The 72089-nt window shown below is 46.0% G+C and overlaps 1 pseudogene; it reads left to right on the top strand.

Moving 5' to 3' along the window:
• Positions 1-38054: 38054 nt before the first annotated feature.
• Positions 38055-40817, top strand: LOC125509448 (putative cyclic nucleotide-gated ion channel 7 pseudogene; annotated as a pseudogene).
• The last annotated feature ends 31272 nt before the right edge of the window (positions 40818-72089 follow it).

Genomic DNA, 72089 nt, shown 5'->3' with positions numbered 1-72089 from the left:
ACACGTCTCCGGTCAATAACCAATAGCGGAACCTGGATACTCATATTGGCTCCTACATATTCTACAAAGATCTTTTATCGGTCAGACCGCGTAACAACATACGTTGTTCCCTTTGTCATCGGTATGTTACTTGCCCGAGATTTGATCGTCGGTATCTCAATACCTAGTTCAATCTCGTTACCGGCAAGTCTCTTTACTCGTTCCGTAATACATCATCCCGCAACTAACTTATTAGTTGCAATGCTTGCAAGGCTTATGTGATGTGCATTACCGAGAGGGCCCAGAGATACCTCTCCGACAATCGGAGTGACAAATCCTAATCTCGAAATACGCCAACCCAACAAGTACCTTCGGAGACACCTGTAGAGCACCTTTATAATCACCTAGTCACGTTGTGATGTTTGGTAGCACACAAAGTGTTCCTCCGGTAAACGGGAGTTGCATAATCTCATAGTCATAGGAACATGTATAAGTCATGAAGAAAGCAATAGCAACAAACTAAACGATCAAGTGCTAAGCTAACGAAATGGGTCAAGTCAATCACATCATTCTCCTAATGATGTGATCCCGTTAATCAAATGACAACTCATGTCTATGGTTAGGAAACATAACCATCTTCGATCAACGAGCTAGTCAAGTAGAGGCATACTAGTGACACTATGTTTGTCTATGTATTCACACATGTATTATGTTTCCAGTTAATACAGTTCTAGCATGAATAATAAACATTTATCATGATATAAGGAAATAAATAATAACTTTATTATTGCCTCTAGGGCATATTTCCGTCAGAAATAACTTCATATTTTCCTTTTTTAACACCGCAAAGGATACCACCTGATTTGCCTATCGAGGGGACCCAACACCAAGCAAACAGATCATAGGGGTCAATCTTCCTAAAGTAACTTTTATGGAAATTCTTTTTCATCGTTTCTTGCAACGCCAGGAAGTCAAGGGAATAGTCCTTGATGAGATCTGAGAGGCAGGTGGACATCCCTTTTTTCCCTGCCCCCCTACAGTTCCAGAATATACCACTCATTTGACAACCGTAGTGTTTTTTCTCCCCCTGGTAACCTTGTTAGGAAGCTGGACAAGGTTACCCGCTTTGGCCAAGGATATATCCCTATTTCTCTGACTTCTAGTGACAGGTCTATTAACATTCACCGTAGGCTTCCTTTTATTTTTCTTCCTGGACCTCACCAGAGTAAAGTCATTTGTGTCAGAGTCAGGGTTACCCTCGTCCCCCCATTCCATACTTAAAGGAGTTTTATCCCCCTTGGCATTGATTAAGAAAAGTTTGTCGTTCTTGTTATTGTCCTGAACACTCTCATTGTTATTATTCAAAGCATTAAATCGAGATTTTTCAAGTTCACGAAGTATATCTATACTCGCAAAGTCTGTGTCAGGAATATCGACACCCATTTTCACAGCATGCAAGATTAACTCTGGATCTGAAAGAACATCAAAGGTATTACTAGTATTATTATTACCTTCCAGATTGCGCTTCTTGGCCACCGCTGCTGCCTTTTCATCAATTCGCATTAGGTTAGTCTGAGCGTTGCGCAAACTGAAGCGGAGATTCTCTTCTGTAACAAGGGGTGGGGTGGGAATCACCTCATTCTCGTTGTCCATCGAAGAATCAGGGGACTGGACAATATATTTGCTCGGCCCCTTTCCCTCGAAAATCTCACTCTCCTGCAAGGGTTTCATAGAAGCACCATATTTGACCGTGTCAGCATAGGATTTATTCATATTGCATGAAATTGTACAACTTTCATGAGACTTTATCGAATTCACCAGGGAGGGAGTGCTTACATTTCCAAAAATAGCCTATTTGCCAGAGGGTAGATCACTCTTTCTTTTCTTTTTCTCTGCCTCATCATGCTCCATGGCCAGAGTGTCGATCAGGAGAGTGTTATCGAGAGACTCGTCCGAGCCCTCATCTTCAGGAGAGTCCTGTTGTTTATCCTGGCCCTTGCACTGAGAGCCAAATGCTGTGCCAGTAGCATTGGAGGAAGTTCCCACATCATTTTTCCCATTAGCAGTCTGTATTTTCATCTTCTTAAACGTATGATTTCTAGACTCAGGAGGAATAGTCACCGTTGTTTTCCCACGATCCAGGTCCCTGACCAGCACCTGATCCAGCTCGTAATAAAAATCAAAAAAGTGATCCCCCGGCACTGCCTCAGCTACAGGTGGAATTTCATCCACATTCCTGCAACAAATTTTCACACGCACATATTCTGGGCGATGAAGCATAGCACCATCGATTTCCAAGGGGACACCAACCAGAGAGGAGACAAATGCCAGGTTCCTTTCATTCCTTTTCTTCAAGGGGACATTGCTGACTTTAATCCAGGCTTTCTCCATAACCCCTTTGGCTCCAAGAGCCGAGGTCCAGGGATCAATTTTCAACACAGTACTAGTGGATTTCAGGGTCATTCTGCCAATATAGCAAGCTTTGGAAACATCACGACGATTAGGAAACCTAACAATAAAAACACCAGGTCCAATGGCTCTAGCCGTACATCTCCAGCCAGTAGCAATGTATTGAGATAAGTCAAATTCCATATCCTTAGTAGAAGTGTGCCCCTCCACAATAGTGATCACCACGCTAGTCTCACGCTCTTTCATCTACCTAGCAGTACACGAATCATGTATGTAATAAAATCCTTGCCCCTTAGCAGAGAAGGCACACATCGGTGCAATGCAATCCCAAGGAATAAACTCAACACAAATAGAAGCAAGATGGCCTAGTTTGCTGCATCTCTCACAAAAGGCTCGCGGGCATCTAGCAGGAGTATGCTCAGGTGACTTGCAGATCAGACAGGCATTAGGGTCCATGGGCGAGTTCACCTGAGTGGTTTGGTTTCCCAGCATGCGGCACTGCGGCATCTCCCCAAGCTGCTTGTCGGTGTTGTCCCCTCCACCAGATCCAGACGTGGCCTTGGGTTTCTCCACCCAAACCCCACCGGATCTGGGTTCTTGGCGACCAGCCGCAACAGCTTCCCATCGATCAGCAGCGCCCGTAGAATGGATGGTGTTGGAGGAGGCGTGGTTGGCCTCACCATCATTCCTCCGCCAGGAGAACTTGCGCCCCCGGTCGAAGCGCCCAACTCCCCGATCCGCCCGCCCGGCTCCACCACCGTCGTGCTTGTCGCCCCTGTAGCCGCGCCCCCCGCCACCAGCCATCGAAGAAGCCCGCGCCGGAGAAGCCGCGACCTCCGCGAACGACCTTTCGTCGCCTCCAACCTTGCCGCGCCACCAGTGGAAGAAAGGGGGGAAACTGGATCTAGGGTTTTTCGGTGCCGTCCAGAGGTGGGAGAGGGCGGAATCGAGATCGAGGGGGTGGTAGGGTTTGGGTTTTATACCCGTGGTGCCCGCATCGCTCCTCTCATGGCGGCCTGGATCGCCGTCCACGTGGGCTGCATCCGCCATGGGTGGTGGGGTGCCACCCCTAGGTCCCGCACCCAGCAGCCCCGGGTCGCTCGATCTCCTTGGTGGCACACGGCCGTGTACCGCGCCTCCCCACATCCAGACGTGACGGTCCGCCGGGACCGATCGCCGGCTCCGACGCCGTCGAGGGCACCGGCAGCCTGTCCCAGATCCTGGCAAAAAAACACGGGAATGGCACTATGTGTCCGATGTCGATGTACTCGCCCTCACGAAGGGAGCACGCGTCCACCGTGCGCCCCTCCCCATCAAGAAGGACCAGACGTAGCGCCTCGTGTCGAAGCACGATCTCACCTACGTCGAACGTGATCGACCGGGCGGCAAGGAGATCCGCCGCGTAGGTCGCACGCCACCGCGCGTCGCCTGTACTGCACCGCACCGCGTGACACATGTTCACCGCCCCTAAGCGGTGGCGTTCAGAATTATCTAACATTTTCCCAACAACCAACAAATTCAGCGACCCATCATAGCATGTTAACTGCATAATGAAATGCTAGAGTTCTAAAACTAGATGATACCCCGCGCGTTGCTGCGGGATCTCTTGGCTAATAGTAAAAATAGCATAAAAACTTAATAGAACAACAAATCAACACTATAAATTCCAAGGCGAACAATGTAACAACAAAGAGAACAGTTTCTCCACCGGTAGTAGACTGTGTCTTGTGGATGTATGGCCGAAGTATAGATATCAACATTTGATCCTATTGTTTGACCAATGCTGGAGTGTCAACAGGAATTCTATCAATTGCACTAAGTAGCTTATCAAAGTACCAAAGCGTGGCACAGTGCCTTTATACTAAGAAAGACTTGTTGTGTTTTTTCCATTGAGTTATGCGAGTAAATTTTCAATCCCTGTTGATTTTCAATCATCTGTTTGGCTTCATAACTTCTCACAGTATAAATTCAAGCAAAAATGAACTTTGTCTGAATCGATTAGCAAAAGATGGACCAATGAATGGCGACCTACTAAATAGCAGATTGGGATTAAACCTGCTCACAAACATAGCCTCTCCGAAGATCCGAATATTAATAACGTGAGTGACTGTACAATTATGAAGATATTTGACAAAAGCGAACAGGAAATCACATCTATTGGATGGCCTACGCCCATTGTTGTCCATCTAGTCCAATTGTTCCTTTTTCACCGGAAAGTGCAGTAGTTTTTGGAATAAAAATTGCTCGTGGATACATTTGTTGGTTGAAAACACAACTAAAAAAACATGTGTTAAATATTGTACTTTTCACAACTGATGAAGAAACATATCTGTTGAAAAATATCTTGCTTTGTCAAATCTCCCATTGGATCATAAAGCATAGTCTGCAAAGGTATATCTGAGATTAATTAAGGAATACTTAATATCATTACCAATCGTAGGTAAATGCACCAAATATACAAGGACATACAGCCACAAGTCATTATTCAGCAGTATAGATATTGTAAATAAAAAAGACATCGCTCTAGCTACCCATAGAACTTTTCTATCTTTGAAAATGTGGAGAACATACCTCATACTTCCATCAACCATATCAGCAGCTGACGCTTGTGTATAAAGAACTACAGGAGCCATAAACATTCATATGGACAATTAGGAAATCAAAATTTTGCCCAAGCCACGTACAACCAAAGGCCATTTCATAGGGAACATGTGTAGAACAAATGGTACTCCCTCCATCCAGATATAGAGTCAAATACATTTTTCGAGGTAGCCTTTGACCAATAATAAAATTATTAGTATATGAGATGTATGATATAAAAATTATATCATTAGAAACTCCTTTCATATACGAATTCAATGGTATGCTTTGTGTAACATGCATGTCATATGTTATTGTGCTAACCTGTTGTCAAATGTAACCTGAAAAACGTATTAGGCCCTATATATGTGGATGGAGGGAGTAGTAATTTAATTTTTGATGGATCTGTAACAATGTCTTGCCTGAAACAACATGCATAGAAGTATAGGTCCACGAAAGCGTAGTTATCATGTCTGGATCCATAACAATGGCTAGCTTGCAAACGACATAAAGAGAAGTACAATTCGACGGAAGTACAATTATCCAAATAGCAGATCAGGATCAGCGATGGTACTGGCTCATGTATAATCATAAAAGTTATTATTATTCACCATGCAGGTTGGGGGGAGATGATCATGCGTCCTACTGTTACAATTCTTGCAAAAACAAAAATGAATTTGAATTTGTAGTCAAATAGGTGTGTACGGGAAAAACTGACCGCTTCCTCCGGTGGCCAGGGGCGATGTACACGCGCCCCCAACATTGGTGGCTCCTCCTTCTCGTGGCTCAGTTTAAAGAGCTAATGAACCAAAAGCTGAAACGATGGACCTGTAGAGCAGTTTTAATAGATGGATTTAATAGTGGTGTAGAACTGTTTCCGATCAAGGTAGGAGGGATGGAGACCAAGGAAAAGATCTGTAACCTGTTAGTAATTGCTGTTGCTATTTACTTGGATTCCTATATGCACTTGTGTTTATTAAAGGCCATAATGAAAAGCTAAGTGGGGGAGATGAAAAACTGGTGTAGGATGCACTGCAGTAGGATTATTTCTGGCTTGATCAGTCAGTGGGTTATGACTGGAACAGAAGGCCAGCGAGGGCTGATTTGATCGGTTGTGTACAGTGAATATAACCTTTTTTCATGAGAACAAAATACTGAAGACTGAAAAAACCCGAAGAACAGAATACAGAACCTGTCGACATACTCAGGAAGTTCGCGACCCTTGACACAAGCCCATGACAGATACAGAGGAGCAAGACTTCTTACTAATATGCAGGAGCTCAGCTTGCCAAGAGAATGGCTACCATTATGGAAGGTGGCGCAGCATCCGCCGATACATCACCTTGGCCTGTTCGACCAAACAAAAAAAAAACCAATCAGTCATCACAGAATCAATGAATCAATGAATCACCAACGATCTGTGGTTGCAATATTGATGATTGGACTCTCTGTGGCGCCGAATAACGACGACGTACCAGAAATTCGCTGCCGCTGGACGTCGTTGTTGTCGAAGCCGAGCATCTTGATGGCGATCTGCTGCTGGCGAGGCCGGGGCGGAGGCCGCCGTCGACGGATAGCATGTAGACCGGGCCGAAGCCGACCTCGCCGAGGAAGTTGGAGGTGGATTTGTGATGGCTTGCAGCCTTGTCATCGCCAGCGTTTGTGCGAGGTCCACCAAGGAGAGCAACAGCAGGTTCTTCACTGCGCGCCGGCGCCGCCGCCACACCAGGCCCGGCCTAGGTCGCACCTCCTGCTCCATTTTCTGGTAGCAGCAGCCGCGGCCCAACCTAAATTCATACTGGCAGCTCAGGAGGACCTTCAAGCGACGGACTCAGGAACCACACCGAGAGGGCCCGAGCGAACCCCGAAGAATCGTAGAGGGGAGCCAAGTCGGGGGACCTGCCGGAGGGGAGTGTGATGGGATCTAGGCCCCCACGCCGGACTGGAAAGGGGTTGATGGGCTCGGCTGAGTCGACGGAGAGAGACGGCCATTATGTACTCTGTTTGTATACGCTGGGCAATCTTTAGTGGGTCTCTACGAAGAAGAATTCTATGAGATCAGGTTTTACATGAGACCCATTTTGATGAATAACACATGACATTCATAAATCACAAAGCCAAAAGTTACAGAAGGTAAAAGAGAAAGATGCCGCTCTTTTCGATGAGCATCAGATCCTACGCATGCAGCATAAGAGAGAAAATACAATGAGAAGAGATCAGACGGCTCTAGTTGGCTAGGGTATATTGAATCAAGACCTAAAACAATTATGATGACGCATTCAGATTGAAATTCTCCTAGCGTGGAGCCTATATGTTGATGATACTGACGTGGTATCATGTTGATGTGAATAGTATGCATGTAGAGAGAATTGCTAGAAGTGAAGAGCAACTTCTTAAGAATGTAAGATTAAAAACACCCGGCAGAGAATAGCCAGCGGACTCTGTAGCATTCTGCCTTTTTGGCTCTGGTAGAAATTACCTCGCAATCACTCAGTCGGCATATAACAAAATATAATAGTTCAGCTAAAGATATTATTTTTTGTATCTAGCAAATGGGAATATGCATTCTTAAAACTGGTGTCACTGTCTTTAGCATTGGATACTGCTCTAAGATTTCTCTTTGTTTTTCTATAACATGCCGCCTTAATTTCTTGGTTAAAGGGTGTTCTCTACGCCTGCTCTTGATAAATTTAGGCTTAACCCATTTGTGCTTGAGTATAATGTTTTTTTTAGAAGCAGCGAAAAAGAAAGTAATCATGTTTACTTGAGTTGAGCTTTCTCCTTTTCTTGGGTGACTTTTACTGTGCCTAGACACTGGAGATGCAAAGGCGGAGGTGTGATCTTGTTCTTTGCTTCTTGTTCTTGATCGTAAGATTCCATTCAGGGTTTCTCTTTATTTCAGACGAAGTGGAGACCGCAAATCGTGAAGTGATCGTTCTCGCGCTCATATTATTGTTGCTACTCAAATTTACGCAAAATGCCAATGACGGTCGACCTCAAAATGCCAATGGTGATCAAATTTACCCTTATTTATTTAGGGACGGGTCTACGCAGCGGCCGGCTGCTCCCTGGCTGTTCGGAGTGGCCGGCCTAATTTTTTTTTATCCTCTAATCTAATTTGGTCCTCTAATTAGTACTCCTATATAACAAAATTTCATTTCATATTAGAAAAAGAACCACATGAACATAAAAAAGGAAAGTGAATTATAAAACCATCCATGTGAACGCACTAATTCAAATTTCTAAATTTATAAAAAGCCATAACTTTTAAACCGCACGTCGGAATTAAGATCCGTTTTCACTGTTCGAACTTTCGCGGCGTGCTCTTCGAAACTAGATCTAATATGAGTATGTTTCGACGAAATATTTTTTGTGCAATTTTGACCCCGTTTTATGCAACTGACTAGCCGTCGATGTGCAACTACCTGAGAGGGATGTGCAACTTTTCTCGTACACCGTACACGTGCAGTTTTCCTCTATGATACCTCCACCCTCAAACCGCCTCCTTCTAGTGAGATGTGCAACTTCATTTGTTGCCTAGGCCATGTAGTTTTCACTAGTGGCACCACCCCAACTACTCTCTAACAGTGAAATATGCAATTTGGTCAGCTATCGCGGTGCCCTGGCCAACTCCATGCATGGTAGTCGCCGCACGTGCACCCCCCACAACCGCGTTTGAGTGTTTTCACTGTTTGCTGCATCAGCCAACTATCTATCAGTGGATGTGCAACTTAGGATACTGCCACGACCAACTATCTAACAGTAATGTGCAACTTTTTCTTGTATCCCATGGATGTGTAGTTTTCCTGCTAGCACCTAGGGCAAACCACCCCTGCTAGTGAGACGTACAACTTTAGCGTGTTGTCTATATGCAACTTTTCACTATCCTCATGAATGTGGAGTTTTCACCATAAACTATCCTGCCTGTGAGATGTGCAACTTCGTATGTTGGCCCGACCAACTACCTGGCGGACTTGTGCAACTCCGTGTATTGCCTCCGCCAACTGAAACTGCATATCCACAACAAGGGAGGGGAAGGAGTTGCACATCGACTAATAAGCTGTTGGCGTGAACAACAGACTAAGTTGTTGTTGGGGAACGTAGCAGAATTTTAAAAATTTTCTATGCATCACCAAGATCAATCTATGGAGTCATCTAGCAACGAGGGAAAGGGGAGTGCATCTACATACCCTTGTAGATCACGAGCGGAAGCGTTCAAGAGAACGGGGTTGATGGAGTCGTACTCGTCGTGATCCAAATCACCGATGACCAAGTGCCGAACGGACGGCACCTCCGCGTTCAACACATGTATGGATGGAAAGACGTCTCCTCTTTCTTGATCCAGCAAGGGGAAGGAGAGGTTGATGGAGATCCAGCAGCACGACGGCGTGGTGGTGGAAGCAGCGGTGATCTCGGCAGGGCTTCGCCAAGCTCTAACGAGGGAGAGGGAGGTGTTACGAGGGGAGAGGGAGGCGCCAAGGGCTTGGGTACGGCTGCCCTCCCTCTCCCCCGCTATATATAGGGCCCCTAGGGAGGCGCCGGCCCTAGGAGATGGGATCTCCAAGGGGGTGGCGGCCAAGGGGGACTTGCCCCCCAAGCCAAGTGGGGCGCCCCCACCCCTAGGGTTTCCAACCCTAGGTGCAGGGGGAGGCCCATGGGGGGCGCACCAGCCCACCAGGGGCTGGTTCCCCTCCCACTTCAGCCCATGGGGCCCTCCGGGATAGGTGCCCCCACCCGGTGGACCCCCGGGACCCTTCCGGTGGTCCCGGTACAATACCGATTACCCCCGAAACTTTTCCGATGGCCGAAACTGGACTTCCTATATATAAATCTTCACCTCCGGACCATTCCGGAACTCCTCGTGATGTCCGAGATCTCATCCGGGACTCCGAACAACTTTCGGGTTACTGCATACTAATATCTCTACAACCCTAGCGTCACCGAACCTTAAGTGTGTAGACCCTACGGGTTCGGGAGACATGCAGACATGACTGAGACGACTCTCCGGTCAATAACCAACAGCGGGATCTGGATACCCATGTTGGCTCCCACATGTTCCACGATGATCTCATCGGATGAACCACGATGTCGAGGATTCAATCAATCCCGTATTCAATTCCCTTTGTCAATCGGTACGTTACTTGCCCGAGATTCGATCGTCGGTATCCCAATACCTCGTTCAATCTCGTTACCGGCAAGTCACTTTACTCGTACCGCAATTCATGATCCCGTGACCAAACACTTGGTCACATTGAGCTCATTATGATGATGCATTACCGAGTGGGCCCAGAGATACCTCTCCGTCATACGGAGTGATAAATCCCAGTCTCGATCCGTGTCAACCCAACAGATGCTTTCGGGGATACCTGTAGTATACCTTTATAGTCACCCAGTTACGTTGTGACGTTTGGTACACCCAAAGCACTCCTACGGCATCCAGGAGTTACACGATCTCATGTTCTAAGGAAATGATACTTGACATTGGAAAAGCTCTAGCAGACGAACTACACGATCTTGTGCTATGCTTAGGATTGGGTCTTGTCCATCACATCATTCTCCTAATGATGTGATCCCGTTATCAATGACATCTAATGTCCATAGTCAGGAAACCATGACTATCTGTTGATCAACGAGCTAGTCAACTACAGGCTCACTAGGGACATGTTGTGGTCTATGTATTCACACATGTATTATGATTTCCGGATAACAAAATTATAGCATGAATAATAGACAATTATCATGAACAAGGAAATATAATAATAATCATTTTATTATTGCCTCTAGGGCATATTTCCAACAGTCTCCCACTTGCACTAGAGTCAATAATCTAGTTACATTGTGATGAATCGGACACCCATAGAGTTCTGGTGTTGATCATGTTTTGCTTGCGGAAGAGGTTTAGTCAACGGATCTGCGACATTCAGATCTGTATGTACTTTGCAAATATCTATGTCTCCATCTTGAACGTTTTCACGAATGGAGTTGAAGCGACACTTGATGTGCCTGGTCTTCTTGTGAAACCTGGGCTCCTTGGCAAGGGCAATAGCTCCAGTGTTGTCACAGAAGAGAGTGATCGGCCCCGACGCATTGGGTATGACTCCTAGGTCGGTGATGAACTCCTTCATCCAGATTGCTTCATGCGCTGCCTCCGAGGCTGTCATGTACTCCGCTTCACATGTAGATCCCGCCACGACGCTTTGCTTGCAACTGCACCAGCTTACTGCCCCACCATTCAAAATATACACGTATCCGGCTTGTGACTTAGAGTTATCCAGATCTGTGTCGAAGCTAGCGTCGACGTAACCCTTTACGACGAGCTCCTCGTCACCTCCATATACGAGAAACATATCCTTAGTCCTTTTCAGGTACTTCAGGATGTTCTTGACCGCTGTCCAGTGTTCCATGCCGGGATTACTTTGGTACCTTCCTACCAAACTTACGGCAAGGTTTACATCAGGTCTAGTACACAGCATGGCATACATGATAGACCTTGTGGCTGAGGCATAGGGGACGACACTCATCTTTTCTCTATCTTCTGCCATGGTCGGACATTGAGCTGAGCTCAATTTCACACCTTGCAACACAGACAAGAACCCCTTCTTGGACTGATCCATATTGAACTTCTTCAATAACTTATCAAGGTATGTGCTTTGCGAAAGACCTATGAGGCGTCTCAATCTATCTCTATAGATCTTGATGCCTAATATGTAAGCAGCTTCTCCAAGGTCCTTCATTGAAAAACACTTATTCAAGTAGGCCTTAATACTGTCCAAAAGTTCTATATCATTTCCCATCAAAAGTATGTCATCCACATATAATATGAGAAATGCTACAGAGCTCCCACTCACTTTCTTGTAAACGCAGGCTTCTCCATAAGTCTGCATAAACCCAAACACTTTGATCATTTCATCAAAGCGAATGTTCCAACTCCGAGATGCTTGCACCAGCCCATAGATGGAGCGCTGGAGCTTGCATACCTTGTTAGCATTCTTAGGATCGACAAAACCTTCCGGCTGCATCATATACAATTCTTCCTTAAGAAAGCCGTTAAGGAATGCCGTTTTGACGTCCATTTGCCATATCTCATAATCATAGTATGCGGCAATTGCTAACATGATTCGGACGGACTTCAGCTTCGCTATGGGTGAGAAGGTCTCATCGTAGTCAACCCCTTGAACTTGTCGATAACCCTTAGCGACAAGTCGAGCCTTATAGATGGTAACATTACCATCCGCGTCCGTCTTCTTCTTAAAGATCCATTTATTCTCTATCGCTCGCCGATCATCGGGCAAGTCTGTCAAAGTCCATACTTTGTTTTCATACATGGATCCTATCTCGGATTGAATGGCTTCAAGCCATTTGTTGGAATCTGGGCCCGCCATTGCTTCTTCATAGTTCGAAGGTTCACCGTTGTCTAACAACATGATTTCCAGGATAGGGTTGCCATACCATTCAGGTGTGGAACGTGTCCTTGTGGACCTTTGAAGTTCAGTAGCAACTTGATCCTAAGTACCTTGATCATCATCATTAACTTCCTCTCTAGTCGGTGCAGGCACCACAGGAACATCTTCCTGAGCTGCGCTACTTTCCGATTCAAGAGGTAGTACTTCATCGAGTTCTACTTTCCTCCCACTTACTTCTCTCGAGAGAAACTCTTTCTCCAGAAAGGACCCGTTCTTGGCAACAAAGATCTTGCCTTCGGATCTGAGGTAGAAGGTATACCCAATGGTGTCCTTAGGGTATCCTATGAAGATGCATTTTTCTGACTTGGGTTCGAGCTTTTCAGGTTGAAGTTTCTTGACATAAGCATTGCATCCCCAAACTTTTAGAAACGACAGCTTAGGTTTCTTCCCAAACCATAATTCATACAGTGTCGTCTCAACGGATTTAGACGGTGCCCTATTTAAAGTGAATGTAGCTATCTCTAGAGCGTATCCCCAAAATGATAGCGGTAAATCAGTGAGTGACATCATAGATCGCACCATATCCAATAGAGTGCGATTACGACGTTCGGACACACCGTTACGCTGAGGTGTTCCAGGCGGTGTGAGTTGTGAAACGATTCCACATTTCCTTAAGTGCGTACCAAATTCGTGACTTCAATATTCTCCCCCACGATCTGATCGTAAGAATTTTATCTTTCGGTCACGTTGATTCTCTACCTCATTCTGAAATTCCTTAAACTTTTCAAAGGTCTCAGACTTGTGTTTCATCAAATAGACATACCCATATCTACTTAAGTCATCAGTGAGAGTGAGAACATAACGATAGCCACCGCGAGCCTCAGCGCTCATTGGACCGCACACATCAGTATGTATAATTTCCAATAAGTTGGTTGTTCGCTTCATTGTTCCGGAGAACGGAGTCTTGGTCATTTTACCCATGAGGCATGGTTCGCACGTGTCAAATGATTCGAAATCAAGAGACTCCAAAAGTCTGTCTGTATGGAGCTTCTTCATGCGTTTGACACCGATGTGACCAAGGCGGCAGTGCCACAGATATGTGGGACTATCATTATCAATCTTACATCTTTTGGTATTCACACTATGAATATGTGTAACATCACGTTCGAGATTCATTAAGAATAAACCATTGACCAGCGGGGCATGACCATAAAACATATCTCTCATATAAATAGAACAACCATTATTTTCGGATTTAAATGAGTAGCCATCTCGTATTAAACGAGATCCAGATACAATGTTCATGCTCAAAGCTGGCACTAAATAACAATTATTGAGGTTTAAAACTAATCCCGTAGGTAATTGTAGAGGTAGCGTGCCGACGGCGATCACATCGACCTTGGAACCATTCCCGACGCGCATCGTCACCTCGTCCTTCTCCAGTCTCCGCTTATTCTGTAGCTCCTGTTTTGAGTTACAAATATGAGCAACCGCACCGGTATCAAATACCCAGGAGCTACTACGAGTACTGGTAAGGTACACATCAATTACATGTATATCACATATACCTTTAGTGTTGCCGGCCTTCTTGTCCACTAAGTATTTGGGGCAGTTCCGCTTCCAGTGCCCCTTTCCCTTGCAATAAAAGCACTCAGTCTCAGGTTTGGGTCCATTCTTTGACTTCTTCCCAGCAACTGGTTTACCAGGCGCGACAACTCCCTTGCCGTCCTTCTTGAAGTTCTTCTTACCCTTGCCTTTCTTGAAACTAGTGGTTTTATTGACCATCAACACTTGATGTTCCCTTTTGATTTCCACCTCCGCTGATCTCAGCATTGAAAATACTTTAGGAATAGTTTTCACCATCCCTGCATATTGTAGTTCATCACAAAGCTCTTGTAGCTAGGTGGGAGCGACTGAAGGATTCTGTCAATGACCGCCTCGTCCGGGAGGTTAATGTCCAGCTGGGACAAGCGGTTGTGCAACCCAGACATTTTGAGTATGTGCTCACTGACAGAACTATTTTCCTCCATCTTACAACTATAGAACTTGTCGGAGACTTCATATCTCTCGACCCGGGCATGAGCTTGGAAAACCATTTTCAGCTCTTCGAACATCTCATATGCTCTGTGTCGCTCAAAACGCTTTTGGAGCCCCGGTTCTAAGCTGTAAAGCATGCCGCACTGAACGAGGGAGTAATCATCAGCACGTGACTGCCAAGCGTTCATAACGTCTTGGTTCTCTGGGATGGGTGCATCACCTAGCGGTGCTTCTAGGACATATGCTTTCCTGGCAACTATGAGGATGATCCTCAGGTTCCGGACCCAGTCCGGATAGTTGCTGTCATCATTTTTCAGCTTGGTTTTCTCTAGGAATGCGTTGAAGTTGAGGTTGACATGAGCGTTGGCCATTTGATCTACAAGACATTTTGCAAAGATTTTTTAGACTAAGTTCATGATAATTAAGTTCATCTAATCAAATTATTTAATGAACTCCCACTCAGATTATACATCCCTCTAGTCATCTAAGTGATACATGATCCGACTCAACTAGACCGTGTCCGATCATCACGTGAGACGGACTAGTCATCATCGGTGAACATCTCCATGTTGATCGTATCTTCCATACGACTCATGTTCGACCTTTCAGTCTCTTGTGTTCCGAGGCCATGTCTGTACATGCTAGGCTCGTCAAGTCAACCTAAGTGTTTGACATGTGTAAATCTGGCTTACACCCGTTGTATGTGAACGTTAGAATCTATCACACCCGATCATCACGTGGTGCTTCGAGACAACGAACTTTCGCAACGGCGCACAGTTAGGGGGAACACTTTCTTGAAATTATTGTGAGGGATCATCTTATTTACTACCGTCGTTCTAAGCAAATAAGATGTAAAACATGATAAACATCACATGCAATCAAATAGTGACATGATATGGCCAATATCATTTTGCTCCTTTTGATCTCCATCTTCGGGGCGCCATGATCATCGTCGTCACCGGCATGACACCATGATCTCCATCATCGTGTCTTCATGAAGTTGTCTCGTCAACTATTACTTCTACTACTATGGCTAACGGTTAGCGATAAAGTAAAGTAATTACATGACGTTTATGTTGACACGCAGGTCATAAATAAATTAAGACAACTCCTATGGCTCCTGCCGGTTGTCATACTCATCGACATGCAAGTCGTGATTCCTATTACAAGAACATGATCAATCTCATACATCACATATATCATTCGTCACATCCTTTGGCCATATCACATCACATGGCACTGTTGGGGAACGCAGGGCACCTCCGAGTTCTAGCACACGTTCAGCTCGATGACGATCCCCGGACTCCGATCCAGCAAAGTGTCAGGGAAGAGTTCCGTCAGCACGACGGCGTGGTGACGATCTTGATGCACTACAGCAGCAGGGCTTCGCCTAAACTCCGCTACAGTATTATCGAGGACTATGGTGGCTGGGGGCGCCGCACATGGCTAAGGAAAAGATCACGTGGATCAACTTGTGTGTCTCTAGGGTGCCTCTGCCTCAGTATATAAAGGACCAAAGGGGGGAGGCTGGACGGCCACATAGGGCGCGCCAGGAGAGTCCTACTCCCTCTGGGAGTAGGATTCCCCCCCCCCCAATCCTAGTTGGAATAGGACTTGTGGAGGGGGGAAAAGAGAGAGAGGGGCCGGCCCCCTCTCCTTGTCCAATTCGGACCAAGGGAGGCGAGGGGCGTGTGGCCCATGTAGGGCTGCCTCTTCTCTTTTCCACTAAGGCCCATCATGGCCCATTTAGCTCCCGGGGGGTTCCGGTAACCTCCCGGTACTCCGGTAAAATCCCAATTTCACCCGGAACACTTCCGATATCCAAACATAGGCTTCCAATATATCAATCTTTATGTCTCGACCATTTCGAGACTCCTCGTCATGTCCGTGATCACATCCGGGACTCCGAACAACCTTCGGTACATCAAAATGCATAAACTCATAATATAACTGTCATCGTAACCTTAAGCGTGCGGACCCTACGGGTTCGAGAACAATGTAGACATGACCGAGACATGTCTCCAGTCAATAACCAATAGCGGGACCTGGATGCCCACATTGGCTCCTACATATTCTACGAAGATCTTTATCGGTCAGACCGCATAACAACATACGTTGTTCCTTTTGTCATCGGTATGTTACTTGCCCGAGATTCGATCGTCGGTATCCAATACCTAGTTCAATCTCGTTACCGGCAAGTCTCTTTACTCGTTCCGTAATACATCATCTCACAACTAACATATTAGTTGTAATGCTTGCAAGGCTTATGTGATGTGCATTACCGAGAGGGCCCAGAGATACCTCTCCGACAATCGGAGTGACAAAACCTAATCTCGAAATACGCCAACCCAACATGTACCTTTGGAGACACCTGTAATTCTCCTTTATAATCACCCAGTTACGTTGTGACGTTTGGTAGTACCCAAAGTGTTCCTCTGGTAAACGGGAGTTGCATAATCTCATAGTTATAGGAACATGTATAAGTCATGAAGAAAGCAATAGCAACATACTAAACGATCGGGTGCTAAGCTAATGGAATGGGTCATGTCAATCAGATCATTCAACTAATGATGTGACCTCGTTAATCAAATAACAATTCTTTGTTCATGGTTAGGAAACATAACCATCTTTGATTAACGAGCTAGTCAAGTAGAGGCATACTAGTGACACTCTGTTTGTCTATGTATTCACACATGTATTATGTTTCCGGTTAATACAATTCTAGCATGAATAATAAACATTTATCATGATATAAGGAAATAAATAATAACTTTATTATTGCCTCTAGGGCATATTTCCTTCAGTCTCCCACTTGCACTAGAGTCAATAATCTAGATTACACAGTAATGATTCTAACACCCATGGAGTCTTGGTGCTGATCATGTTTTGCTCGTGGAAGAGGCTTAGTCAACGGGTCTGCCACATTCAGATCCGTATGTATCTTGCAAATCTCTATGTCTCCCACCTAGACTAGATCCCGGATGGAATTGAAGCGTCTCTTGATGTGCTTGGTTCTCTTTTGAAATCTGGATTCCTTTGCCAATGCAATTGCACCAGAATTGTCACAAAAGATTTTCATTGGACCCGATGCACTAGGTATGACACCTAGATCGGATATGAACTCCTTCATCCAGACTCCTTCATTTGCTGCTTCCGAAGCAGCTATGTACTCTGCTTCACATGTAGATCCCGCTATGATGCTTTGTTTAGAACTGCACCAACTGACAGCTCCACCGTTTAATGTAAACACGTATCCGGTTTGCGATTTTGAATCATCCAGATCAGTGTCAAAGCTTGCATCAACGTAACCTTTTACGATGAGCTCTTTGTCACCTCCATATATGAGAAACATATCCTTAGTCCTTTTCAGGTATTTCAGGATGTTCTTGACCGCTGTCCAGTGATCCACTCCTGGATTACTTTGGTACCTCCCTGCTAGACTTATAGCAAGGCACACATCAGGTCTGGTACACAGCATTGCATACATGATAGATCCTATGGCTGATGCATAGGGAACATCTTTCATATTCTCTCTATCTTCTGCAGTGGTCGGGCATTGAGTCTTACTCAACTTCACACCTTGTAACACAGGCAAGAACCCTTTCTTTGCTTGATCCATTTTGAACTTCTTCAAAACTTTGTCAAGGTATGTGGTTTGCGAAAGTCCAATTAAGCGTCTTAATCTATCTCTATAGATCTTAATGCCTAATATGTAAGCAGCTTCACCGAGGTCTTTCATTGAAAATTTTTTATTCAAGTATCCCTTTATGCTATCTAGAAATTCTACATCATTTCCAATTAGTAATATGTCATCCACATATAATATCAGAAATGCTACAGAGCTCCCACTCACTTTTTTGTAAATACAGGCTTCTCCAAAAGTCTGTATAAAACCAAATGCTTTGATCACACTATCAAAACGTTTATTCCAACTCCGAGAGGCTTGCACCAGTCCATAAATGGATCGCTGGAGCTTGCACACTTTGTTAGCTCCCTTTGGATCGACAAAACCTTCTGGTTGCATCATATACAACTCTTCTTCGAGAAATCCATTCAGGAATGCAGTTTTGACATCCATCTGCCAAATTTCATAATCATAAAATGCGGCAATTGCTAACATGATTCGGACAGACTTAAGCATCGCTACGGGTGAGAAGGTCTCATCGTAGTCAATCCCTTGAACTTGCCGAAAACCTTTCGCGACAAGTCGAGCTTTGTAGACAGTAATATTACCGTCAGCGTCAGTCTTCTTCTTGAAGATCCATTTATTCTCAATTGCTATCCGATCATCGGGTAAGTCAACCAAAGTCCATACTTTGTTCTCATACATGGATCCCATCTCAGATTTCATGGCTTCAAGCCACTTTGCGTAATCTGGGCTCACCATCGCTTCTTCATAGTTCGTAGGTTCATCATGATCTAGTAGCATGACTTCCAGAACAGGATTACCGTACCACTCTGGTGCGGATCTCACTCTGGTTGATCTACGAGGTTCAGTAGCATCTTGATCTAAAGTTTCATGATCATCATCATTAGCTTCCTCTCTAATTGGTGTAGGTGTCACTGAAACAGTTTTCTGTGATGCACTACTTTCCAATAAGGGAGTAGGTACAGTTACCTCGTCAAGTTCTTCTTTTCTCCCACTCACTTCTTTCGAGAGAAACTCCTTCTCCAGAAAGTTTCCGAATTTAGCAACAAAAGTCCTGCCTTCGGATCTGTGATAGAAGGTGTATCCAATAGTTTCCTTTGGATATCCTATGAAGACACATTTCTCCGATTTGGGTTCGAGCTTATCAGGTTGAAGCTTTTTCACATAAGCATCGCAGCCCCAAATTTTCAGAAACGACAACTTTGGTTTCTTGCCAAACCACAGTTCATAAGGCGTCGTCTCAACGGATTTTGATGGTGTCCTATTTAACGTGAATGCGGCCGTCTCTAGAGCGTACCCCCAAAATGATAGCGGTAAATCAGTAAGAGACATCATAGATCGCACCATATCTAGTAAATTACGATTACGACGTTCGGACACACCATTACGCTGTGGTGTTCCGGGTGGCGTGAGTTGCGAAACTATTCCACAATTTTTCAAATGTACACCAAACTCGTAACTCAAATATTCTCCTCCGCGATCAGATCGTAGAAACTTTATTTTCTTGTTACGATGATTTTCAACTTCACTCTGAAATTCTTTGAACTTTTCAAATGTTTCAGACTTATGTTTCATTAAGTAGATATACCCATATCTGCTCAAATCATCTGTGAAGGTGAGAAAATAACGATATCCGCTACGAGCCTCAATATTCATCGGACCACATACATTTGTATGTATGATTTCCAAAAAATCTGTTGCTCTCTCCATAGTACCGGAGAACGACGTTTTGGTCATCTTGCCCATGAGGCACGGTTCGCAAGTACCAAGTGATTCATAATCAAGTGGTTCCAAAAGTCCATCAGTATGGAGTTTCTTCATGCGCTTTACACCGATATGACCTAAACGGCAGTGCCACAAATAAGTTGCACTATCATTATCAACTCTGCATCTTTTGGTTTCAACATTATGAATATGTGTGTTACTACTATCGAGATTCAACAAGAATAGACCACTCTTCAAGGATGCATGACCATAAAAGATATTACTCATATAAATAGAACAACCATTATTCTCTGATTTAAATGAATAACCGTCTTGCATCAAAGAAGATCCAGATATAATGTTCATGCTTAACGCTGGCACCAAATAACAATTATTTAGGTCTAATATTAAATCCGAAGGTAGATGTAGAGGTAGCGTGCCGACCGCGATCACATCGACTTTGGAACCGTTTCCCACGCGCATCGTCACCTCGTCCTTAGCCAATCTTCGCTTAATCCGTAGTCCCTGTTTCGAGTTGCAAATATTAGCAACAGAACCAGTATCAAATACCCAGGTGCTACTGCGAGCATTGGTAAGGTACACATCAATAACATGTATATCACATATACCTTTGTTCACCTTGCCATCCTTCTTGTCCGCCAAATACTTGGGGCAGTTCCGCTTCCAGTGACCAGTCTGCTTGCAATAGAAGCACTCAGTTTCAGGCTTAGGTCCAGGTTTGGGTTTCTTCTCTTGAGTAGCAACTTGCTTGCCATTCTTTTTTAAGTTCCCCTTCTTCTTTCCTTTGCCCTTTTTCTTGAAACTAGTGGTCTTGTTAACCATCAACACTTGATGCTCCTTCTTGATTTCTACCCCCGCAGCTTTCAGTATCGCGAAGAGCTCGGGAATAATCTTATTCATCCCTTGCATATTATAGTTCATCACGAAGCTCTTGTAGCTTGGTGGCAGTGATTGGAGAATTCTGTCAATGACGCAATCATCTGGAAGATTAACTCCCAATTGAATCAAGTGATTATTATACCCAGACATTTTGAGTATATGCTCACTAACAGAACTGTTCTCCTCCATCTTGCAGCTATAGAACTTATTGGAGACTTCATATCTCTCAATCCGGGCATTTGCTTGAAATATTAACTTCAACTCCTGGAACATCTCATATGCTCCATGACGTTCAAAACGTCGTTGAAGACCCGGTTCTAAGCCGTAAAGCATGGCACGCTGAACTATCGAGTAGTCATCAGCTTTGCTCTGCCAGACATTCATAACATCTGGTGTTGCTCCTGTAGCAGGCTTGGCACTTAGCGGTGCTTCCAGGACGTAATTCTTCTGTGCAGCAATGAGGATAATCCTCAAGTTACGGACCCAGTCCGTGTAATTGCTACCATCATCTTTCAACTTTGCTTTCTCAAGGAACGCATTAAAATTCAACGGAACAATAGCACGAGCCATCTATCTACAAGCAAACATACATAAGCAAGATACTATCAGGTACTAAGTGTTGGGGAACGTTGCAGAAAACAAAATTTTTCCTACTCGTTTCACCAAGATCATCTAGGAGTTCATCTAGCAACGAGTCATCATATGCATCTACATACCTTTGTAGATCGCGTGCGGAAGCGTTCAAAGAACGGTGATGATGTAGTCGTACACGACGTGATCCAAATCACCGATGACCAAGCACCGAACGGACGGCACCTCCGCGTTCAACACACGTAGGGGACAGGAGACGTCTCCTCCTTCTTGATCCAGCAAGGGGGAAGGAGAGTTTGATGAAGATCCAGCAGCACGACGGCGTGGTGGTGGATGCAGGGCGTCACAGTAGCAGGGCTTCGCCTATACTACGCGAGAGAGAGACGTAACGGGGAGAGAGGGAGGCGCCAGGGGCTGGGTCTGAAGTCCCTCCTCTCCCCCACTATATATAGGGGTGCCAGGGGGGGCGCCGGCCCTAGTAGATGGCATCTACTAGGGGGGCGGCGGCCTAGGGTGGGGGGCTTGCCCCCCAAGCAAGGGGGCGCCCCCTCCAGGGTTTCCCCTCAACCCTAGCCGCATGGGCCCTTGGGGGGGGGGGTGGCGCCCCAGCCCACTATGGGCTGGGTTCCCTCCCACTTCAGCCCATGGCGCCCCCCGGGATAGGTGGCCCCACCCGGTGGACCCCCGGGACCCTTCCGGTGGTCCCGGTACAATACCGGTGATCCCGAAACTTGTCCCGATGGCCGAAACAACACTTCCTATATATAATTCTTTACCTCCGGACCATTCCGGAACTCCTCGTGACGTCCGGGATCTCATCCGGGACTCCGAACAACATTCGGGTTACTGCATATACATATCTTCACAACCCTAGCGTCACCGAATCTTAAGTGTGTAGACCCTACGGGTTCGGGAGACAAGCAGACATGACCGAGACGACTCTCCGGTCAATAACCAATAGCGGGATCTGGATACCCATGTTGGCTCCCACATGCTCCACGATGATCTCATCGGATGAACCACGATGTCGAGGATTCAATCAACCCCGTATGCAATTCCCTTTGTCAATCGATATGTTACTTACCCGAGATTCGATCGTCGGTATCCCAATACCTCGTTCAATCTCGTTACCGGCAAGTCACTTTACTCGTACCATAATGCATGATCCCGTGACCAGACACTTGGTCACTTTGAGCTCATTATGATGATGCATTACCGAGTGGGCCCAGTGATACCTCTCCGTCATACGGAGTGACAAATCCCAGTCTTGATCCATGTCAACCCAACAAACACTTTCGGAGATACCCGCAGTAGACCTTTATAGTCACCCAGTTACGTTGTGACGTTTGGTATACCCAAAGCACTCCTATGATATCCTGGAGTTACATGATCTCATGGTCTAAGGAAAAGATACTTGACATTGGAAAACTCTAGCAAACGAACTATATGATCTTGTGCTATGTTTAGGATTGGGTCTTGTCCATCACATCATTCTCCTAATGATGTGATCTCGTTATCAATGACATCCAATGTCCATAGTCAGGAAACCATGACTATCTGTTGATCAACGAGCTAGTCAACTAGAGGCTTACTAGGGACATGTTGGTGTCTGTTATTCACACATGTATTACGATTTCCGGATAACACAATTATAGCATGAATAAAGACAATTATCATGAACAAGGAAATATAATAATAATGCTTTTATTATTGCCTCTAGGGCATATTTCCAACAGTCCCCCACTTGCACTAGAGTCAATAATCTAGTTACAATGTGATGAATCGAACACCCATGGAATTCTGGTGTTGATCATGTTTTGCCCTAGGGAGAGGTTTAGTCAACGGATCTGCCACATTCAGGTCCGTGTGCACTTTACAAATCTCTATGTCTCCATCTTGAACATTTTCACGAATGGAGTTGAAGCGACGCTTGATGTGCCTTGTCTTCTTGTGAAACCTGGGCTCCTTGGCAAGAGCAATGGCTCCAGTGTTGTCACAGAAGAGCTTGATCGGCCCCGACGCATTGGGTATGACTCCTAGGTCGGTGATGAACTCCTTCACCCATATTGCTTCATGTGCTGCCTCCGAGGCTGCCATGTACTCCGCTTCACATGTAGATCCCGCCACGACGCTTTGCTTGCAACTGCACCAGCTTACTGCCCCACCATTCAAAATATACACGTATCCGGTCTGTGACTTAGAGTCATCTAGATCTGTGTCGAAGCTAGCGTCGACGTAACCCTTTACGACGAGCTCTTCGTCACCTCCATAAACGAGAAACATTTCCTTAGTCCTTTTCAGGTACTTCAGGATATTCTTGACCGCTGTCCAGTGTTCCTTGCCGGGATTACTTTGGTACCTTCCTACCAAACTTACGGCAAGGTTTACATCAGGTCTGGTACACAGCATGGCATACATAATAGACCCTATGGCCGAGGCATAGGGGATGACACTCATCTCTTCTATCTCTTCTGCCGTGGTCGGACATTGAGCTGAGCTCAATTTCACACCTTGTAACACAGGTAAGAACCCCTTCTTAGAATGATCCATATTGAACTTCTTCAATATCTTATCAAGGTATGTGCTTTGTGAAAGACCTATGAGGCGTCTCGATCTATCTCTATAGATTTTGATGCCTAATATATAAGCAGCTTCTCCAAGGTCCTTCATTGAAAAACTCTTATTCAAGTAGGCCTTGATGCTGTCCAAGAGTTCTATATCATTTCCCATCAAAAGTATGTCATCTACATATAATATGAGAAATGCTACAGAGCTCCCACTCACTTTCTTGTAAATGCAGGCTTCTCCATAAGTCTGTGTAAACCCAAACGCTTTGATCATCTCATCAAAGCGAATGTTCCAACTCCGAGATGCTTGCACCAGCCCATAAATCGAGCGTTGGAGCTTGCACACCTTGTCAGCATTCTTAGGATCGACAAAACCTTCCGGCTGCATCATATACAATTCTTCCTTAAGGAAACCATTAAGGAATGCCGTTTTGACGTCCATTTGCCATATTTCATAATCATAGAATGCGGCAATTGCTAACATGATTCGGACGGACTTTAGCTTCGCTACCGGTGAGAAAGTCTCATCGTAGTCAACCCCTTGAACTTGTCGATAACCCTTAGCGACAAGCCGAGCTTTATAGATGGTCACATTACCATCCGCGTCTGTCTTCTTCTTAAAGATCCATTTATTTTCTATGGCTCGCCGTTCAACGGGCAAGTCAGTCAAAGTCCATACTTCATTTTCATACATGGATCCTATCTTGGATTTCATGGCTTCTAGCCATTTTTCGGAATCCGGGCCCGCCATCGCTTCTTCATAGTTCGAAGGTTCACCGTTGTCTAACAACATGATTTCCAAGACAGGGTTGCCGTACCACTCTGGTGCGGAACGTGTCCTTGTGGACCTTCGAATCTCAGTAGGGGCTTGATCAGAAGTATCTTGATCATCAACATTAACCTCCTCTCTAGTCGGTGCTGGCACCTCAGGAACATTTTCTTGAGTTGCGCCATTTACCGGTTCAAGAGGTAATACTTTATCAAGCTCTACTTTCCTCCCACTTACTTCTCTCGAGAGAAACTCTTTCTCTAGAAAGGACCCATTCTTGGCAACAAAGATCTTGCCTTCGGATCTGAGGTAGAAGGTATACCCAACAGTTTCTTTAGGGTATCCTATGAAGACGCATTTTTCCGACTTGGGTTCGAGCTTTTCAGGTTGAAGTTTCTTGACATAAGCATCGCATCCCCAAACTTTTAGAAACGATAACTTAGGTTTCTTACCAAACCATAATTCAAACGGTGTCGTCTCAACGGATTTCGACGGAGCCCTATTTAAAGTGAATGCGGCAGTCTCTAAAGCATAGCCCCAAAAAGATAGCGGTAAATCGGCAAGAGACATCATAGATCGCACCATATCTAATAGAGTGCGATTACGACGTTCGGACACACCATTACGCTGAGGTGTTCCAGGCGGCGTGAGTTGTGAAACTATTCCACTTTTCCTTAAGTGTGTACCAAATTCGTGACTCAAGTATTCTCCTCCACGATCTGATCGTAGAAACTTGATTTTCCTGTCACGTTGATTCTCAACCTCATTCTGAAATTCCTTGAACTTTTCAAAGGTTTCAGACTTGTGTTTCATTAAGTAGACATACCCATATCTACTCAAGTCATCAGTGAGGGTGAGAACATAACGATAGCCACCGCGAGCCTCAACACTCATTGGACCGCACACATCAGTATGTATGATTTCCAATAAGTTGGTTGCTCGCTCCATTGTTCCTGAGAATGGAGTCTTGGTCATTTTACCCATGAGGCATGGTTCGCACGTGTCAAATGATTCATAATCAAGAGACTCTAAAAGTCCATCTGCATGGAGCTTCTTCATGCGTTTGACACCTATGTGACCAAGGCGGCAGTGCCACAAGTATGTGGGACTATCATTATCAACCTTACATCTTTTAGTACTCACACTATGAATATGTGTAGCAATACGCTCGAGATTCATTAAGAATAAACCATTCACCATAGGAGCATGACCATAAAACATATCTCTCATATAAATGGAACAGCCATTATTCTTAGATTTAAATGAGTAGCCATCTCGAATTAAACGAGATCCCGATACAATGTTCATGCTCAAAGCTGGCACTAAATAACAGTTATTGAGGTTTAAAACTAATCCCGTAGGTTAATGTAGAGGCAGCGTGCCGACGGCGATCACATCAACCTTGGAACCATTCCCGACGCGCATCGTCACCTCGTCCTTCGCCAGTCTCCGTTTATTCCGTAGCTCCTGCTGTGAGTTACAAATATGAGCAACGGCACCGGTATCAAATACCCAGGAGTCACTACGAGTACTGGTAAGGTACACATCAATTACATGTATATCAAATATACCTTTGGTGTTGCCGGCCTTCTTGTCCGCTAAGTATTTGGGGCAGTTCCGCTTCCAGTGACCCTTCCCTTTGCAATAAAAGCACTCCGTCTCAGGCTTGGGTCCATTCTTTGGCTTCTTCCCGGCAGCTTGCTTGCCGGGCGCGGCAACTTCCTTGCCGTCCTTCTTGAAGTTCTTTTTACCCTTGCCTTTCTTGAACTTAGTGGTTTTATTGACCATCAACACTTGATGTTCCTTCTTGACTTCTACCTCCGCTGATTTCAGCATTGAGAACAACTCAGGAATGGTCTTTTGCATCCCCTGCATGTTGAAGTTCATCACAAAGCTCTTGTAGCTTGGTGGAAGCGACTGGAGGATTCTGTCAATGACCGCATCATCCGGGAGATTAACTCCCAGCTGAGACAAGCGGTTATGTAACCCAGACATAGTGAGTATGTGCTCACTGACAAAACTATTTTCCTCCATCTTACAGCTGAAGAACTTATCGGAAACTTCATATCTCTCGATCCGGGCATGAGCTTGAAAAACCATTTTCAGCTCTTCGAACATCTCATATGCTCCATGTCTCTCAAAACGCTTTTGGAGCCCCGGCTCTAAGCTGTAAAGCATGCCGCACTGAACGAGGGAGTAGTCGTCAACACGTGTCTGCCAAGCGTTCATAACGTCTTGGTTCTGTGGGACGGGAGCTTCACCTAGCGGTGCTTGTAGGACATAATCTTTCTTGGCAGCTATGAGGATGATCCTCAGGTTCCGGACCCAGTCCGTATAGTTGCTGCCATCGTCTTTCAGCTTGGTTTTCTCTAGGAACGCGTTGAAGTTGAGGACTACGTTGGCCATTTGATCTACAAGACATATTGCAAAGATTTTAGACTAAGTTCATGATAATTAAGTTCATCTAATCAAATTATTAAAGAACTCCCACTTAGATTAGACATCCCTCTAGTCATCTAAGCATTACATGATCCGAGTTAACTAGGCCGTGTCCGATCATCACGTGAGACGGACTAGTCAACGTCGGTGAACATCTTCATGTTGATCGCATCTTCTATACGACTCATGCTCGACCTTTCGGTCTTCTGTGTTCCGAGGCCATGTCTATACACATGCTAGGCTCGTCAAGTTAACCCTAAGTGTCTTGCATGTGTAAAACTGTCTTACACCCGTTGTATGTGAACGTAAGGATCTATCACACCCGATCATCACGTGGTGCTTCGAAACGATGAACTTTAGCAACGGTGCACAGTTAGGGGAGAACACTTCTTGAAATTGTTATGAGGGATCATCTTATTTACTACCGTCGTTCTAAGTAAACAAGATGCAAAACATGATAAACATCACATGCAATCAAATAATAAACGTGACATGATATGGCCAATATCACATAGCTCCTTTGATCTCCATCTTGGGGCTCCATGATCATCTTGTCACCGGCTTGACACCATGATCTCCATCATCATGATCTCCATCATCGTGTCTGCATGTAGTTGCTCGCCAACTATTACTTCTACTACTATCGCTAACGCGTTTAGCAATAAAGTAAAGTAATTTACATGACGTTTCTCAATGACACGCAGGTCATATAAAAGAATAAAGACAACTCCTATGGCTCCTGCCGGTTGTCATACTCATCGACATGCAAGTCGTGATTCCTATTAAAATAGCATGAACATCTCATATATCACATATAGATCATTCATCATTCATCACAACTTTGGTCATATCATATCACAAACCACTTGCTGCAAAAACAAGTTAGACGTCCTCTAATTGTTGTTGCAAGTTTTACGTGGCTGAATTAGGGTTCTAGCAAGAACGTCTTCTTACCTACGTTAAAGCCACAACGTGATTTGTCAACTTCTATTTACCCTTCATAAGGACCCTGTTCATCGAATCCGCTCCAAATAAAGTGGGAGAGACAGACACCCGCCAGCCACCTTATGCAACTAGTGCATGTTAGTCGGTGGAACCGGTCTCACGTAAGCTTACGTGTAAGGTTGGTCCGGGCCGCTTCATCCCACAATACCGCTGAAGCAAGATAAGACTAGTAGTGGCAAGAAAGTTGACAAATCTACGCCCACAACAAATTGTGTTCTACTCGCGCAAGAAGAACTACGCATAGACCTAGCTCATGATGCCACTGTTGGGGAACGTTGCAGAAAACAAAATTTTTCCTACTCGTTTCACCAAGATCATCTAGGAGTTCATCTAGCAACGAGTCATCATATGCATCTACATACCTTTGTAGATCGCGTGCGGAAGCGTTCAAAGAACGGTGATGATGTAGTCGTACACGACGTGATCCAAATCACCGATGACCAAGCGCCGAACGGACGGCACCTCCGCGTTCAACACACGTACGGGACGGGAGACGTCTCCTCCTTCTTGATCCAGCAAGGGGGAAGGAGAGGTTGATGAAGATCCAGCAGCACGACGGCATGGTGGTGGATGCAGGGCGTCACAGTAGCAGGGCTTCGCCTATACTACGCACGAGAGAGACGTAACGGGGAGAGAGGGAGGCGCCAGGGGCTGGGTCTGAAGTCCCTCCTCTCCCCCACTATATATAGGGGTGCCAAGGGGGGGGGCGCCGGCCCTAGTAGATGGCATCTACTAGGGGGGCGGCGGCCTAGGGTGGGGGGCTTGCCCCCCAAGCAAGGGGGCGCCCCCTCCAGGGTTTCCCCTCAACCCTAGCCGCATGGGCCCTTGGGGGGGGGGTGGCGCCCCAGCCCACTATGGGCTGGGTTCCCTCCCACTTCAGCCCATGGCGCCCCCCGGGATAGGTGGCCCCACCCGGTGGACCCCCGGGACCCTTCCGGTGGTCCCGGTACAATACCGGTGATCCCGAAACTTGTCCCGATGGCCGAAACAGCACTTCCTATATATAATTCTTTACCTCCGGACCATTCCGGAACTCCTCGTGACGTCCGGGATCTCATCCGGGACTCCGAACAACATTCGGGTTACTGCATATACATATCTTCACAACCCTAGCGTCACCGAACCTTAAGTGTGTAGACCCTACGGGTTCGGGAGACAAGCAGACATGACCGAGACGACTCTCCGGTCAATAACCAACAGCGGGATCTGGATACCCATGTTGGCTCCCACATGCTCCACGATGATCTCATCGGATGAACCACGATGTCGAGGATTCAATCAACCCCGTATGCAATTCCCTTTGTCAATCGATATGTTACTTACCCGAGATTCGATCGTCGGTATCCCAATACCTCGTTCAATCTCGTTACCGGCAAGTCACTTTACTCGTACCGTAATGCATGATCCCGTGACCAGACACTTGGTCACTTTGAGCTCATTATGATGATGCATTACCGAGTGGGCCCAGTGATACCTCTCCGTCATACGGAGTGACAAATCCCAGTCTTGATCCATGTCAACCCAACAGACACTTTCGGAGATACCCGTAGAAGACCTTTATAGTCACCCAGTTACGTTGTGACGTTTGGTATATCCAAAGCACTCCTACGGTATCCGGGAGTTACACGATCTCATGGTCTAAGGAAAAGATACTTGACATTGGAAAACTCTAGCAAACGAACTATACGATCTTGTGCTATGTTTAGGATTGGGTCTTGTCCATCACATCATTCTCCTAATGATGTGATCTCGTTATCAATGACATCCAATGTCCATAGTCAGGAAACCATGACTATCTGTTGATCAACGAGCTAGTCAACTAGAGGCTTACTAGGGACATGTTGGTGTCTGTTATTCACACATGTATTACGATTTCCGGATAACACAATTATATCATGAATAAAGACAATTATCATGAACAAGGAAATATAATAATAATGCTTTTATTATTGCCTCTAGGGCATATTTCCAACACTAAGTTTCATGATAAATTTAAGTTCAGTTAATTTACTTAAAGAACTCCCACTTAGATAGACATCCCTCTAATCCTCTAAGTGATTACGTGATCCAAATCAACTAAACCATGTCCGATCATCACGTGAGATGGAGTAGTTTCATTGGTGAACATCATTATGTTGATCATATCTTCTATATGATTCACGCTCAACCTTTCGGTCTCCGTGTTCCGAGGCCATATCTGTATATGCTTGGCTCGTCAAGTATAACCTGAGTATTCCGCGTGTGCAACTGTTTTGCACCCGTTGTATTTGAACGTAGAACCTATCACACCCGATCATCACGTGGTGTCTCAGCACGAAGAACTTTCGCAACGGTGCATACTCAGGGAGAACACTTCTTGATAATTAGTGAGAGATCATCTTATAATGCTACCGTCAATCAAAGCAATATAAGATGCATAAAAGATAAACATCACATGCAATCAATATAAGTGATATGATATGGCCATCATCATCTTGTGCTTGTGATCTCCATCTTCGAAGCACCGTCGTGATCACCATCGTTACCGGCGTGACACCTTGATCTCCATCGTAGCATCGTTGTCGTCTCGCCAAGCTTGTGCTTCTACGACTATCGCTAGCGTTTAGTGATAAAGTAAAGCATTACATCGTGATTGCATTGCATACAATAAAGCGACAACCATATGGCTCCTGCCGGTTGCCGATAACTCGGTTAAAAAACATGATCATCTCATACAATAAAATTCAGCATCATGTCTTGACCATATCACATCACAACATGCCCTGCAAAAACAAGTTAGACGTCCTCTACTTTGTTGTTGCAAGTTTTACGTGGCTGCTACGGGCTTAAGTAACAACCAATCTCACCTACGCATCAAAACCACAACGATAGTTTTTCAATTTGACTCCGTTTTAACCTTCGCAAGGACCGGGCATAGCCACACTTGGTTCAACTAAAGTTGAAGAAACTGTCACCCACAAGCCACCTCTGTGCAAAGCACGTCGGGAGAACTGGTCTCGCGTAAGCGTACGCGTAATGTCGGTCTGGGCCGCTTCATCCAACAATACCGCCGAACCAAAATATGACATGCTGGTAGGCAGTATGACTTATATCGCCCACAACTTACTTGTGTTCTACTCGTGCATATAACATCAACATGTAAAACCTAGGCTCAGATGCCACTGTTGGGGAACGCAGTAATTTCAAAAAATTTCCTACGCACACGCAAGATAATGTGATGCATAGCAACGAGAGGGGGGAGTGTGATCTACATACCTAGTAGATCGACAACAGAAGCGTTTGGTTGATGTAGTCGTACGTCTTCACGATCCGACCGATCAAGCACCGAAACTACGGCACCTCCGAGTTCTAGCACACGTTCAGCTCGATGACGATCCCCGGACTCCGATCCAGCAAAGTGTCGGGGAAGAGTTCCGTCAGCACGACAGCGTGGTGACGATCTTGATGCACTACAGCAGCAGGGCTTCGCCTAAACTCCGCTACAGTATTATCGAGGACTATGGTGGCTGGGGGCGCCGCACATGGCTAAGGAAAAGATCACGTGGATCAACTTGTGTGTCTCTAGGGTGCCTCTGCCTCAGTATATAAAGGACCAAAGGGGGGGAGGCTGGCCGGCCACATAGGGCGCGCCAAGAGAGTCCTACTCCCTCTGGGAGTAGGATTCTCCCCCCCCCCAATCCTAGTTGGAATAGGACTTGTGGAGGGGGGAAAAGAGAGAGGGGCCGGCCCCCTCTCCTTGTCCAATTCGGACCAAGGGAGGGGAGGGGCGCGCGGCCCATGTAGGGCTGCCTCTTCTCTTTTCCACTAAGGCCCATCATGGCCCATTTAGCTCCCGGGGGGTTCCGGTAACCTCCCGGTACTCCGGTAAAATCCCGATTTCACCCGGAACACTTCCGATATCCAAACATAGGCTTCCAATATATCAATCTTTATGTCTCGACCATTTCAAGACTCCTCGTCATGTCCGTGATCACATCCGGGACTCCGAACAACCTTCGGTACATCAAAATGCATAAACTCATAATATAACTGTCATCGTAACCTTAAGCGTGCGGACCCTACGGGTTCGAGAACAATGTAGACATGACCGAGACATGTCTCCAGTCAATAACCAATAGCGGGACCTGGATGCCCATATTGGCTCCTACATATTCTACGAAGATCTTTATCGGTCAGACCGCATAACAACATACGTTGTTCCTTTTGTCATCGGTATGTTACTTGCCCGAGATTCGATCGTCGGTATCCAATACCTAGTTCAATCTCGTTACCGGCAAGTCTCTTTACTCGTTCCGTAATACATCATCTCACAACTAACATATTAGTTGTAATGCTTGCAAGGCTTATGTGATGTGCATTACCGAGAGGGCCCAGAGATACCTCTCCGACAATCGGAGTGACAAAACCTAATCTCGAAATACGCCAACCCAACATGTACCTTTGGAGACACCTGTAATACTCCTTTATAATCACCCAGTTACGTTGTGACGTTTGGTAGTACCCAAAGTGTTCCTCTGGTAAACGGGAGTTGCATAATCTCATAGTTATAGGAACATGTATAAGTCATGAAGAAAGCAATAGCAACATACTAAACGATCGGGTGCTAAGCTAATGGAATGGGTCATGTCAATCAGATCATTCAACTAATGATGTGACCTCGTTAATCAAATAACAATTCTTTGTTCATGGTTAGGAAACATAACCATCTTTGATTAACGAGCTAGTCAAGTAGAGGCATACTAGTGACACTCTGTTTGTCTATGTATTCACACATGTATTATGTTTCCGGTTAATACAATTCTAGCATGAATAATAAACATTTATAATGATATAAGGAAATAAATAATAACTTTATTATTGCCTCTAGGGCATATTTCCTTCAGGCACATGCTGCAAAAACAAGTTAGACGTCTTCTAATTGTTGTTGCAAGTTTTTACGTGGCTGTTATAGGTTTCTAGCAAGAACGTTTCTTACCTACGCCAAAACCACAACGTGATATGCCAATTTCTATTTACCCTTCATAAGGACCCTTTTCATCGAATCTGATCCGACTAAAGTGGGAGAGACAGACACCCGCCAGCCACCTTATGCAACTAGTGCATGTCAGTCGGTGGAACCAGTCTCACGTAAGCGTACGTGTAAGGTCAGTCCGGGCCGCTTCATCCCACGATGCCGCCGAATCAAGATAAGACTAGTAACGACAAGTAAATTGACAAAATCAACGCCCACAACAACTTGCGTTCTGCTCGTGCATAGAAACTACGCATAGACCTAGCTCATGATGCCACTGTTGGGGAACGTAGCAGAATTTTAAAATTTTCTACGCATCACCAAGATCAATCTATGGATTCATCTAGCAACGAGGGAAAGGGGAGTGCATCTACATACCCTTGTAGATTGCGAGCGGAAGTGTTCAAGAGAACGGGGTTGATGGAGTCGTATTCGTCGTGATCCAAATCACCGATGACCAAGTGCCGAACGGACGGCACCTCCGCGTTCAACACATGTACGGTTGGGAAGACGTCTCCTCCTTCTTGATCCAGCAAGGGGAAGGAGAGGTTGATGGAGATCCAGCAGCATGACGGCGTGATGGTGGAAGCAGCGGTGATCTCGGCAGGGCTTCGCCAAGCTCTAACGAGAGAGAGAGAGAGAGAGAGGTGTTACGAGGGGAGAGGGAGGCGCCAAGGGCTTGGGTACGGCTGCCCTCCCTCCCCCCACTATATATAGGGCCCCTAGGGGGGGCGCCGGCCCTAGGAGATGGGATCTCCAAGGGGGGGCGGCGGCCAAGGGGGACTTGCCCCCCAAGCCAAGTGGGGCGCCCCCACCCCTAGGGTTTCCAACCCTAGGCGCAGGGGGATGCCCATGGGGGTGTACCAGCCCACCATGGGCTGGTTCTCCTCCCACTTCAGCCCATGGAGCCCTCCGGGATAGGTGGCCCCACCCGGTGGACCCCCGGGACCCTTCCGGTGGTCCCGGTACAATACCGATTACCCCCGAAACTTTCCCGATGGCCGAAACTGGACTTCCTATATATAAATCTTCACCTCCGGACCATTTAGGAACTCCTCGTGACGTCCGAGATCTCATACGGGGCTCCGAACAACTTTCGGGTTACCGCATACTAATATCTCTACAACCCTAGCGTCACCGAACCTTAAGTGTGTAGACCCTACGGGTTCGGGAGACATGCAGACATGACCGAGACGACTCTCCGGTCAATAACCAACAGCGGGATCTGGATACCCATGTTGGCTCCCACATGTTCCACGATGATCTCATCGGATGAACCACGATGTCGAGGATTCAATCAATCCCGTATTCAATCCCCTTTGTCAATCGGTACGTTACTTACCCGAGATTCGATCGTCGGTATCCCAATACCTCGTTCAATCTCGTTACCGGTAAGTCACTTTACTCGTACCGTAATGCATGATCCCGTGACCAAACACTTCGTCACATTGAGCTCATTATGATGATGCATTACCGAGTGGGCCCAGAGATACCTCTCCGTCATACGGAGTGACAAATCCCAGTCTCGATCCGTGTCAACCCAACAGATGCTTTCGGGGATACATGTAGTATACCTTTATAGTCACCCAGTTACGTTGTGACGTTTGGTACACCCAAAGCACTCCTACGGCATCCGGGAGTTACACGATCTCATGTTCTAAGGAAATGGTACTTGACAGGAAAAGCTCTAGCAGACGAACTACACGATCTTGTGCTATGCTTAGGATTGGGTCTTGTCCATCACATCATTCTCCTAATGATGTGATCCCGTTATCAATGACATCTAATGTCCATAGTCAGGAAACCATGACTATCTATTGATCAACGAGCTAGTCAACTACAGGCTCACTAGGGACATGTTGTGGTCTATGTATTCACACATGTATTATGATTTCCGGATAACACAATTATAGCATGAATAATAGACAATTATCATGAACAAGGAAATATAATAATAACCATTTTATTATTGCCTCTAGGGCATATTTTCAACAGTTGCACATAGCACTGGTAGGGGGGTGGGCAGGGTGTGCAAAAGCTTGAAAAACTACACATCCACGAGTAAGGATGAGAGTTGCACATCGACTACTAGGTTGTTGGCGGGGCAGTAGACTAGTTGCACATTACGTTCTCATGGTTGGTAGGTTGCAACCTCATAGAAAATTGGATCATGCAGCTACAAAAACTAAGTTTATAAAAAAGTTGCACCATTCAGTACTAAAGTTGCATAATGCAGTACTAAAATTACACGATATAGCACCAAAGTTGGCATCAATTTTTTTTCGTCAAAACATACTCATGGGGGATCTAGTTTCAAAGATTTCGCCGCGAGGAATCCAGCGGTGAAGACGGGTCTGAATTTGAATGCACGGTTTGAAAGATATGACTTTTCAAAAATTTGAAAACCTAAGATAAGTGCACATGCACACCCATCAGACAAGGAATCTCTTGCTCACGTGAATATGTCATTGCTACCCGCCACGTCATGCATAAAGACAAAATTTTAGACCACAACACTGCATGCATGCATGTGTGAGAGTCCGGCCGCTCAGTTTCGCTAATTAATGCATATGCACTTTTTAGAATTCAGGTTTATTTAGTTGATGGATCTCGAAGGCCATTCAGCAAAAGAATATCTCACTCTCACATCTGAGATCAGACATGAAGAGAGTTGATGCAGATCATTCACCGAGTAATGTAATTCGGCCGATAATTTCCGTCTTCTCCCGCGCATGCATGCATTTGCAAGAAGGTTTGCATGCAACCAAATGTACCAGTCCGAAAGGCTCCACGTGTCAGCTGCGCCCTTCGTCTTCGTCCTCGCCTCCGCGCGCAGCGTGCTACACCCCGCTCTCGAACGTATATGATTCAATTTGTGCGAACATTAAATTTAGATGAGCTAAATTTTATCTAGATTAGATTTAGCAGATCTGGAAATGAAAAATCTAGTTACACTCCACTCTAGCTACACGATCAAACCAAAAATAAAAGAAAGCAGAGAATGAAAAGACATGTGTCCCTACACAAAAAAACTAAGCCTACAAAAAAACCAATACACAAAACATAATAACAGTTCACTAGAAAAATGTCATATCGGCTCTCACTGCTTCATGAGGGACAAACCAAAAAAAATATGACGCAAGGACGACGAGCATGACTCGGAAGTATGTGTATATGATGTATATGAGTTAGATGAAACATTCTCAACTCTCATTTAGATAATAATTAGCAAACCAATTCGAAACGGGACCTCTGACCGCGCGAGAAAAAAGGGCCCAACAAAGGACACACACGTGAACCGGTTGACAAATAGACACCAAACACAGATTTGACACAAAGCGCACGTGACAAAATAACCCGCAATCAAGATTTGCACAACATTTAAAGCGAACATATGACAGAGGAAAAACAAGTTCATGAATTCAAATGAATAAATAAAGAATAAAGGGGAAATGAAAAATGGAAAAATGGAAATAAAAATATAAATATAAAATCATGAATATAAAATAGTTTATAATTTAAAACAAATAATAAAATAGAAAAAAGAAAAAAGAAAACAAATACCAGGTATCAAATAAAAGTGTAGAAAAATAAGAAGAACTAGAACTGAGTGTAGCACAGATTTATGAAAGAAAGAAAAACAAAGGCAATCAACCTCGCAGTAGCAACGACCTTGAGTAGCATAGACTTGGAAAAACCAACAACGCCCGACCTAGCACTAGCAAGGACCTGGACACAGGCAACGCCTGAGACAAACGCGCCGCCGAGCGAGCGCAGCAGCCAGATCATGGCGTTTTGCCAGATCATGGAGTATAATCTAATAACTCTAGACTTAGATGTGAGATACCTATTTCACATCTAAATATGAAATAGCAAACCTGATATTATTTTTGTATCTGGCAAACGGGTATGTGCATTCTTGAAACTGCCGTCACTGTCTTTAGCATTGGATACTGCTCTAAGGTTTCTGTTTGTTTTTCCATAACATGCCGCCTTAATTACTTGGTTAAAGGGTGTTCTCTACGTCTGCTCTTGATAAACTAGGTGATTTCCTCACGCGTTGCAGTGGGAATTTGAAGAGTAATTTCAGATGTATTATGTATAAATAAAATGATCCAAATCAAGAGTTTCTTTTTTTAATAAAAATGTTTCATACTTGCACTCTGTGTAAACAAAGAATACGCATGTGGTTTGCTTGGGCTTGCAAAATAATGTTAGTGGATGCTGACATGACATATTTGGTGAAGTGGAGGATCGCACGTTGAGAGAATTAGACTTAGTGAGGATCAACTATTTAAGATTCAGATTTAACCCATTTGTGCTTGAATATAATGGTTTTTTAGAAGCAGCGAAAAAGAAAGTAATCATGTTTACTTGAGTTGAGCTTTCTCCTCTTCTTGGGTGACGTTTACTGTGCCTGGACACCGGGAGATACAAAGACAGAGGTGTGACCTTGTTCTTGGCTTCTTGCTCTTGATCGTACGATTCCATTCAGGGTTTCTCTCCTTATTTCAGATGAAGTGGAGACCGCAAATCGTGAAGTGAGATCGCTCTCGTGCTTATTATATCGTTGGTACTCAAATTTACCCCTTTATTTAGTCGATGGATCTCGACGGCCATTCAGCAAATAAATTTCTCACTCTCACATCTGAGATCAGACATGAAGAGAGTTGAGGCTAGTCGTAATGACGAGTATTATAGACTAGTATCATGCATGTGATATTAGTGTATAATACTCATCCGTAGTGCATAGTATTATATGTTAGTATCATAGATGATTTCATTTATTGTTTGTCATACATGACATATAGTAGCACAACATTTAATATGATACGGTATTATGATATGATACTCAACCCTCTTTTTTTTTCATTTAATTGTATGTCACCTCATCAAATTTGCCTAGTTGACATGCATGATAATATCTATGATACTTCCATTATGACCAGCCTGATGTAGATCATTCACCCGAGTAATATAATTCGGCCCATAATTTCCGTCTTCTCCCGCGCATGCATGCAACCAAATTAATGTACCAGTCGGAAAGGCTCCACGTGTCAGCCGCGCCCTTTGTCTTCGTCCTCGCCTCCGCGCGCGGCGCGCGCTACACCCCGCTCTCGACCACGAAGCGCAGCAATTCCTGCAACCACGGAGAGAGCAGGAGGAGCCGAAGGAAGGGATAGCAGATCGACTGGCCTCCATAGTTTCCACTTCCTGACCGCGAAATTCAGTTCCCGTCGACCGGTTGCTCGTTCTCTGACTCGTCGATCGTCTTCGTCGTCGATACCTGTAGCAACCGCCGCCGGCATGTCGTCTCAGCCTCATGCATGCACCGTGTGGTGATCGGCGTGTACCGATGATGATGATCACGCAGCAGCATGCAGCCGCCTCCGCCCTAGGTCCCGTGGAGGAAGACCGTGTTCTCCAGCTGCGGCGGCCGTAGCCCGTAGGTCCCCTTTCATCGACGACGACGACGGCCGCAAGGACAAGTTCGTGAGGTTGGAGGAGACGGTCAGCCCGAGGATCGCCGCCAGCCATGGACGTCCCCGGCAGCGGGCACCAGATGGACAGCTACTTCTCCCGCCCCAAGATCCGGTCCCGGTCCATCCGCATGGCGGCCGCCGGCGTGATCAACCGGTCGGAGCGGCTCAAGAACATCGGCCGCGTCTTCCAGGAGGACCTCAAGAACATCTCGCTCAAGATCTACGACCCGCAGGACCCGTTCCTGATGCGCATGAACCGCCTCTTCGTCTTCTCCTGCATCATCTCCGTCGCCGTGGACCCGATGTTCTTCTACCTCCCTTCCGTCACCGAGACGGAGTACAACACCTGCATCGGATTCAACCGCATCCTGGCGGCCGGCGCCACCGCCGTGCGCTCCGCCATCGACTTCTTCTACCTGGCGCGGATCGTGCTGCAGTTCCACACCGCCTTCATCGCGCCGTCGTCGCGGGTGTTCGGCCGCGGGGAGCTCGTCATCAACAACAGGGACATCGCGCAGCGCTACCTCCACCGCTTCTTCATCGTGGACCTCTTCTCCGTGCTCCCGCTGCCGCAGATCCAGATGATCAAGTTCTTCATGCGGCCCAAGGGCGCGGACCTGCTCCCCATCAAGACGGCGCTCTTCTTCATCGTGCTCACCCAATACCTGCCCCGTCTCTTCCGCTTCTACCCCATCATATCGGAGCTGAAGCGCACCACCGGGGTGTTCGCGGAGACCGCCTTCGCCGGCGCCGCCTTCTACCTGCTCCTCTACATGCTCGCCTCCCACATGGTGGGCGCCTTCTGGTACCTCCTTGCCGTGGAGCGCGTGGACGACTGCTGGCGCGAGAAGTGCGCGGGGCTCAAGTTCGACCGCTGCGTAAAATTCATGTACTGCGGGGGCGCCGGGGCGACCAAGGAGGACAGGGATAACCAGTTCACCGAGTTCATGGAGTGGCGGACCATGATCAGGCAGGTGCTCAAGCAGGAGTGCGCGCCCATGGACAACAACGGCACGGGCTTCGACTACGGCATCTACAGCAATGCCATCACCTCGGGGGTGACCCACACCCAGGACCTCATCCCCAAGATCCTCTTCTGCCTCTGGTGGGGCCTCCAGAACCTGAGCACGGGCGCCCAGGGGCTAGAGACGACGCACTACAAGGGGGAGGCCCTCTTCGCCATCCTCCTCGCCCTCTTCGGCCTCATCCTCATGGCGCTCCTCATCGGCAACATGCAGACGTACCTCCAGTCCATGACGCTGCGGATGGAGGAGATGCGGCTCAAGCGACGGGACACGGAGCAGTGGATGCGCCACCGCCACCTCCCCGACGACCTCATGGAGCGCGTGTGGCGGCACAACCAGTACAAGTGGATGGAGACGCGGGGCGTGGACGAGGACGGGCTCGTGAGCTGCCTCCCCAAGGACATCCGGCGGGACGTGAAGCGCCACCTCTGCCTCCGCCTCGTCCGCCGCGTGCCGCTCTTCGCCAACATGGACGAGCGCCTCCTGGACGCCATCTGCGAGCGGCTCAAGCCCAGCCTCTGCACGGAGTGCACCTACGTGGTGCGGGAAGGGGAGCCCGTCGACGAGATGTTCTTCATCATCAGGGGCCGGCTGGAGAGCTCCACCACCGACGGGGGCCGCATAGGGTTCTTCAACAAGGAGCTCCTCAAGGAAGGGGACTTTTGCGGCGAGGAGCTGCTCACCTGGGCGCTGGACCCCAAGGCGGCGGCGAACCTGCCCTTGTCCACGCGCAGCGTCAAGGCGATGTCGGAGGTGGAGGGCTTTGCGCTGCACGCCGACGAGCTCAAGTTCGTCGCCGGGCAGTTCCGGCGGTTGCACAGCAAGCAGCTGCAGCAGACGTTCAGGTTCTACTCGCAGCAGTGGCGCACCTGGGCGTCGTGCTTCATCCAGGCCACATGGAGGAGATACCAGAAGCGAAAGAGGCTGGAGCAGCGGAGGCGGGAGGTGGAACAGATGTATGGCATGGCGTCCACGTCGTCGTCGAGCCATTTCAAGACGACGTTCCTTGTGTCAAGGTTCGCCAAAAAAGCCATGCGCAACGTGCTACGTAAGCGCTTGCTCCGGGAGGAGAGCCTCATCTTGCTGCCCAAGCCGCCAGAGCCCGACTTTGGCAGAATGCACTACTGATTCGGTTCGGTTGTGACCCGCAGTTGCCGCGCTGCTAAATGATATGCTTGGACGTGAAATTCAGAAAATAAAACTTGTTTGGTGAGAGCAGTGAAGACAAGAAAAACATGAACATATAATACGATATATTTTATTAAGTTTCAGGTGGAACCATTTTGTCAAAAAAAAAAAAAGTTTCAGGTGGAACCAACACTAATTGAACAGGCTCAACTAGTTAATCTGAAATTACATCAAAAGAAGTGAAACTATCAAGTTGGCTAACTGCCACCTTAGCCATCAGATGAGCGACGACATTGACACTTCTTTGGAGTGTAGTACATCACACGACCATATCGAGCGCAACAACAAAAACAACAACCAAGTTGCAATGATGTCATTGTGACATCATACTCACTCCGGCAAGACTCTATTCAAGCAGTGCATACCTTTTTTCTAGAGCTAAAGACAGAGGGTAAAATACAAGAAAGTTAGACAAACTTCTACCACAACCTGGTGAGAAATAAGTTCCACTTAAACACAATACAACCACAACGCAAAAACAGGCCCGGTCATGAGATTTTGAGGGCCCAGGATGAAAATTGAATTTGGTCCACTTAATTTTGATAGTATCAAAAAAGAAAAAAGACATACCTTCTCTGAAATCGCCTTGTCGAGGTGGCAGGTGGACGTGGTACAATCTCCTCTCGACGACTCACTTCTCAGTGTTCATCCTGTGAGGGGGGCGGTGACAAGGTGTTTTTGGCGAAATTGATAACAGGAAGAGAATGTTTTGTGACGTAAAATGTCTAACTAGCACGACAACTACAATCTGCTTATGTGAACATATTTAAACCAAAGTAGATTATAAAAAATGTTCAGCTATAAATTTAGAACATGTTATCAACATTTACAAACAATACATGAGTTTATTATTAATACCCCTCTTGTCTAGGTTTGTTTTTATAGAGAGATTAAAAAAAAGGTTTGTTTTATATATATAAAAAAGGTATACACCAGATAGAATTTTTAGGCAAGATACTCCAGATTGCTATTGGGGTTGCTATAGGTATCCATCATTCATCAGTAAACTCTGCTACATGCTTAGGACACTTCGGTGAACTGGAGATTCACCGGCTTGTATGGAGCGCCAAGAGTAGAAAACAAGCATCACAGTTGGCGATTCCTTCGTACCCTACATACACTCCCGCATTCAGCGTGGTTATGTATGGGTTATTTTAATAAGACCCTATATGGGGAAGAACATTTCAGTCAGACAGCTCGACCAGAATGGCAGATGAGAGCTTTTCGCGAGATCACCGACAAGTGTGCGTTCCAGGGTCTAGGTTGGACGGGAGTAGCTTACACATGGGACAACCGACAATCCGGCAACGCAAATGTTAAAGCCCGGCTAGACCGAGCCTTTGCTAATGAGGAATTCAGACAGATTTTTGAGTATGTTAAAGTGCGCCACATCTGTTCGGTGGAGTCAGACCACCGCTTTGTGCTAACTGACTTTCGGCACCAATCCCCCAACAACAGATCACATACGTCGAAACCGTTCCGCTATGAGAACATTTGGCAGTCTCATAGTGATTACGAGCAACTTGTCACTGAAACTTGGTGAGCACAAGCAAGACAGCCAGGTTTGCGTGGTATTATGAACTCCCTAGATGCTTTACAGTGCTGTTTGGTGCCATGGGGGGTTCGAGAATTTGGCTGTCTAACCAGGACAGTCCGACAGCTACAAAAAAGTCTTGATAGACTACGTGGTCAGTCTGTTGGTCGGGGCCCTTCAGAGGAAGAGAAAGCTACCATGCTCAAGCTCCGAGAAGCTCTCAAACCGGAGGAGATTTGGCTGAAGCAGCGCTCCCGTGTACCGTGGCTCCGGGAAGGGGATCGCAACACAGCTTATTTCCAGGCGCAGGCAAAACAACGTCAGTGCATCAACAAGATCGTCAACCTGCAGTGTGCGGATGGCTCCGTTTGTGCCTCGGGAGATGAAGACAAGGAAGAAATCCTTGCGTTCTGTAAAGCCCTATACACATCTCAAGGCTACAACAATAGTGAGGAACTATTATCGCATGTTCCAAACCGGGTTACACCGGCTATGAACGACCTGCTATGTCGTCCGTTTGAAGCTCAAGAGATCCATGATGCATTATTTCAAATGGCCCCGGGTCCAAGGCGCCGGGGGTGGACGGATTTACAGCAGGGTTTTATCAACGTCACTTGGAACTATTGAAGCATGATCTAGTTCCAGCGATCCTTGATTTTTTCAATGGTGGTGAGCTACCTGCGGGTCTAAATGACACTTCAATCACATTAATCCCCAAGGTACGCCATCCCTAGACCATTTCCCAATATCGACCCATTGCATTGTGCCCAGTGCTTTATAGGATTGCTGTTAAGGTGATTACCAACCGGTTACGGCCTTGCATGGATGAGATAATCAGTGAGGAGCAAAGTGCTTTCATCCCAGGTCGTCTAATCACCGACAATGTCCTCGTGGCTTTGGAAGTGTTCATACGATGAAGAGGCAAAAGAAAGATAAGAATTTCTCGTGTGCAATAAAACTGGACATGATGAAGGCTTACGATCAAGTAGAATGGCACTTCCTTGAGGCTATAATGTTGAGACTCGGGTTTACTGGCAACACTAGCAGACTAATCATGAAGTGCGTCACTTTGGTTCGTTTCTCTGTTCGAGTCAACGGAGAACTGCTGCCTTCTTTCACACTGTCGAGAGGCCTCAGGCAAGGTTACCCCATATCCCCATACCTATTCTTGCTTTGTGCCGAAGGATTCTCATCATTGCTGAAAAATTATGGCAACTATGTGGATCGGGGCATCCATGTGAATTTTCAACCCCCATGGGTGAGTCACCTTTTATTCACTGATGATAGCTTCATCTTCATCAAGGCGAGCACTGAGAGTGCAAATTGACTGAATGATATTCTCAGAATATACGGGGAGGCCTCCGGCCAGTGTGTAAACAGAACTAAAAGTGCTACGTACTTCAGTCCAAACACACCGGCAGCGCTCAAAGGTTCCCTCAAACAGCTGCTCAACGTCCATTCGGAAGCCTTTTCAGAGCGGTATCTTGGACTGCCCACCGCTGTTGGAAGAATCACAAGTGGTACCTTTGAACACATCAGGGATCGAGCGAGGGGGAAAATGCAGGGTTGGTCTGAACGGTTCTTTGCTTGTGCAGGAAGAGAAACATTGATTAAATCTATTGTTCAGGCTATACCAACTTTCAGCATGTCTTGTTTTCTTCTTACCAAAAAAGTGTGCAAAAACTTGACTTCAAACATGGCAAAATTCTGGTGGGGGAGCACGGTTGATATCCGTTCCTTGCACTGGATCGCCTAGGACAAGCTTGCTACACCAAAGATTAAAGGAGGGATGGGGTTTCGTGATCTCTGACAGTTTAATCTAGCGCTCCTTGGGAAGCATGGCTAGAGGTTCATGACAAAGCCAGATGCTCTTTGCACATGAGTAATGAAAGGAAGATATTTTCCTAACTGTGATTTTATGCTGGCAACAACACCCAAATCATCATCTGCTATATGGAGGGCCATTGTTGCTGGTCGCGAAGCTCTCAATGTTGGCCTGGTAAAATGCATCGGTGACGGCGTATCCATCTCTGTATGGGAGGATCGGTGGATCCCGTCGACTGCCACTATGAGACCACTATTCAGACCACCGGCTTCTGTGGTCGCAACGGTCAGTGATCTAATCGATGAGGTCAATTGGACCTGGAAACATGATCTTGTCCGCACAACTTTCATTGCTCCAGATGCGGAGGCTATATTGAACATCCCACTCCGGCAGGGCGGTGGAGATGATTTGCTTGGGCACATGAGAGGTCTGGTATCTACTCTGTTAAATCAGCCTATCGAGCTCTAATGAATCAAAAAGAGCGTTTAGCTCTCAAAGAGGGGCAGATAGCAACGCCATCAATGAGTGAACAGCAGATGTGGAGCGAACTATGGAAACTTAAAGTTGTCCCAAAAGTAAGGGTTTTTTGGTGGAGGCTACTTAAGGGAATCATTCCCGACGAGTGCACTCTCCACCATCGACACATCAAAGATACAAGCTTATGCAAGCTGTGCCTTGCTATGGATGAAGACTTGATGCATGCACTAGTGCACTATGCTCACGCGAGAAGTTTCTAGGAGGAGGCAAGGTTGCTTTTTGAGATCACCTTGCCTCGGCTCCACCCCAACACTTGGTCGCGCGACATCCTTTGTGACTCGCGATTCACAGATGATACGTCTCCAACGTATCTATAATTTTTGATTGCCCCATGCTATTATATTATCTATTTTGGATGTTAATGGGATTTATTTTATACTTTTATATCATTTTTGGGACTAACATACTAACTGGAGGCCCAGCCCAAATTGCTGTTTTTTTGCCTATTTCAGGGTTTCGAAGAAAAGGAATATCAAACAGAGCCCAAACAGAATGAAACCTTCGGGAACGTGATTTTATCAACAAACGTGATCCAGGAGACTTGGAGTGGCCGTCAAGAAACAAGGGAGGAAGGCACGAGGCATGGGGCGCACCTACCCCCCTAGGCGTGCCATCCACCCTCGTGGGCCCTCCGTTGCTCCACCGACGTACTTCTTCCTCCTATATATATCCACGTACCCCCAAACATCCAGGAGCACCACGGAAACCTAATTCCACCGCCGTAACCTTCTGTACTCGAGAGATCCCATCTCGGGGCCTTTACCGGAGCTCCACCGGAGGGGGCATTGACCACGGAGGGCCTCTACATCAACTCCATGGCCTCTCCGGTGATGTGTGAGTAGTTTACTTCATACCTACGGGTCCATAGTTATTAGCTAGATGGCTTGTTCTCTCTCTTTGGATCTCAATACAAAGTTCTCCTCGATTTTCTTGGAGATCTATTCGATGCAATCTTCTTTTGCGGTGTGTTTGTCGAGATCCGATGAATTATGGGTTTATGATCCAGACTATCTATGAACAATATTTGATTCTCCTCCGAATTATTTTATGTATGATTGGTTTATCTTTGCAAGTATCTTCGAATTATCGGTTTGGTTTGGCCTACTAGATTGATCTTTCTTGCAATGGGAGAAGTGCTTAGCTTTGGGTTCAATCTTGCGGTGTTCGATCCTAGTGACAGAAAGGGAACCGGTACGTATTGTATTGTTGCCATCGAGGATAAAAAGATGGGGTTTATATCATATTGCATGAGTTTATCCCTCTACATCATGTCATCTTCCTTAAAGCATTACTCTGTTCTCTTGAACTTAATACTCTAGATGCATGCTGGATAGAGGTCGATGTGTGGAGTAATAGTAGTAGATGCAGAATCGTTTCGGTCTACTTGTTTCGGACGTGATGCCTATATACATGATCATACCTAGATATTCTCATAACTATGCTCAATTCTATCAATTGCTTGACAGTAATTCGTTTACCCACCGTAATACTTATGCTCTTGAGAGAAGCCACTAGTGAAACCTATGGCCCCCGGGTCTATCTTCCATCATATTAATCTTCCAATACTTAGTTATTTCCTTTGCCGTTTATTTCACTTTGTATCTTTATTTCTCTTTATCATAAAAATACCAAAAATATTATCTTATCATATCTATCATATCTCACTCTCGTAAGTGACTGAGAAGAGCTAGACAACCCCTTTATCGCGTTGGTTGCGAGGTTCTTATTTGTTTGTGTAGGTGCGTGGGACTTGAGCGTGATCTCCTACTGGATTGATACCTTGGTTCTCAAAAACTGAGGGAAATACTTACGCTGCTTTACTGCATCACCCTTTCCTCTTCAAGGGAAAACCAACGTAGTGCTCAAGAGGTAGCAACAGACAAGGATCGCACTACGATCATCACAGTCATGTGGGCAATTTGGATGTCTCACAACAGAAGGACACATGACCAAGAAACCATTGATCCTTCTAGCTCGGTCCGTCGCATTCGCAAAGACCTAGCGCTGCTAGATATTCCCCGTCAGAGTTTCATACCACTGCCGGGCCATGGCTAGCGACCCCCTGAAGATTCTCATATCAAAATCAACACGGTTCGGCAATACAGTTTGACGCTGGTAATGCTGGACTGCGGGTGTTGCTCGTTCCTCCTCGGCCTTCCTAGGTGCATGGTGCAAACCCCAATTGGGGACAATGGATCCTTTCATTGCTGAGGTTCTCGAGCTACGCGAAGGAGTCATCTTTGCCAAGCTTCGAGGCTACTTGCATGTGCAACTAGAATCCGACTGTCCCGAGGCAGTAAACCTCTGGAACCTTGGCTACATCGATCGTTCGATAGTAGCACCAATTGTTACAGAAATTAGAGAGCTCTCTGTTATCCTTTTGTCTTTCAACATTTCTCATGTAATAAGAGCTGCTAACGGTCGTGCACACCTGTGTGCTAAGCGTGCATGTATGCTTAATGTGACTAAAAGCTGGCTGGACTCCACCCCTAGCTTCCTGGTTAGCAGCCTTCTGGCTGACTGTCCAGCGAATGCTTTTACTTAATAAAGCTCTCTGAAATTCCCCGCAAAAAAGTAAACTCGCTACTTCCCAAGAAAAAACTGTAAACTTGCTACTCTTTTTTAGTAACTCTGACTGCTTTAATTTGTGCTGAAGCTCCAGCAAAGCCTGACTAAAGATGCGGCCCACCACCACTTAACCAATTGTAAGAAAGAAAGGCCTAAGGCCCAGATCACTAAAGAAAACGTTCAGTCTTCTTCTTCATGAAGATAGAGACAACAAGCTCTTCTAATGGTGGACGATGGTTGGGGTAGAGGTTCTCCACACTCACACACACCTAGTCTTGGGGGCCCCCTCGGATTTGGGGGCCCGGGGCGACTGTCCCGTTCGCCCCCCCTTAGGGCCGGCCCTGCACAAAAAGAGCATGTCCTAAACTAACTATCAAAACAGTGTCTCGACTAACGTTGGCCACCTCCGAGGAGGAACAACTCCAAAAAAACTCTCCTTGCCGATGCACCAATCACTTTGAGTGCCTAAAAGAGTTGGAAGGTGGGTGGCGGGACTGAGATAGCCTCAAGAAAACTATTGTCATAGACCCACCCACGATGGAGTATATATCGCTCTTGAAGAACAATCCAGAACAACAACGAGCACCAAATGAATGCAACAATAAGAAATAGTCAATTACACCACTAGTGCTAAAACTTGGCGTAAAAAATTACTTTAGTGCCAGAACTTGTGACATACATTGAATTGGTGCTACAACTTGGCTTTGACGTGTATATATGGTGCAAATCACATTTATATACAGACACGGTGCTGACTGGGCACGCCATGTGGTGTGGGGCCCGCTATCGGGCAGTGAACGTTAGAGATAGGGCGTGTGGCCTGGTATTTTATGGGAAGCCCCTCGAAATTCTTTTTTCTTATAGTAAAGTCCCTAATAGGTGTTTGTCCATATGTAGCAAATTATGTACTCCCTCTATTCACTTTTATAAGGTGCTCAGCTCAATTTCACTTGTCTGAAACGACTTACAAAAGTCACAGCATATGGAATTCGAGCATCCAGGTTCTGCTATTTCACGTATGTTGTTATGCGGTTTGACCGATAAAGATCTTCGTAGAATATGTAGGAACCAATATGAGCATCCAGGTTCTGCTATTGGTTATTGACCGGAGATGAGTCTCGGTCATGTGTACATAGTTCTCGAACCCGTAGGGTCCGCACACTTAACGTTCGATGACAATTGGTATTGTGAGTTTATGTGATTTGATGTATCGAAGGTTGTTTGAAGTCCTAGATGTCATCACGGACATGACGAGGAGTCTCGAAATGGTTGAGACATGAAGATTGATATATTGGAAGGTTATGTTTGGACACCGGAAAGGTTTTAGATTAGTTCGGGCATTTATCGGAGTACCGGGGGGTTACCGGAACCCCCCGGGGAGTTAATGGGCCTTGATGGGCCATAGTGGAAGAGAGGAGGAGGTGGCCAGGTGTGGCGCGCGCCCCCTAGGCCCAATCCAAATTGGGGTAGGGTTGGGGGGGGGGGCGACCCCCCTTTCCTTCTCTTCCTCTTCCCTTCCTCCCCCTCCTAGTTGGACTAGGAAAGGGGGAAACCTACTCCTAGTAGGAGTAGGAATCCCCCCTTGGGGCGCACCCTAGGAGGCCGGCCCTCCCCCTCCTCCACTCCTTTTATATACGGGGGAGGGGGGCACCCCATAGACACACAAGTTGATCTTAGCCGTGTGCGGTGCCCCCCTCCACAGATTTCCACCTCGATCATATTGTCGTAGTGCTTAGGCGAAGCCCTGCGTCGGTCACTTCATCATCACCGTCAACACGCCATCGTCCTGACAAAACTCTCCCTTGGCATCAGCTGGATCTAGAATTCGAGGGACGTCATCGAGCTGAACATGTGCAGATCGCGAAGGTGCCATGCGTTCGGTACTTGATCGGCTGGATCGTGAAGACGTTCGACTACATCAACCGCGTTACTTAACGCTTCCACTTTCGGTCTACGAGGGTACGTGGACACTGTCAGTGTCAAAACCGGCGGATCTCGGGTAGGGGGTCCCGAACTGTGCGTCTAAGGTCGATGGTAACAGGAGACAGGGGACACGATGTTTACCCAGGTTCAGGCCCTCTCTATGGAGGTAATACCCTACGTCCTGCTTGATTGATCTTCATGAATATGAGTATTACAAGAGTTGATCTACCACGAGATCGTAATGGCTAAACCCTAGAAGTCTAGCCTGTATGACTATGATAATGAATCTCTCTCTCTCCGGACTAAGTCCTCCGGTTTATAGAGACACCGAGAGGATCTAGGGTTACACATGGTCGGTTACAAAGAAATGAATCTACATGTTTGATCGCCAAGCTTGCCTTCCATGCCAAGGAGAGTCCCATCCGGACACGGGTGCAGTCTTTGGTCTACGTATCTTCACAGCCCATCAGTCCGGCCCATGGCTAACAGGCCGGACGCCCGAGGACCCCTTAGTCCAGGACTCCGTCAGTAGCCCCCAAACCAGTCTTCAATGACGAGGTGTTCGGCGCATAGCGGCATTGCAAGGCAGGTTCCTCCTCCGACGACTCCCAAGTAGTATGTTCGGCCTTCCATTTAATGTTACTCCCCTTGGCTTCCATGTATCAACAATTTCGGTTTCCACGTGTCGAGCGAATGGGAGAGGTCAGGGTATTTTTGCACATAACACCCCAGTCACACGAGGGACAACATCTACTTAACGAGATTGGATCCCAGATCCATTCAACATATCACGGAGAAAATCCTCAAAGGTTGCTAGGAAAAAACACTCCAACATGTCTAGCATCCCCAGCATCTGCTCCCGTCCCTGCGGCCCAGAGAGAGGCGAGTGGGAGAAGTGCTCTGTATCCCATGGTCAGCTGGAGAAGCTGCAAACGCAGGGGTTTCTCCCCCCTGCGGATCTGGTCCTTGTTCGAGCAGGGCTGGCTTCCTTCAATGGAAAAATCCAGGCGGAGGATTTCCCCAATCCATCTGCGGGGGAGCGAGTGTGCTTCGTCCCCTATCTGCTAAGGGTCGTGGGATTTCCCGTTCACCCATTCCTCCGAGGGCTTCTGGAATATTTTGGCCTCCAGATGCACAACTTTACCCCAGCCCCCATCCTGCATATTGCGGGTTATGTCGCTTTATGCGAACTATTCCTGGGTTGTGAGTCCCATTTTGATCTATGGAGAAGGTTATTTTGTCTTGTCCCGCGTAACCACGAGGGATCGATATTTGAAGTGGGCGGAGCTGAAATATGGCGCATTGCTGAGACCCGATACCTATCCGGCACACCGAAGAAAGCTTCCGAAGAGTGGACCTCTAAGTGGTTTTATATCGAGGACGTCGTACTTCCAGATCCAGTCCGGAGGGGTCTCCTTGAGTTTACAAGTGTTCCTCAGAAGAAACGCCACAGCTAGCGCCCTCGGAGCCTCGAGGAGGAAGATAGTACGGAAGTTCGCCAATTCCTGAGCAAGATCGGGACGCTTGCCCAGTCCGGATATACGATAGCCGAAGTGATGGCGACCTCCATAGTGCGAAGGGTCCAGCCACTCCAATACATAGGACTTCCCATGTGGAACTACAATGGGGAGGATGACGCCTCCCGCTACGGCAGGAAGGGTCCCGACACCCCTGCCGCCCTAGCCAAAATATTGGCCGAACTGTTCAAGGGTGAGGAAGAGGAGTTCCTGGGCATCACACACAGAGAAGGATATTCCATTTACAGTCCTCCTAGCTGGGTAAGCCCCCAGCTCCCCTTCTCTACTCATTCCCCTCCCCGAGCTTTGTTCAATGAATATTAACCCGTCCATTTATAACAACACTGGCAAAATATTTCTGAGAGGCTTCACAGCCTCGCCCCGCAGCCCGAGGGCCTCAATCGGGACCTTGACCCCAGATTCGAAGAGGATCCGGATATATTTGTGGTGCTCAAGAAATGGACATTTTACCAAACGAGCTATGACGGCACAGAGGTGGCCATCATCGCCGACTATCCCGGTCTTCTCCCTGCTTCACATGTAAGTAATCAGGAGGCACTTTGTCCAAGAGGGTTTTTCTCATTCTTCCTCACCCACCGTACCATCCCGTGCTCAGAAGGGGAGGCGTTCGGCACGTCGTGCTACCCCAGGGGCATCTCCAAAGAGAGCGACTCCCACGCCGGGCAGGACTTCGAAGAGGAAGGCAAACAGAGATACGGTCGGGCCTTCCTTGAAGAGGTATGGGTTCGCAACTATGCTCTTTTAGCAATCGCGTCCAACTGTGACTCCTATGTTCGTCTTGTATCAGGAACAAGGTTCGACGGACTGTGTCCGGGGACCCGGCCAGTCGTACTCCTAATAGCCAGGATTCGGTCCCAGCCAAAGAGACAGAGCCTGATATGGGAGTGGCGCCGGACTGTCCTTCTGCCGAGGGTTTGGAAAATATGTCCGTCACAAATTCGGAAGTGGAGAGCGCCATGAATCACCGGCGCCGGAGGGCCGTTTTACGAAATCCCCGCTTCTCAAAAGAGGCGTTCGGTGCCTTCAGCTCGGCTGATGCATACAACCGGGCTGCTCGAGATGGGCTTAACAAAGCCACATAGCAGCATTTGAAAGATGTGCAGGTAAGTTTACCTTGTCTGAATTTGATAACCATGTGCAAGTAGCCCCCGAGACTTGAAGCAGTTGGGACAAATGTTTTAAGGATTGTTGTATAACCAGGTTCTTACGGAGAAGAACGATCTGCTAGCCCAAGAGCTGGAGCAGTGCCGGACACAGCTAACTGCTGCTACCACCGAACTAGAAAAGTTCAGGAAGGCGTCCTCTGGTAATATTTCCCTCCATCGAGAAACAAACAATGATATGCCAGCTGTGTTGAAACTGCTACTTTGTCTCATAACAGGGTCGTCAGACCAACTGGAAGAGAAACTGAAGGCCGCTCAAACGAGCGAAAAAGAGGCGAAGATACAACATGCCGTAGGTGAGCGCGTTCTGACCCGAGTTAGAGAGGAGAAGAACAAACTCTAGGATTCAAACACCAAACTGGGCGAAGAACTGAAAGATGTGTGAGCCTAGCTAGTCGACTCCGTGAAGGAGAACAAAAAGCTGCAAGGCGGCATATTCAGTACGTGGTCGAATTTACCTTATAACAGTTTGGAGGTAAAACTAGCTGATATAGCTATGATTGCAGGTATGTTAACGGGCCGTCCCGAAGAGGAGGTGTCCGGATCATCAAGTGATCTTCTGCAAGGGCTGTCGCAATTGCACGAGCAAGCTCGGCAGGCAATGCGGAGTGTAGCCAAGGCCTTATGGCCATCCGCCTCCCCTCTAGGGAATATGGAGGAGCTTGTAGAGCTGTTCAAGGGAGTGCGACGGCGTATCCGACTATGGAAGATATCGGCCTGCCGAGAGGGTGCGCGAGAGGCCTGGGCCATGGTGAAAACACAGTATATGAAGCTGGATCCAAATTATATGGCCCGGGTCAGACCGCTAGGGTCAAAGGGGGAAGAAATTCCCGTTAGTTTAGTATATGACCAAGTAGAGGTGGCCACTAGATATTCCCAACAGGATTGTAAGTTAGACTGCCTGTTGGACGGTATAGAGGAGGAAGTTTTTGAGTCCTAAGTGACTATGTACTTTCCTTCTAGCTGGATTGTAAAACGATTGTCATGGCCGACCTTTTCGCTTCGACCTCTCGAACCGAAGGTGCGGAGTGTTTTCCGAATACCTAAGCGGCAAAATAAACTGGGGTATGCGGGAAAACCAGGCGTAGGGGTCATAGTGGCTTAAACAGACAAGTTGTATCCGGCTAGTTATATTATATTACATTAAAATTGTAAGAAACATCTTCCAGAGAGAATAGTTCCATTAAGGGTACATTTCCCTGGGTGTGCATGCATCGATGTGCATGTCCGGACTGTGATAAAGAAATCACAATGTGTATAGCTTCTGGGGGTTCATGATGGAACGAATGCAAAAACATCTTTTGTTCACCGACCGAATATTCCCTTAAGAACGCTAGCTTTCAGCTTCACCCAGTCTGAGGTACACATTCGGATGACCCGACAGTAACAATCGTAGAGGTGCTTCCTTTATGCCCTAGCCGAACTAACGGGAACGTAGGGCATAAGCACATGAGTCAAGCAACCCAGCTTGGCCAAAACTTAAGTCATATCGATGCATATAATGGCGAAGAAAAGGTACATATGGGGGAAAATGCATATGTGACGAGCTTGATGCTCGAAAAATAATAATAGCAAGCTTCTGTCCAAGAAGCCCCCAAGTATGATAGATGTACATACTTGAAGATGTATGCGTCGGGGGTGCGCGGTCTAACCACACGAAAGCTTTTAAGGATAAAGAGAAAAAATGAAAAGAGAGAAAAATGATTGAAACAATAGGGGGAAGGAGACGAACAAAGAGTTCGGCGCTAGGCATAGAATCTTCGGAGTCTGGCCGCGTTCCAGGGGTTCGGCTCTAGTCGATTGTCTGACGCATTACGCAAGCGGTACGCCCCTCCGGTGAGAACTTCATCGATGATGAAGGGACCCTCCCACTTGGGCTTGAGTTTGTCCTTTTTCTTCTCCAGCAGGCGTAGAATGAGTTCGCCAACATTATAAGTTTTGGCCCGCACTTCTCTACTTTGATACCTGCGAGCCTGCTGTTGATAAAATGCGGAACGGGATTTTGCGATGTTGCGCTTCTCCTCCAAGGCATCTAATTTGTCCTGCCGATCGAGCTCGGCCTCTCTCCCTTCGTACATGCGCACTCGAGGTGAGTCATGAATAATATCGCAGGGTAGCACTGCCTTTGCGCTGTACACAATGAAGAAAGGTGTGTATCCGGTAGTGCGATTGGGCGTGGTCCACAGCCCCAAGAGTACGGAGTCGAGCTCCTCAACCCAGTGCTTGTCTGATTCTTTCAAAGACTGCACTAGTCTAGGCTTAATGCCGCTCATAATAAGACCATTGGCTCTTTTGACTTGACCGTTTGTCTGTGGATGATAGACAGAGGCGTAATCGAGCTTGATGCCCAGATTAGCGCAGCAGGTTTTCACTTTGTCGGCTGTGAAGTTGGAGCCGTTATCAGTGATAATGCTGTGTGGGACACTATAATGGTGTACGATGCTGGATATAAAGTCTATTACTGGCCCGGAGTCGGCCGTTTTAACTGGTTTGGCCTCTATCCACTTAGTGAATTTATCCACCATGACCAGCATATATTTTTTCTTATGGCTTCCTCCTTTAAGGGGTCCAACCATATCCAGTCCCCAGACCGCAAAAGGCCAAGTGATAGGGATTCTTTGTAGGGCGGTGGGGGGCATATGGCTTTGGTTGGCGAAGAGTTGGCATCCGATGCAATATTGGATAAGGTCATGTGCATCTGCTCGGGCCGTCGACCAATAGAACCCTGTACGGAAGGCCTTGCTAACAAGGGCCCGAGCTGCGGCATGGTGCCCGCCGAGACCGGCTTGAATCTCAGCCAGGAGCTGCCGCCCTTCCTCCTCAGAGATACATCTTTGGAGGACTCCGGTAGCGCTTTTCTTATAGAGCTGTCTGTCGTGAACCTTGTAGGCCTTCGAACGCCGGACAATGCGGCAGGCCTCATTCTGATCCCCAGGAAGTTCCTTCTTGTTAAGGTAGGCCAAGAATGGTTCAGTCCATGGGGCAATGACTGCCATAATGAGATGCGATGACGGTGTTATTTCGGTGGCTGAGCCTCCGATGATATCGGTGTGTTCAGAATTTGGGGTTATGTTCGGATCCAGACTAGTGTAGCCGTTTTCCCCCTGCCACACCACGGATGGCTTAAAAAGCCTTTCCAGAAAGATATTAGGTGGGACGGGGTCGCGCTTGGCGCCGATACAAGCAAGAATGTCTGCCACTTGATTACTTTCTCGAGCCACGTGATGGAACTCGAGCCCCTCGAACCGAGCCGACATTTTTAGGACGACATTACGATAAGCTGCCATCTTCAGATCTTTGGCATTAAAGTCTCCATTTATTTGAGATATTGCAAGGTTTGAGTCCCCGCGCGCTTCCAGACGCTGTATGCCCATGCAGACAGCCATCCGCAGACCGTGCAATAAGGCCTCGTATTCGGCTGCGTTATTGGAGTCTGTGTATAGTATCTGGAGTACATACTGAATGACGTTTCCAGTGGGGTCGTTAAAATGACGCCCGCTCTAGCCCTGCCAGCATTTTGGAGCCATCGAAATACATAACCCAATTGGAACATGTGCCATACTCTTTAGGGAGTTCGGCCTCTATCCATTCAGCGACAAAGTCGGCCAGTACTTGGGATTTAATAGCTCGACGTGGTTTGTATGTAATATCAAATGGAAGGAGCTCAATGGCCCATTTGGCAATCCGGCCCATGGAATCGCGGTTGTTTATTATGTCGTTGAGTGGTACTTCGGAAGCCATCGTGATCGAACACTCCTGGAAGTAGTGTCGTAGCTTTCGGGATGCCATGAAGACCGCATATGCTATCTTTTGATAATGGGGGTAACGGGATTTGCATGGTGTAAGGACAGTGGATACATAGTATACTGGCTTCTAAAGCGGGAATTGTGTCCGTCCTATTCTCGTTCAACAACGAGTACGACGCTCACCACCTGATGTGTTGTCGATATGTATAGTAACATGGGTTCGCCAACGTTTGGCGCGGCCAGGATTGGGTGGCTCGCTAGGAGGGTTTTTATTTCTTCCAGCTCGGCTGTTTCCGCGTCCGTCCACTCGAAGTGATTGGTCCGCCGTAGAAGGCAATAGAGTGGCAGTGCCTTTTCTCGCAATCTGGAGATAAAGCGGCTTAGAGCTGCCATGCAGCCCGCGAGTTTTTGGACTTTTTTGAGGTCTATTGGCGTAGCCAATTGTGACAGGGCTCGGATTTTGGCTGGATTTGCTTCAATTCCTCTATTGGAAACGATGAAGCCCAGCAGCTTTCCTGCAGGGACGCCAAAAACACACTTTTTCGGATTGAGCTTAATGCCGTATGCATGGAGGTTGTCAAACGTGAGACGTAAGTCGTCTATTAGTGTTTCGACGTGCCTTGTTTTGATTACGACGTCGTCCACATAGGCTTCAACTGTTTTTCTGATCTGTTTCTCCAGGCATGTTTGGATCATGCGTTGGTAGGTGATGCCGGCGTTCTTGAGCCCGAAGGGCATGGTGTTGAAGCAGAATGGCCCATATGGGGTGATGAATGTTGTTGCAGCTTGATCGGATTCCTTCATTTAGATTTGATGGTATCCGAAATATGCGTCGAGGAAGCACATCGAGTCGTGTCCTGTGGCAGCGTCAATGATTTGATCAATGCGGGGGAGCGGGAAGGGATCCTTAGGGCAAGCCTTATTGAGGTCTTTAAAATCGACACATAGGCGCCAAGATTTATCCTTTTTTGGTACCATCACCAGGTTTGCCAGCTAGTCCGGATGTTTTATTTCTCTAATGAATCCGTCCTTGATTAGCTTGGCTAGCTCCTCTCCCATGGCTTGGCGTTTGGGTTTGGAAAAGCGCCGCAGTGTTTGTTTGACCGGTTTATATCCCTTTAATATGTTGAGGCTGTGTTCGGTCAGCTTGTGCGGGATTCCTGGCATGTCAGAAGGGTGCCAGGCGAATATATCCCAGTTTTCGCGAAGAAAATCCTGTAGCGTGGCGTCGACCATTGGGTCTAGTTATGCCCCAATAGATGCTGTCTTCTTGGGGTCCGCTGGATGGACCTGGAATTTGACTCTTTCTTCCGCTGGCTTGAAGGAGGTGGATTTGGGGCGTTTGCCGGAGTATCCAACATGCTCTTGGCCACTCTTGGCCACTTGCTGGAGTATTCAACATGCTCTAAGGCTATGTGTTGGTACGTTATCCGGTGTTGCGTGTATTTTGCATGGCCCATCGAGCCATCTTTCCAGAACGGTTCCGCGCCCCATAATGGACTTATATTTCTTTACTATTGGATCGGGCGTGTTACAAGGGTGTGCCCTTTTCGCCTGAATGAGGCATTGAGTGGGGACCGATGGTTCCCAATGGGCTGCCTGAGTTTTCCAGGCGCTTTCCATTGTGTTGTACTTCTGTACGATAGTTGCCAAGTCAGTGAAGTGTGATATGTGATGGCAGTTGATGGCGTTGAGGATTCCTTTGTCCATGCAATTATTGCGGAACACTGAGATCGCTTCCTTGTCGCGGCAATCTTTAATCTTGTCTTTGACGAGAAGGAATCTGGCCCAGAAGTGGTGGGCCGTTTCCTGAGACTGCTGTTGTATGCTCATGAGAGCGCTTATATTTGGGTGGGTGGGTGGATTTGAATCCGAACCCTGACCCAATTTTGGATCCGGAGTTTGAAGGTCCTTCAAACTTAAAAGATCAGGCTCCGAGATATCCATCGATTTCTTAGGCCCGTTGTCTGATTCTATGTTCGGAGGGCAGGGTACATCTCCTCGCAGGTGGGTGTCCGGCTCTTCGAAACTGGAGATCCAGATATAGTCCGTCCTTAATATGGGAGAAGAGTCGCTGTTTTGCTCCTCGACTGCCGCTATCTGGTGGGTGATCGGTGGAGATTTGATTTCTCTCTGATCGGGTTTAAGCCCAACTCAATCGTAGTCTGTAGCGACCCCCAGGGCAGCGATGCGATCTAGGAGCTCATTTAAAGACGAAATCTCTGCTGGATCCATCTGCTTGGAGTGTTCGGAGTCGATACGAAGGGGATTTTCGATGACCCGGGAGGTCATCGTTGGCTCGACAACCGAATGGGTGGTCATGGTAAAGCCGCCTAGCCGGAGGGTTTGGCCTGGGGCCAGTGCTCCTCCGACGGTGATGTTGTCCTTGAGAACAAGGTGGGCCATCAATCCTATTGTCGACGTCACAGTGGAACTCTCAATGAAAGAACCAATGTCGGTGTCAAAACCGGCGGATCTCGGGTAGGGTGTTTCGAACTGTGCGTCTAAGGTCGATGGTAACAGGAGAAAGGGGACACGATGTTTACCCAGGTTCGGGACCTCTCTATGGAGGTAATACCCTACGTCCTGCTTGATTGATCTTTATGAATATGAGTATTACAAGAGTTGATCTACCACGAGATCGTAATGGCTAAACCCTAGAAGTCTAGCCTGTATGACTATGATAATGAATCTCTGTCTCTCCGGACTAAGTCCTCCAGTTTATATAGACACCGATAGGATCTAGGGTTACACAGGGTCGGTTAAAAAGAAAGGATTCTACATGTTTGATCGCCAATCTTGCCTTCCACGCCAAGGAGAGTCCCATCCGGACACGGGTGCACTCTTTAGTCTTCGTATCTTCACAGCCCATCAGTCCGGCCCATGGCTAATAGGCTGGACGCCCGAGGACCCCTTAGTCCAGGACTCCCACAGACACACTCTCCCCTCTCATTTCTATGCATCCCTAGATAGATCTTGCGTGATCGTAGGAAAATTGTTGAAATACTGCGTTCCCCAAACAAGTAGAACACAAAGGAGTTGTGGGCGTGGGTATATACATATTGCTTGCCGTCACTAGTTGTTTCTTGATTCAGCGGTATTGTTGGATGAAGCGGCCCGGACCGACATTACATGACCGCGTTCATGAGACTGGTTCTACCGACGTGCTTTGCACACAAGTGGTTGGCGGGTGTCAGTTTCTCCAACTTTAGTTGAATCAGATTCAATGAACAGGGTTCTTTCTGAAGATCAAAAATCAATCACTATACCACGTTGTGGTTTTTATGCCGTAGGTAAGAACGGTTCTTTCTAAGACCGTAGCAGCCACGTAAAACTTGCAACAACAAAGTAGAGGACGTCTAAATTGTTTTTACAGGGCATGTTGTGATGTGATATGGTCAAGACGTGATGAGATATAAATTGTTGTATGAGATGATCATGTTTTGTAACACAGTTATCAGCAGCTGGCAGGATCCATATGGTTATCGCTTTATTGTATGAAATGCAATCGCCATGTAATTACTTTACTTTATCACTAAGCGGTAGAGATAGTCATGGAAGCAATAGTTGGTGAGACAACAACGATGCTACGATGGAGATCAAGGTGTCAAGCCGGTGACGATAGTGATCATGACGGTGCTTTGGAGATGGAGATCAAAGGCACAAGATGATGATGGACATATCATATCACTTATATTGATTGCATGTGATGTTTATCCTTTATGCATCTTATTTTGCTTAGTACGGTGGTAGCATTATAAGATGATCTCTCACTAAATTTCAAGGTATAAGTGTTCTCCCTGAGTATGCACCGTTGCTACAATTCGTCGTGCTGAGACACCACATGATGATCGGGTGTGATAAGATCTACGTTCACATACAATGGGTGCAAGCCAGTTTTGCACAAGCAGAATACTCGGGTTAAACTTGACAAGCCTAGCATATGCAGATATGGCCTCGGAACACTAAGACCGAAAGGTCGAGCATGAATCATATAGTAGATGTGATCAACATAGTGATGTTCACCATTGGAAACTACTCCATCTCACGTGATGATCGGTCATGGTTTAGTTGATATGGATCATGTGATCACTTAGATGATTAGAGGGATGTCTATCTAAGTGGGAGTTCTTAAGTAATATGATTAATTGAACTTAAATTTATCATGAACTTAGTCCTGATAGTATTTGCATATCTATGTTGTTGATCAATTGCTCACGTATAGCTTCCCCGTTTTATTTATGATATGTTCCTAGAGAAAACTATGTTGAAAGATGTTAGTAGCAATGATGTGGACTAGATCCGTGATCTAAGGATTATCCTCATTGCTGCACAGAAGAATTATGTCCTTGATGCACCGCTAGGTGACAAACCTATTGCAGGAGCAGATGCAGACGTTATGAACGTTTGGCAAGCTCGGTATGATGACTACTTGATAGTTTAGTGCGTCATGCTTTACAGCTTAGAACCAGGACTTCAGAAACATTATGAACGCCACGGAGCATATAAGATGGTCCAAGATCTGAAATTGGTATTTCAGACTCATGCCCGAATCGAGAGGTATGAGACCTCCGACAAGTACTTTGCCTACAAGATGGAGGAGAATAGCTCAGCTAGTGAGCATGTGCTCAGAATGTCTGAGTACTACAATCACTTGAATCAAGTGGGAGTTAATCTTCCAGATAAGATAGTGATTGACAGAGTTCTCTAGTCACTATCACCAAGTTACTAGAACTTCGTGATGAACTATAATATGCAAGGGATAACGGAAATGATTTCCAAACTCTTCGCGATGCTGAAATTGGCGAAGGTAGAAATCAAGAAAAAGCATCAAGTGTTGATGGTTTACAAGACCACTAGTTTCAAGTAAAAGGGCAAGGGAAAGAAAGGGAACTTCAAGAAGAATGGCAAGCAAGTTGCCACTCCCGTGAAGAAGCCCAAAGCTAGACCTAAGCCTGAAACAAAGTGCTTCTACTGCAAAGGGAATGGTCATTGGAAGCGGAACTACCCCAAATACTTAGCGGATAAGAAGGATGGCAATGTGAACAAAAGTATATTTGATATACATGTTATTGATGTATACTTTACTGGTGTTCATAGTAACCCCAGGGTATTTGATACTGGTTCAGTTGCTATGATTAGTGACTTGAAACAGGAGTTACAAAATGAACAGAAACTAGTTGAGGGCGAGGTGACGATGTGTGTTGGAAGTGATTCCAAGGTTGATAAGATTACCATCGCACACTCCCTTTACCTTCGGGATTAGTGTTGAACCTAAGATAAATGTTATTTGGTGTTTGCATTGAGCATAATATGATTGGATCATGTTTATTGCAATATGGTTATTCATTTAAGTCAAAGAATAATTGTTATTCTGTTTACATGAATAAAACCTTCTGTGGTCATACACCGAAGGTGAATGGTTTATTGAATCTCGATCGTAGTGACACTACTAGGGAAAAGCCTAGCAGCAGCTAGTAGTAGCGTGGGTAAAAACCCGCGCTACTACTAACCCGCGGAATTTTTTTTCGAATTTTTTGCCCGAATTTTCAAATTTCTGAATTATTTTAACCTCTAATCTCTAATCACCCTCATCGCTGCTCAATTTAATCTCTAATCACCCCTCATCATTCCAAATCATCTAACTTCCCGGACGGTCACCCATCCTCTTACTACTCCAACCTGAGCACGCTTAACTTCCGGGTTCTATTCTCCCTCGATTCCAAGTCTGCACTTGTTGTTTTCCTGACAATAGTAAGATGTCAATCCTATTAACCCTCGGGAGTTTAGCTTGAGCATTAAGTCACACATTTCGCTGTTTGAGTTTAAAACTATTGTTCTAAACCACAATAATTATTTAGTAACACTAATATTTCTTGAATAAGGAGTTTGACCACATTTTGACCAAAGTTTGACCACAGTTTGACTAGATTTGACCAAAAACTTAGTAGTAGCGAGGGGTAAAAACTTAGTAGTAGCGCGGGTTTATAACCCTCGCTACTACTATGGCATGGCCCAGGGGCACGGTAGAGACCGCTTAGTAGTAGCGAGGGGTAAAAACCAGCGCTACTGCTATCAACTTAGTAGTAGCGAGGGTTAAAAACCCGCGCTACTACTATGGCATGTCCCAGGGGGCACGGTAGAGACCGCTTAGTAGTAGCGAGGGTTAAAAACCAGCGCTACTGCTATCAACTTAGTAGTAGCGAGGTTTAAAAACCCGCGCTACTGCTACTTAGCAGCAGTGCCTGATTTTAAAGCGCACTGCTGGTAAGATTCTGTGTATAGGCTTTTCCCTAGTAGTGTGATACACATATTCATAATATTGAAGCCAAAAGATGCAAAGTTAATAATGATAGTGCAACTTATTTGTGGCACTACCGTTTAGGTCATATTGGTATAAAGCGCATGAAAAAACTCCATGCTGATGGGCTTTTGGAATCACTTGATGCTTGCGAACCATGCCTCATAGGAAAGATGACAAAAACTCTGTTTTCCAGAACAATGGAGCGAGCAACTGACTTATTGGAAATAATACATACCGACGTATGCGGTCCGATGAGTGTTGAGGATCGCGGCGGGTATCATTATTTTCTGACCTTCACAAATGATTTGAGCAGATATAAGTATATTTACTTAATGAAACACAAAGTCTAAAACGTTTGAAAAGTTCAAAGAATTTCAGAGTGAAGTGGAGAATCATCGTAACAAGAAAATAAAGTTTCTATGATTTGATCGCGGAGACGAAATATTTGAGTTACGAGTTTGGCCTTCAGTTGAAACAATGTCGAATAGTTTCGCAACTCACGCCACCTAGAACACCACAGCGTAATGGTGTGTCCGAACATCATAAACGTACTTTTTTAGATATGGTGCGATCTATGATGTCTCTTACCAATTTGACACTATCGTTTTGGGGTTATGCATTGGAGACAGCTGCATTCACGTTAAATAGGGCACCGTCTAAAATCCGTTGAGATGACACAATACAAACTATGGTTTAGCAATAAACCTAAGCTGTCATTTCTTAAAGTTTGGGGTTGCGATGCTTATGTGAAAAAGTTTCAGCCTGATAAGCTCAAACCCAAATCGGATAAGTGCATCTTCATAGGATACCCCGAAGAAACTGTTGGGTACACCTTCTATCACAGATCCGAAGGCAAGATCTTTGTTGCTAAAAATGGATCCTTTCGAGAGAAAGAGTTTCTCTCGAAAGAAGTGAGTGGGAAGAAAGTAGAACTTGATGAGTTAATTGTACCTTCTCTCGAATTGGAAAGTAGCTCATCACTGAAATCAGTTCCAGTGATGCCTACACCAATTAGTGAGGAAGTTAATGATGATGATCATGAAACTTCAGATCTAGTTAGTACGGAACCTCGTAGGTCAACCAGGGTACATTCTGCACTAGAGTGGTACAACAATCCTGTTCTGGAATTCATGTTACTAGACCATGATGAACCTACGAACTATGAGGAAGCGATGATGAGCCCAGATTCCGCGAAATGGCTTAAGGCCATGAAATGAGATGGGATCCATGTATGAGAACAAAGTATGGACTTTGATTGACTTGTCCGATGATCGGTGAGCCATTCAGAATAAATGGATCTTCAAGAGGAAGACGGACGCTGATAGTAGTGTTACTATCTACAAAGCTCGAATTGTCGCAAAAGGTTTTCGCCAAGTTCAAAGTGTTGACTACGATGAGATTTTCTCGCTCTATCGATGCTTAAAAGTCTGTCCGAATCATGTTAGCAATTGCCGCATTTTATGAAATCTGGCAAATGGATATCAAAACTACATTCCATAATGGATTTAGTAAAGAAGAGTTGTATATGATGCAACCAGAAGGTTTGTCAATCCTAAAGGTGTTAACAAAGTGTGCAAGCTCCAGCGATCCATCTATGGACTGGTGCAAGCATCTCAGAGTTGGAATATACACTTTGATGAGTTGATCAAAGCATGTAGTTTTATACAGACTTGCGGTGAAGCCTGTATTTACAAGAAAGTGAGTGGGAGCACTACAACCTTTTTGAGAAGTATATTTGAATGACATATTGTTGATCGGAAATGATGTATAATTTTCTGGAAAGCATAAAGGAGAATTTGAAAGGAGTTTTTCAAAGAAAGAATTACCTGTAAAGCTACTTACATATTGGGAATCAAGATCTATAAATATAGATCAAGACGCTTGATAAGACTTTCAATGAGTACATACCTTGATAAAAATTTGAAGGAGTTCAAAATGGATCAGTCAAAGAAGGAGTTCTTGCCTAAGTTGTAAGGTGTGAAATTGAGTAAAGAATCAAAACCCGGCCACGACAGAAAATAGAAAGTGAATGAAAAGTCATTCCCTATGCCTCAGTCATAGGTTCTATAAAGTATGCTATGCTGTGTACCAGACCTATTGTATACCTTAGCATGCTTTGGCAAGGGAGTACAATAGTGATCTAGGAGTAGATCACTAGACACCAGTCAAAATTATCCTTAGAGGACTAAGGAAATATTTCTCGGTTATGGAGGTGATAAAAGAGTTCATCATAAAGAGTTACGTCAATGCAAGCTTTTTACACCGATCTAGATGAATCTAAGTCTCGATCTAGATACATATTGAAAGTTGGAGGAATTAGCTAGAGTAACTCCATGCAGAGTATTGTAGACATAGAAATTTGCAAAATACATACGGATCTGAATGTTGCAGACCAGTAGACTAAACTTCTCTCACACGCAAAACATGATCACTCTTTGGGTGTTAATCACATTGAGATGTGAACTAGATTATAGACTCTAGTAAACCCTTTGGGTATTAGTCACATGAATATGTGAACTAATCACATAAAGATGTGAACTAATCACATAAAGATGTGAACTAATCACATAAAGATGTGAACTAATCACATAAAGATGTGAACTATTGGTGTGAATTCACATGACGGTGTGAACTAGATTATTGACTCTTGTGCAAGTGGGAGACTGAAGGAAATATGCCCTAGAGGCAATAATAAAGATGTTATTTATATTTCCTTATATCATTATAAATGTTTATTATTCATGCTAGAATTGTATTAACCGGAAACTTAGTACATGTGTGAATACATAGACAAACGGAGTGTCCCTAGTATGCCTCTACTTGACTCGCTCGTTAATCGAATATGGTTAAGTTTCCTAGCCATGGACATGTGTTGTCATTTGATGAATGGGATCACATCATTAGAGAATGATGTGATGGACTAGACCCATCCATTAGCTTAGCACTATGATCGTTTAGTTTATTGCTATTGCTTTCTTCATGACTTATACATGTTCCTATGACTTTGGGATTATGCAAGTCCCAAATACTGGAGGTACACTTAGTGTGCTATCAAATGTCACAACGTAACCGGGTGATTATAAAGATGATCTACAGGTGTCTCCGATGGTGTTTGTTGAGTTGGCATAGATCGAGATTAGGATTTGTCACTCCGATTGTCGGAGAGGTATCTCTGGGCCCTCTCGGTAATGCACATCACTATAAGCCTTGCAAGCAGTGTGACTAATGAGTTAGTTATGAGATGATGCATTACAAAACGAGTAAAGAGACTTGTCGGTAATGAGATTGAACTAGGTATGATGATACCGACGATCGAATCTCAGGCAAGTAACATACTGATGACAAAGGGAACAATGTATGTTGTTATGCGGTTTGACCAATAAAGATCTTCGTAGAATATGTAGGAACCAATATGAGCATACAGGTTCCGCTATTGGTTATTGACTGGAGATGAGTCTCGGTCATGTCTACATAGTTCTCGAACCCGTAGGGTCCGCACGCTTAACGTTCGATGACGGTTGGTATTATGAGTTTATATGATTTGTAGTACCGAAGGTTGTTCGGAGTCCCAGATGTGATCACAGACATGTAGATTGCCTGAGACATGAAGATTGATATATTGGAAGGTTATGTTTGGACACAGGAAAGTTTCGGATTAGTTCGGGCATTTACCGGATTACCGGGGGTTACCGGAACCCCCCAGGGAGTTAATGGGCCTTGATGGGCCATAGTGGAAGAGAGGAGGAGGCGGCCAGGTGTGGCGTGCGCCCCCTAGGCCCAATCCGAATTGGGGTAAGGTTTGGGGGGGGGGCTTTCCTTCTCTCCCTCTTCCCTTCCTTCCCCCTCCTAGTTGGACTAGGAAAGGGGGGAAACCTACTCCTAGTAGGAGTGGGAATCCCCCCTTGGGACGCGCCCTAGGACGCCGTCCCTCCCCCTCCTCCACTCCTTTATATACGGGGGGCACCCCATAGACACACAAGTTGATCTTAACCGTGTGCGGTGCCCCCTCCATAGATTTCCACCTCGATCATATTGTCGTAGTGCTTAGGCGAAGCCCTGCGTCCGTAACTTCATCATCACCGTCAACACGCCATCGTGCTGAGGAAACTCTCCCTCGGCCTCAGCTGGATCTAGAGTGCGAGGGACGTCATTGAGCTGAACGTGTGCAGATCGCGGAGGTGCCGTGCGTTTGGTACTTGATCGGTTGGATCGCGAAGACGTTCGACTACATCAACCGTGTTACTTAACGCTTCTGCTTTTGGTCTACGAGGGTACGTGGACACACTCTCCCCTCTCGTTGCTAGGCATCCTGATACGTCTCCGTCGTATCTACTTTTCCGAACACTTTTGCCCTTGTTTTCGACTCTAACTTGCATGATTTGAATGGAACTAACCCGGACTGACGCTGTTTTCAGCAGAATTACCATGGTGTTATTTATGTGAAGAAGCAAAAGTTCTTGGAATGACCTAAAACTTCACGAAACGTCTTTTCAGAAATAATAAAAAATTCTTGCAAAAGATGAACACCAGGGGGCCCACACCCTAGCCACGAGGGTGGGGGCGCGCCTGCCCCCCTAGGGCGCGCCCCCTACCTCGTGGGCTCCCTGGAGCTCCTCCGACCTCAACTCCAACTCTATATATTTGGTTTCGGAGAGAAAAAATCAAAATGAAGGATTCATCGCGTTTTATGATACGGAGCCGCCGCTAAGCCCTAAAACCTCTCGAGAGGGCTGATCTGGAGTCCGTTCGGGGCTCTGGAGAGGGGAATCCGTTGCCATTGTCATCATCAACCATCCTCCATCACCAATTTCATGATGCTCACCGCCGTGCGTGAGTAATTCCATCGTAGGCTTGCTGGACGGTGATGGGTTGGATGAGATTTATCATGTAATCGAGTTAGTTTTGTTAGGGTTTGATCCCTAGTATCCACTATGTTCTGAGATTGATGTTGCTATGACTTTGCTATGCTTAATGCTTGTCACTAGGGCCCGAGTGCCATGATTTCAGATCTGAACCTATTATGTTTTCATCAATATATGAGAGTTCTTGATCCTATCTTGCAAGTCTATAGTCACCTATTATGTGTTATGATCCGTTAACCCCGAAGTGACAATAATCGGGATACTTACCGGTGATGACAGTGGTTTGAGGAGTTCATTTATTCACTATGTGTTAATGCTTTGGTCTGGTACTCTATTAAAAGGAGGCCTTAATATCCCTTAGTTTTTGCTAGGACCCAGCTGCCACGGGAGGGTAGGACAAAAGATGTCATGCAAGTTATTTTCCATAAGCACGTATGACTATATTTGGAATACATGCCTACATTACATTGATGAATTGGAGCTAGTTCTGTGTCACCCTAGGTTATGACTGTTACATGATGAACCACATCCGGCATAATTCTCCATCACTGATCCATTGCCTATGAGCTTTCCATATATTGTTCTTCGCTTATTTACTTTTCCGTTGCTATTGCTATCGTCACTACAAAATACCAAAAACATTACTTTTGCTACTGTTACCTTTTGCTACCGTTACCACTACTATCATATTACTTTGCTACTAAATACTTTGCTGCAGATATTAAGTTTCCAGGTGTGGTTGAATTGACAAATCAGCTGCTAATACTTGAGAATATTCTTTGGCTCCCCTTGTGTCGAATCAATAAATTTGGGTTGAATACTTTACCCTCGAAAACTGTTGCGATCCCCTATACTTGTGGGTTATCAAGACTATTTTCTGGCGCCGTTGCCGGGGAGCATAGCTCTATTCTTTCAGTCACTTGGGTTTTATATCTGCTTATCAATATGAAGAACTTGAGAGATCCAAAAACCAAGATTTATCCCTCAACTACGAGGGGAGGTAAGGAACTGCCATCTAGCTCTGCACTTGATACACCTTCTATTTTGAGTAAGCTTGTGACACCTAAACCTGCTTCTGCTATTCGTTCTGATATGTCGCATGTTATTGATGATGCCACTTCTGCTATGCATGATACTTATGATGAAACTACTTCTATGCTTGATACTACTGTGCCACTTGGTGAATTTCTTGATGAACAACTTGCCAGGGTTAGAGAGAATGAAATTATTGAAACTAATAATATTGATGAAAGTGATGATGAAGACTCTTCCCCTAATAATGAATCACCTGTTATTCCCGAGGGTTATGTTTTTGAAAAGGAAGCTGCTTTAGCTATTTTAGCTTGCAAAGATAGATACGAGCTCAAGAGGTTATTAGCTAAATGGAAGCAGCAATCTCTTAATGCTAGAATGAAACCTGACCCTGCTTTTGCTACTTCACTTATCTGTGTTGCTGACAAGGATTATGAATTCTCTATTGATCCTGATATAATTACTTTGGTTGAATCTGATCCTTTTCCTAGCTATGAATCTGAAACTGTTGTGGCACATCTTACTAAATTAAATGATATAGCTACCCTGTTCACTAATGATGAGAGAACTCGCTACTTTTATATCCTTAAAATATTTCCGTTCTCGTTAAACGGTGATGCTAAGATATGGTTTAATTCTCTGGATCCTGGTTGTGTGCGTAGTCCCTAGGATATGATTTATTACTTCTCAGCTAAATATTTCCCTGCTCATAAGAAACAAGCTGCCTTAAGGGATATATATAATTTTGTGAAAATTGAAGAAGAGAGTCTCCCACAAGCTTGGGGGAGGCTTCTCCAATTACTTAATGCTTTGCCTGATCATCCTCTTAAGAAAAATGAAATACATGATATCTTTTATAATGGACTAACCGATGCTTCCAGAGATTACCTAGATAGTTGTGCTGGTTCTGTTTTCAGGGAAAGAACACCCGATGAAGCTGAAATTCTATTGAATAATATGTTGACAAATGAAAATAATTGGACACTTCCTGAGCCACTTTCTGAGCCAGCTCCTGAGCCTATTCCTAAACCCACTCCGAAGAAAAGGGGTATTCTATTTCTCAGTCCTGAAGATATGCAAGAGGCAAAGAAATCTATGAAAGAAAAAGGTATTAAAACTGAAGATGTTAAGAATTTACCTCCTATTGAAGAAATACATGGTCTTAATTTACCGCCTGTTGAAGAAACACATGGTCTTGATAACCCGACACAGGTAGTAAAGGTAAATTCTCTCTATAGATATGATAAAGCTGAAATCCCATTTACTAAGTTTGCTAGCCCATGCTTAGATGAGTTTGATAAATTTATGGCTAAGCAAGAAGATTATAATGCTTATTTTGGTAGACAATTGAAACACAATTCAAATATGCTTGAACACTTGGGTGATTATATGGCTAATGTCAAAGGTGAACTTAAACTTATTAGTAAACATGCTTCTATGGTTACCACTCAAGTAGAACAAGTACTTAAGGCTCAAAATGATTTGCTCAATGAATTGAATAGTAAGAATAATGATAATGTTGTTAGAGTTATGACTAGAGATGGTCGAATGACTCAGGAACCTTTGTATCCTGAAGGCCATCCTAAGAGAATTGAGCAAGATTCTCAGAGAAATAATATAGACGCACTTAGTCCTTCTAAAAGGAAGAAAAAGAAAAATGATAGGACTTTGCTTGCTTCTAGTGAACCTATTGATGAAACACCTGAGAATCCAAATTATATTTCTATTTATGATGCTGAAACACAATCTGGTAATGAACCTGAAACTAGTGATAATGCTAATAATAATGTTCATGATGATGCTCAACCTAGTAATGATAAGGATATAGAAATCGAACCTGCTGTTGATCTTGATAACCCACAATCTAAGAATCAACGTTATGATAAGAAATACTTTGTTGCTAGGAAACATGGTAAAGAAAGAGAACCATGGGTTTAGAAACCCATGCCTTTTCCTCCCAAACCATCCAAGCAAAAGGACGATGATGATTTTGAGCGCTTTGCTGAAATGATTAGACCTATCTTTTTGCGTATGCGATTAACTGATATGCTCAAAATGAATCCTTATGCTAAGTATATGAAAGAAATTGTCACATCCCTAGCTTCTGGCATTGCACTAGGGTAACTTCAAGTGTGCATCATGTTTAAACTTTGAAAGAAACTTGAAATGGGGATTGCCTAAACCCTAGCATTAAAGGAATTCACTAGAATCATTCCCAGCATTTGCATTTTGTTCCCAACTTGCACCTCAGTAGTAGTTGTCCAGGATCATCTTCAAAAGTGGACTTACCATGGGTCCCATCCGTCTCCGATGATAAGCAAATCATCCATTGCGTTGTCTCCAACAAGGTAGTCCACATCATTCATCCTAGTCCGAGTATGCCATTTCTTCGAGCTCTTTCAAACGATCAATTGAAAATTGCTTTAAGTTGGTATGAAGAGTTTCAATGATCTATGGATCAAAAGTAATTCCTTTTGCCACTTAAGGGAACAATCCAACGAGTCACCTTTCCCAAGGTGTCCCGTTATGGGATCATGGCAATTATTTCCTCGCCACCTTGTCACCATCCACCATCTTTCTAAGCGTGGAATTGCTGCCCACAAATCAAACCCCGTCGTTTGTTCTTCCATCCCTCTCGATGTGTTCTGTGTCTCAACTCAAGATGTTTCAACATCTCATTCTGCGAGTGGATCTTGTATAGCTCGATCTTCGAGAAGATCAATCTTAGTATAGTTTCTTTCTGTCGTCATCGCGTGGATGAAGATCTCAAAAGCGAGGATGTCAAGATCAACGTATGCAATGAATCAACAACCTTTTGAGGTGCAACCTGGATCGTGAAGATCGTGTTGGTCTTGTGCCCCCCCTTCCTTCTTACCTCACGTCTTGAATCTCGGGCCGAGATTCTTGTTTAGTGGGGGTGAGTTGTCACATCCCTAGCTTCTGGCATTGCACTAGGGTAACTTCAAGTGTGCATCATGTTTAAACTTTGAAAGAAACTTGAAATGGGGATTGCCTAAACCCTAGCATTAAAGGAATTCACTAGGTTCAACCAAAATATTTCCAGTAAATCCAAATGGCTTTAAAAAAATGTTCATCATTCTTGGAAAAAGCTGGAAACAGTAACCAGAGGTGATGCACATTTTTGCATGACATATTTGGGCTCTGGATTAAATCATATGTTATTTGAATTTGGGCATTTAAATGCTAGTAAATATTTTAAATGCCCAAGTAATCTTAAACTGAAATGTTCCATGTTGGGTATATTCTATAAAGTGGGCATGTTCAGTTTGGTGATTTTTGAAAGGGTCTAGGTATTTTTAGAAAAGCCACAAAGATTACAGAAAAATAGAAAAGAAAAATAAAGAGAGAGAGAGAGAACTACCTAGGCGAACTTACCTGGCCTTCCAGCCCACCTAGTGGCCCAGCTGGCGGCCCAGCCCACCAGGGGCTCCCGTGTCTTCTCCTTCCTCTGCCAGAAGGACCGAGGCGCGTGGCCACCGCATGCCGGCACGCGCACGACCACCTCTTGCCTGCTTGCCGCTGCTGGAGTCGTCCCCGAGCGCCACGCACTTCCCCTCGACCGCCTGCACCTATCCTCTCTCCCCCTCGAGCAGTCTTCCCTCCTCTGCCTCTTTCCCACGCGACCACCGAGCGCTGTCGTCGCTGCCGACGAGCGCAACCGCGGCCATCACCTCCCCCTCGCTTCTTTGTGCTGTCCAGAGGCTCCGCCTCAACGCCATGGAGCCCCAAGACGAAGCACGCGCCCGCGGAGCGCCCTAAGCGACGCCATCATCCTCATCCTCGCCGTCGGACGCCGGAGATCCGTCTCGCCGCCCCGCTCGCTCCGACACCTCCCCAAGCCTGCTGAGCCTCTCCTCGCATCCGCCGTGAGCTCCTCCCCCTAACCCCCCTCTCATTTGCTTCGTTTGCGTGCCGTAGCCGCCATCTCGCCTGTGACCGAACGCGTCGTCGCCTGTGCTCGCCGTATACGTGCCCTCAGCCACTCAATGGCCCGGCCGTCGTGCCCCGCTTGATCCCCGCTCTGCGTAGATCCTGTTGATGCCTCGCACGCTCCGCCTCGCTCGTCGTAGCCTCAGCCCTGAGCTCACCCGAGCTCCGGCTGCCGCCAAAGTCGTCGCCGACGATGACTCCGGCCACCACAGGCCCGGCCACCACCACCATCCGACGCGCGCCGGCAAGGGCTCTCCAACGAGCCCATCCGCACGACCTCTCGTCGCCAGAAACGGCCGGACGAGGACCTCCGCCGTGTCCTGCTTAGCGCCGGCGGCTAATCGCCGGTTAGCCGACGTGGCCGTCA

Source organism: Triticum urartu, chromosome 1A (genome assembly GCF_056163025.1).
Source record: "Triticum urartu cultivar PI428250 chromosome 1A, HENAU_Tu73, whole genome shotgun sequence".
Lineage (NCBI taxonomy): Eukaryota > Viridiplantae > Streptophyta > Magnoliopsida > Poales > Poaceae > Triticum > Triticum urartu.
This window is presented reverse-complemented; position numbering and strand designations above follow the sequence as displayed.